General features: G+C 41.2%; 2 protein-coding genes across 3 annotated transcripts in view; both read right to left on the bottom strand.

Annotated features, from left to right (window-relative positions):
• The window catches only part of hrh1 (histamine receptor H1), a 26,314-nt gene extending 24,011 nt beyond the window's left edge, over window positions 1-2,303 (bottom strand). Inside the window, exon 1 of the mRNA XM_071203285.1 lies at window positions 2,229-2,303. The gene's annotated coding sequence lies outside the window, so the exon portion shown is untranslated. The remainder of the gene's footprint in view (window positions 1-2,228) is intronic.
• A 53,160-nt stretch (window positions 2,304-55,463) lies between these two features.
• On the bottom strand, window positions 55,464-69,579 carry slc6a1b (solute carrier family 6 member 1b). Of its 2 annotated transcripts, none has more exons than XM_034082231.2 (15): window positions 69,192-69,579; window positions 67,483-67,909; window positions 67,069-67,200; window positions 66,772-66,872; window positions 66,165-66,274; window positions 65,547-65,679; window positions 64,276-64,410; window positions 63,301-63,404; window positions 62,653-62,777; window positions 62,133-62,245; window positions 61,860-61,991; window positions 60,543-60,645; window positions 60,341-60,441; window positions 59,864-60,031; window positions 55,464-57,988 (listed from the first exon to the last, which is right to left on the bottom strand). In XM_034082231.2, exons 2-15 carry the CDS (start codon window positions 67,727-67,729, stop codon window positions 57,875-57,877), a joined length of 1,818 nt encoding a protein of 605 aa, XP_033938122.1. In that variant the 5' UTR covers window positions 67,730-67,909; window positions 69,192-69,579; the 3' UTR covers window positions 55,464-57,874. The 2 variants fall into 2 exon arrangements, with proteins under 2 accessions (XP_033938122.1, XP_033938123.1); XM_034082232.2 differs by having other exon boundaries at window positions 67,483-67,865.
• Between the last annotated feature and the right edge of the window lie 2,510 nt (window positions 69,580-72,089).

The raw sequence follows: 72,089 nt of genomic DNA, 5'->3' as shown, positions 1-72,089 counted from the left end.
GGTATATATATTAATGCTGCCCATTATGGGCACAAGCAATTTTCACCCATTTATTAATTATATGTTTTAAATTTGAGTGTTTCCTGTCCCCTAAACCTCCAGGGATGTACACAGTTTAATACTGGCAACTTCTTATTATGGGAAATACGAAAACGTCTTTTAAAACTACAACTCCCAGTAGAGACGTGCCATAGAGAACATGTTGCGAAACAGAATAGCCAGCATGTGTAGTTCTGGGGACGGGGTGGGGGAGGGGGGGACGCGGTGGACCCGTTCAAATCCAGTTTTGGACAGTCTGCCGTGGTTCCATCCCATTTCAAGTGCTGTTCGAGAATCGGCTAACCCTCGGAGCACACTCTCCAATCACAGAGCTTGAGGACTATCACAGGGTTTGTCAAACAGAGCACATGGTGTAGTCCAAACGATAGCTGGGGATTCTGGGTAGTGTAGTGTCTTCTGCCATGCTTTACTCAGAAAAAATATTTGTTTCTCCGAATCGAAGGGGAAAAATACAAAAGCATTGCACACAATTTAAACCAATCAATGTTGTGTAATTAACAAGGATAATCTGGTGTGTTTTAGTCGACGAGTAGGGCAGATATCACTGTAAAATCAATCGACAGTAAGAGGAATACTTACTTCGGGTGTACAATTCTCCGTTATCCAATGAGAATGGACGCTCACATTGCCTTTAAGGGCAGCCGACACAAACGAATGCAACCTGATCTCACCAGAATGTGTGACTCCACCACGACTCCTTAACACCGCATTGCGTGGTGGAGTCACGAACTTTGTTACAATTACGTGTCGGCACCACGCAAACAACCCCAATGTAAAGTGAATGAGGCTCTTTTGTCGTGGTGCAAACACGCATTTCTACAACGTCCTGCAGTGAGCTTTTATTCTATAAAACGTTTTTAAAATCTACTTTATAGCTTGTAGTAACTCAGGGGAGGCTTCTTTTATTTTATTTGTATTCATAATAATTTTTATTTTTCGTCAGAATGTATGTGCATTAGTTACGAATTTTTGGTCTCAAAAAACAGTGCATTGTGTGTAATACAACTGTGATTTGTATTAAATTAGTTAGTTTTTAAGGAAGGCCAGAGCTTCAGCTGTGTCAAATAGATTGTTCCCTTTAGTTAACGTTTTTTAAAAGAACATTATATTCCGATTTGATAATGTCCCCTTTATTGTATTACGGAGAGCAATGTGAGCGTCCATTCCCATTGGATAACGCAGGATTTTACACCCGGAAGTAAGTATACTCTTTACTGTCGATTGATTTTACAGTGATATCTGCACGACTCATCAACTCAAAAACACCAGATTATCCTTGTTGATTACACAACATTGATTGGTTTGAATTGTGTACAATGCTTTTGTAATTTCCCCCTTCGATTCGGAGAAACAAATATTTGTTCAGTTTAGGATGGCCGAAGACACTACACTACCCAGAATCCTCAGCTATTGTCTGCGTTGCCTCAAGCTCTGTGATTGGTTGACTGCATTCCATATGAAAAAAACGTTTCGTAAAAGATAAATCATACTTCATTCAGCAGTGCTTGCTTTACTCTTTGAAAGTCATCACATGAATGCATTGTAATAAATGGTTTGGCTGCATTAAATATTACACATCTGTCGTAGTTCTGTATTTGTATTTATCTACAGAGATCTGGCTCAGAATAGACCGGAAACTATTCTTTTACCGTTCTGTTTTAATTTCACAATAAAGTTAGTAGTAATAATTTGTTTTGATATTATTGTTTTTTATTAACTACTCATGTTAAGACCATCTTTTCTGTGTTGCTGTGGGGTTATCCATCGCTTTTGTGTTACAAATATCAAAACAATAACTAAATATATCCGTCGTAAACTAAACCAGAAACACTGTAAACTTGACAGATTTTTAACCCAAACCAGTATTGCCCTCTAGAGAAGAACAACATCTAGTTAGATTCAGTCTTGATATATATATGAACACTTAGGTGGGGTCGGTAAGTTTGAGAAACCGGCTCGAGATACACGTTTTGTTATATTTCATGGAGTGCTCTTAACATCCTGATAGCAATGAATATCTGAAGTGCTTTGACAAAATATCCATTACAAAATGTCATCTGTGGAAGCCGTAGTACTGTAAAAAGCACGACCAATCATCTGAGCCGGCCCGGCTAAAGTAACTGGATGGCCTACCTGCCTGTCAGCCTTCCATCTGTGCACAAACTTACCTCGTGCCCTCATTGGTCATGTGCGCGTTCGTGTGTGTTGGAGGAGGGGCTCTGTGAGGAAGTGGCAGATTTTTTCCGGCTGTGTATTTTCAAATTCTAGCGCATTCTAGCTGGTTTCTCCAAAATTACCTACCCCACCTTTAACAGCTATTAGATCTGGTTAAAAAAAAAAAAAAGATTCGTTAAATATAGAAATAGTTTCCAGAAGAGTCTCAGTGTGATGTGCAGTTTTAGTCACTAGGGGCAACAAAATAACCTTAATTTAAAAAAAAATAAAACAATTCCTTCGCTTCTATCACCCCTAAATAACAGGAACATTTCAGGATATATATTTAAACAGTTAACATGTATTAGATCTGTTTAAACATTAACCTGTTCAGCAACATTTTCACAAAACTGTGTCTCAGGGCTTCTTAACATTTGACAACCTATTAATGTGTCATACCCACTTAACGGGAAGAAACTCAGCTAACTGACGATATGAACCATTTATACCGAAACAAAACACAACTCAAACACCAAGCGTATGAATTAGCACTAAGCAAAAGAGTGCTAACGCACTTAACTCACGGTAGAAATATGTTATACTTCATCGAATCTGCACAAACATATCATAAACTGAGATTCCACAGATTCCAATGGTATAGGTATCATCACTGTGTATGAGAGCTTCCGGTTTTGGACATGCTGGCTGCGCATCACTCTCATTCACCAATGGTAATGTTTAGATGGATTTAGGAACTTCCTCTCGATTCTATTGGCTCTAACGGTTCAAAAGAGGTGTCAATCACCAACATCGACCAATGGGTTCCATATGGCAAATACACCCAAATGACCCCATAGGTGGGTTTTCTTTTTCTAAATCTCTCTAAAAAGGTCAAATTTCACTTGTTTTGCATCAATCTTGATACAGGGTACTTATTATATGTTATAGTCTGGATTCCTAAAGCTTTTTGTCTCCAATCCCATAATTCAAGGGTGGTTTTCACCCCCTTCTACCTCACACAATTACTGCAACTCCGCACACCCCCGAAGCACAACACCCGGTCAGCTACAAGCATCCTGTTAAAGATCCCCGAAGCCCATACATCCTTTGGCCGCCCCGCCTTTCAGTTTGCAGCGGCAGATAGCTGGAATGTCATTCAAAAAACGTTGAAAATGAAAACCTTCAATGTCACTATTATTGACACCCTGGTACACACATGTAGCTGCTTTGCCTGATGCTGATTTTAATGACTGATTGAACCACAGCAATATTGTTTTAGAGTTTTTATATGTTTAACTGCTATGCCTGTCATCTTTGCTCTATGTGTTTGTGTTGTCTCCTGTGTTCTGTAGTGCCCGGAGTCTGTCTTTTTATTTGTTTCCCTCCCAAACCCCATCCCCTCAGGAAGCCTTTGCCTCCTGTCAGGTCATCATTGTAAATAAGAATTTGTTCTTAATTGATTTTCCTGGATAAATAAAGGTTCTACTACTACTACTAATGACGGAAACTATAATTTACATTTGTTTTACTATGTTCAATCTGAATTTACTTTAAAATAAAAACATCTATATTGATTATGACTTTTCTACATCAAACTCACAGGTTTACCATTGCTTTGAGAACAAAGATATTAATGTACCCCTTTTAGAAGTGAAGATATAGTCATTTGTTCTGGGCATGTCATTTTCGAGCCTGAGACCTGAAAAACAGGCTTGGGGCTCAACTGTTAACAGCTTGTTGTTACCAAACCTGAATCCTGATCTTGTAAGCACGAATCCAACTGTCTACTGCACACAATATGTGTCATGTGTAACAAACAACTTATCCTTTAAATGTAATAATAGTTCACATATGAGATATGACAACCTATAATCGATAGATGTGCCATTCAGTTTGTGATTTTCTTTTAGCAACTATCTCACCCCGTTTGATCTCATAGAGTATTTCCTCCATTAATAATTACTGATCCTAAAGCTTTTAAAGTCTAGACAAAGACAACACATTATCTACACAGCGCTGCCCTCTTTGAATTAAGGTAAAGAGGTGAGGCAAAATAGTTTGATATTACTGCAGCTTTAATTGAATGCCCTATAATCGTTCTCGCTATTATGAAGCTGATCTTACAATCTTAACATTACAAGGTTCGTGTAGAGATTATAGGGCTGTCAAGTTAACGTTAATAACGCGTTAACGCAAAAACAAATTAACGCCACTAATTATTTTAACGCGATTAACGCATGTGTATTTTTTGTCCTCGGCCGCCCCGTAGTTTCAGAGCGCATCGAGTTTAAAATACCATCTACAAGCTGATGCTGACAGCCCCGCTCCTGCCGCCCGCTTGTGGCAGACCACACTTTCACGCTCACCGGCCGGCTCCGACTGGCCATCGGGAGGACCGGGAGGGTGTGTGTATGTGTGGCGCGAGCGAGGCACACGTTGTTGTTGTTGTTGTTGTTGTTGTTGTTGTTGTTGTTGTTAGCATCTAGTGCTAGCTAGCTGCGCTAACGGATATAAGGAGCTGTTTCAATGAAAACAGAGGAGCGACATTTCGCCGACAACTGCGCCGAGCACTTGACTTTATGCAGGAAGCCAGACAGTGGGACATTGCACGAAAAGTCAGCACACTCAGCACTGATAGTGTGCGCAACATGATTGCAGCGTCCAGGCAGCTCCCGTTCGAGCATATATGCCTTGAGCTGCACATAGCTCCAACGATCCATCACAGTGTCCACACACACACACACACACACACACACACACACACACACACACACACACACACACACACACACACACACACACACACACACACACACACACACACACACACACACACACACACACACACACACACACACACACACACACACACACACACACACACACGTTCTCACTCCCATCCCGTCACATATTGACGGACGGTCAGGGCCCCTCCCCGTCGCTATATTACGTACAGGGTACCCCTTGACCGTCAGGCTTCTACGGGCAGGGCGTCCCATAGACCTTCATTGCGGACAGCGGACCCCTTGACCGTCAGGCTTCTACGGGCAGGGCGTCCCATAGACCTTCATAGACCACGTGATCAACAACGATGGCCAACCTTCGTGTTATTCTCGGTGGAAAATGCCTATTTTAAGGTTCATTTGGCCATTAAAATGCGTTTTGATGTCATTTTATGCGAGTAATGAGTTTTTATTTCTGATTATTTGTGCAGTACATGTACATGATGTTTAGTTTGCTAGTTATGACGAAGATTACTTCATGAATGCTAATGTTTTTTTGGTGGAAATGTGTTTTTTCACAGCAAAGTCACCCTCTGTACTTGGACTTATTGGGAGAATCTAAAGGCAAGAACATCCCAAATATTAATTTAGGTCTTTATTGTAGACCTTTAGTGTTGCCGTCTGTGAGGAAAATACATGGGGCTCAGAGCCTCGTATATTTACTCACCAATAACACACAATTATCCTTGCTTTTATTTATTGGTTTAATTCCATAATCCCGGTCTTTTTTGGTGTTCGTCAGGAACTGAATTTCAAAATAAAAATAACCGGAAACAGACGTAGCATTTCGAGCGATTACCCAAGATTCTCAGCTACGCTGATTGGATGTTTTTAGCCGCAATGCATGCTGGGATTTGGTGTTTATATTATATGAAATCCGGAAAACATTTTAAAAGAATAAAATAATACTTAATTCCGAGTGCTCTTGCTTTTCTCTTTGAAAGTCATCACATAACGGCATTGTAATACACGGTTCGGCTGCATTACATATTCCAGATCTGCCGTAGTTCTTTATTTATAGCGCCCTGATGAGAAGACCTTTGGAAAAACTGAAGAAATGCCGCCGAAACTGAATACTTGATGTGGATCATAAATATATCAACAATTAAAAAACATCTTCAATTTCTCTTCACACAATACGTCTCCTTGCAGTATCAACACTAATTCGGCTGACTTTTACATTTGATATAATTCATAGATAGGTTATATTTACACCATAACGGTGCACAGCTGATATAAAAGGACTTGTAGTTTTTAAAGATATTACTGATTTGAATTGGATTGAATTTTGAATGTAAGAATGTAAATACTGAGTCTGAAATAGTATAGCAATATGCTGTAAAATTATGTGAAAGCATGCATAAAACTACACATCTTCAGATGTTGTACATACAAGTGTCTGTGTGTACCTTGTGTGCACCGCCTAGTGGTTAAAGCACGTTATTGAATTATTGTTTTTATGTGTTATATTTGATTAAAAAAATATTAAGAGTACATATACTTTCATAGGGGGAAAGTAGAAGGTCTGTGATAGAAATATAGAATATAAAAAATCAAGAAGATACTATAAGTGATCTCTTCAATAAAACAGTTTAGTGCATGATGTACAAAGATATTAATAGGAGGAGGTGCAAAAAAACAGAAAAACGAATTAACCTTTATTTAAACATTAAATAACAGATTAAGGTCTTGCTTTCCTGCAATGTTAACTATGTTGAAGTACTTATTTTAACTGATATTATACATATGGATTATACTCTTATGTATGTAGATAGAATAAGAAATGTGCAGAATAATAATAATATATTTAATTTATATAGCGCTTCTCATCTGCGAAGACAAATCTCAAAGTGCTTCACAACAAGGGATACTGATACGCTTTGAGATAATAAAAGACAAATAATTGTAATAATAATAAGAAATCAAAAAATAAAATATAAAATAGAGTACAAAAATAAAAGTCGGAGATAGCGATAAAAATGGTGTACCATGCTCAAAGTTTATTCGAAGGCCTGCCGAAAGAAGAGGGTCTTAAGGCCGGTTTTGAAGACCTCGGTGGAAGGGGCAGATCTCAGCTGATCTGGGAGGGAGTTCCAGAGGCGCGGGGCGAATGAGCAGAAGGCTCGGTCTCCCATTGTTCGGAGACGTGTGCGGGGGATGTAAAGAAGAGGAGCGTGGCTGGAGCGGAGAGAGCGGGTAGATGTCTGGGTATGAATGAGGTCACAGAGGTATTTTGGGCTTTGTCCATTCAGGGCTCTGTACGTGAGGAGCAGAACCTTGAACTGGATCCTGTAGTGGACTGGGAGCCAGTGTAGTTTTGCAAGTATGGGGGTTATGTGTGCTGACCTTTTTGTACCGGTGAGAACTCTGGCTGTGCTGTTCTGGACAAGTTGCAAGCGGTTGATGGATTTGGCTGGGAGGCCGGAGAGGAGTGCATTGCAATAGTCTAGTCTTGAGAAGACGAGTGCATGAACCAGTTTTTTGATGTCATCAGTTGAGAGTGAGGGCTTCAGTCGGGAAATGTTTTTCAGGTGAAAGAAGGAGGTCTTGGTGATATGTTTGATGTGGGCTTGGAAAGACAGAGTGGGGTCAAACCTTACACCGAGGTTGGTGACAACGGAGGAGAGAGGAATGAGCTGACCATCAAGGGAGGGGCTGATGTTGGCGGCCTTGGCAAGCTGGTCGGTGGTGCCTATCAGGATTGCCTCCGTCTTGCTGCTGTTGAGCTGAAGGTAGTTGGTGGTCATCCAGGAGCGGATGTCTTCCAGGCAGGTGTTTAGTGTTTGGATAGTGGTGGTATTGGGTTGTGTTTTGATGTAGACCTGAGTGTCGTCGGCATAGCAGTGGAAGTTGATGTTATGTTGTCTGATGATATGACCCAGAGGTAATAGAGCACTGAGCCCTGTGGGACCCCGCATGTCACTGCGGTGTCGTCAGACCTGGAACCCCCCAGAGACACGTGGTACTTCCGGTTGGTGAGGTAGCTTGAGAACCACTTCAGAGCCGTGTCCGTCACCCTGGTGTAGGTCTCGAGGCGGTGGAGGAGGATGGTATGGTCCACTGTGTCGAAAGCCGCACTCAGGTCAAGAAGGACCAGGATGCTGGGTGACCCAGAGTCGGCTGCCATCAGTAGGTCGTTGGCTACTTTTATTAGGGCTGTTTCTGTACTGTGTGCAGGGCGGAAACCTGATTGGAAGGTCTCATACATGTCATTGTCAGACAGATGAGACTGGAGCTGTGCGGCCACGACCTTCTCAAGTACTTTGGCAAGGAACGGGAGGTTGGAGATAGGTCTGTAGTTGGAGAGGAGTTCTCGGTCGATATTTGGTCGAATATGAATATGTTTAATGGTGGAGGTACACACATATTGATAGATGTCTTGTAATGCACTGTTGAGGAAACTGTGACCCAAGTTTTTCATTCATTGCTTAACTACACCGTAGTTGTGTATATGATATGTCAATAAACCTTTAAAATCTTGAAATCTTGAAAGGGATGTGCAAAATAGCCATAATATACAGTCTTTAATTAACTGTTAGTAGAGAATAACGAGTAATTAATATACTTTATTACTCGTTTCCATTAATGTAAAATGCAGATACATGTTTTAGTCTTCTCTAGCACCAACTATCAAATATCTCTCCTGATTGTTGGCACTTGACAATCACCTTCCCTGAATTGTACTCAGGTGTAACTAAAGTCTGATTTAAGGGTTGTTTATATTTCACATCATTAATCAGAATCTGCAAAGTAAAAATACCAGAAAAAGAAAAAATACCAGGTTGTAGTGGAGTAGAATTACAAAGTATCAATGAGCAGTCATGTGGGTATATTAATGCTATATATTGATGCTGCGCATTATGGACAGCGATTTTCACCCATTTATTAATTATATGTTTTACCAATGTGTTTAATACTGGCAACTTCTAATTGTGGGAAAAACGAAAATGTTCAGTAGAGACGTCCCATAGAACATTTTGCGAAACACAATAGTGTAGTGTGTAGTTCTGGGGGGGGCGTTCGATTCCAGTTTTGGATAGTCTGGCGTGGTTTCGTTCCATTTCACACAGCTGTTTGACGCTCTGCGTAACCTTACGGGGACTGTAGTCCTAAACGATAGCTGGGGATTATGGGTAGTGTAGTGTCTTCGGCTATCCTAAACTCAGAAATGTTGACAATCGCAATGATGCTCGAAATGTCCCTTATAGGCCTACGTCTGTTTCCGGTTATTTTATTTTGAAATTCAGTTCCTGACGGACGCCAAAAAAGCCCGAGATTAAGGAATTAAACCAATAAATAAAAGCAAGGATAATTGTGTGTTATTGGTGAGTAAATAACAGTGTGTTATTTTTGAAAAGAATAACGAATTAGAAGGAAAAAAAAATATTTAAAAATACAGATTTCCGTATTCTGAGGCTCTGAGCCCCATTTATTTTCTGAGCTCCATTTATTTTCCTCACAGACGGCAACAAAAGTCCGAAATTATACGATTTAAAATAAAAGCAATAATTGTGGCTTGATATTGAGTAAGAACATGTTTTTATGAACCACACAGCTTCCGGTCTCCCACGACCCGACCGGAGAAAAAGACGTGCTGCAGGCAGTAGAAATACATTGCTTTTAAAATCGTGCTGTGCAACACGAAAAAAAGGGGCAAATCGTGTTGGTGAACACGAATCAATAGATTCAAAATCGTGTTGGTGAACACGAAATGCCGCGAGACTGGGTTGCATAGTCTGTGTTGTGATGTGTGGGAGGGTCTACTAGGGGCAGTGCTGGTTGTAAAGTCTGACCGCTGCAGGAAGGAAGGACCTGCGGTTTCAAGAGGGTTTCATCCCTCCATATTCTTCTTAAAGCTTTTTTTTTTATTCAAAAGAAGACCTTAACCTAAAGTACTCTTTAATGTTTAAATTAAGCCTTATTAGTTTGTCTGTTTTGCACATCCTCCTATTATCTAATAATAAAATAAGACAATTCAATAACGTGCTTTAACCACCAGGTGTCCCTTTCTATCAGCTGTGCACCGTTATGGTGTAAATACAGCCTATCTACCAATTAGATCAAATATAAAAGTCAGCCGAATTAGTGTTGATACTGCAAGGAGACGTATTGTGTGAAAATAAATGTAAGATGTTGTTTAATTGCTTATATATTTATGATCCACGTCACATCTTCAGTTTTGGCGGCAGTTCTCCTGTTTGTCCAGAAGTCTTCTCATCAGGGCTCTATAAATAGAGAACTACGGCAGATATGTAATATTTAATGCAGCCGAACCATGTATTACAATGCCGTTATGTGATGACTTTCAAAGAGAAAAGCAAGCACACTCGGAATAAAGTATTATTGTATTTTTAAAAAACGTTTTCAGATTTCACATCACATAAACCAAATCCCAGCATGCATTGCGGATAACCATCCAATCATCGAGCTGAGGATCTTGCCTAGGTCTGTTTCCGGTTTCGTTTATCACCGATGTATTTTGTTATACACACACATTCCTTCACATTTATATTTTAATTTGCATTAAAGTATTTCGTGAGGCCTTCTAACATGTTTTTAAATATAACTACGGTTGTAGTTGAATAGTTTGTAAATTAACATGAACCGAAGCTGTTGCTTGGCAACTCAATCGCACAACGTCACGTCCGTTAATTCCACATTCACACACACGGATTAACATCGATTTAATACATTAATGTAGCCTTTGTTTCTGCTAAAAGAGGTGTCGACCAGCTGGGGCAACAAAAAATCAGCGTAATCGAGTGTGACTATTACAAAATAAATCATTACGTCGGGGTAGCATTTGCTTGGTATATCCGGTTATTTCTCCACTGGTTAACATGGGTTAACAATCCCGTGTAGCTGTCACGTTTGAAGGAACGAAATCGTGACATCTTCACGTCTCCCAGCATGGTAAATCGTCACATGTTCACGTCTTGCCGTGATACCGGGTTGCATTAAACATAATAAATCACAAAAACTATAACAAAAATACAAATGAACAAATGAAAAGTATTGTGAAGATTCAAATTGGCTCTGCTACCACAATAAAGTTTTATTTAGGTTACATGTGTCAGTATTTATAATAAAGTAGCACAATATTGAATAATATAACTATGAAGAAGGTGTGTGTTGTATAATTATTTTTGTTGATACTTTATGAGAACAATGAATGTGTTAGGAGTTTTTCCTGAACTACTATTGTTAACACAGGACTTTCACTTAGAATTTTTGAGCTGCTGTATTCCTACTGGGATCTGTATATTTCACTAGTGATTTTGCCATCCAACAATCCCATAAAATCCCCTTACCCAACTAGCGGGCAACGTTCTCACAACTTTGGCTAACGTTACCTACAGGTTCTAATAATGTTTTAAAGAAACGTTTTAATCTGATGTTCAAAGAACCTTTTTAGGATGTTTATTATTTCAAATAATGTTCCTATGTTATTGAGGCCTGAGATGACAGAAAGTTTTTTTATAAAACATTCCTTTGATATGTTGACAAAGGTGGAACGTTTTTCCTGCAACATTCTAAAGATGTGTTTTGGACGTTGTTGGAGTAACACATTAAAGATGTTCTTTATAAAACGTTCCCTCAATGTTACATGATAACAAAAGAAGAACATTTTCAAAGCAACATTCGGATGATGTTTTCAGGAGGTTATTCTTTTTTTATAAAACGTTCCTGTGATGGCAAATATTAACATGGTCATGGTCAACGTCAGATTTATTTCTAGAGCGCTTTAAAAAACAAACTTGTTGCATTTGTTTGAAAGGATGTTTTAAAAAATCTGATGTCACCATATTTTCCTTTTGAAAAAAACAAACAAGCACGTAATTCATGATAAGCTGTAAACTGATATTGCATGTTTGCGGTGGCATTTTGGAGTTCCCAGCTAGACATTTTTGGTTCTCAAAAAATTCTGAGAATGTTACCATTCATTGTTCATTGAATGTTTTCAGCGGGACGTTTTATTTTGGTTCCCAGAATGTTCTTCTGAAAGGTATAGTGTAAGGGAAACTTCTGTGTAGCAGCAATGCAGTGGGAGTCACCGACTCAGGAAAGAGATACGGGAAGAGCAGGAGCTTTGATGTCAAACACTGATGGTTTATTTGGAGTTTCGGCCAGAGGATTCACATCACAAGTCACAGCAGTCACAATCTGACTGCACGGGAGAGTTGCCACGTCAATTCTCAAGAACCCTACCCCAGACCCATTTATTTAGCTAGTTTAGAGAGAATCATCAACATGCTGCATAACAAGATAACATCATAACACCTCTATCAGCTGACGCCAACAGGCAGGAACAGGGAGACAGAACACTGAGAGCACAGCAGCCAACGTTACGAGGTGCGTGTGCTCAGTCAGGACAGTTTGAACTGATAAACTGGGTCAAAGTTATGGGCCTTGGAAAATATTCCCCAACAGGTAGGATAACTTTCTTTAAAAACATTCTTGAAATGTTTGGTGATAACCTTCTTAAGATGTTTTTGATAACCTTAAGATGTTTTTGATAACATTGTTAGAACGTTATGCCCTACTGTTCTTTAAACGTTTTCAGTGGGACGTTTTATTTTGGTTCCCAGAATGTTCTTCTGAAAGGTAGGATAACGTTCTCTAAAAACATTCTTAATATTTTTGGTGATAACTTTCTTCAGATGTATGAGCGCATTGAGGCAATGAATAGGACGTATAAAAACTAATTTGCATGCCAATATTCACTCACATGCACTTATAATCACACTAAGGTATGTAGGCCCACAGTATTCATAATATCATATGTGTAAAATATCAGAAAATAATCACACTTTGTTATGACTATAAAGGTTGTGTCTCGTATGTAGGTTCTGTTAGATAAGCTCTCTGGCCGTGTGTGGTTTGTGAGGGTTGTGTATAAACAGTGTCCGCTGTTTATGCATATTGGATAAAAATTGTTATTGCAGCCTTTAGATTTGAGACCGACAGACATATAGAAGAACGGGCCGACTGTCACTGCCCGTCCCTGAAACCCCTGTTAGTGTTTGTATGTGTTTGTTTCTACTCTCTCTCTCTCTCTCTCTCTCTCTCTCTCTCTCTCTCTCTCTCTCTCTCTCTCTCTCTCTCTCTCTCTCTCTCTCTCTCTCTCTCCCAACCACACCTGCAACCTGCTCATCAGCCACACTATGAAAGCCTGCAGCCTGCACTCATTCCCTGCAGGATTGTTGCCAACTGTTTCCCACTGCTGCCATAACCAACCTCCACTCCCAGCTCCCCTTTTCTAATAAACAAATGTTACTTTCACCAGCTGATTCCGAGTCTGATTCTGGGTCCCCTCCAGTACATGTGACACCGACAGTGACTTGTACTAGCTGCAGGTCGCATTTAGAAAAAAAGAAAATACTTCTGATAAATCGGAACAATAACAATCCCCCCACGGCCTGTGTCCAGCCCCCCCCCCCCCCCCCCCCCCACACTCATCCATATATTATCGGGTTTGGACAATTTTGTTGCATTTTTCTCCTCTCCTCTCACTGATCGAATGGCAAACGCGACCCACTGTCGGAGGGCCTCCGCGCCGGCCGATATGAAGCGTGACCAAGACGCACCGTCCAGGAGTCCCACGGGTCCCGCAGCGGGGTGGAGGTTCCCAGCTGGAACCTCCCCAGCTCCGCCGTGGTGCACCCGGCAAACACTGTTGTTTCTTGAACCTTTCACTGTTGTCTAGCGGGTGTAACTAAAATACAAGATGTCGTATTTATATATATAAATATATCTATATAGATATATATATAGATAATAAGTGTCAGTGCTATTTTATGTTGTATTAGCGTGCATTTCCTGTTCGGAAAGTGGTGCTGTACTGAGAGTAAACAATACAAGGTGTCCCTATTTTTATATATATCTATATACTGTATGTATATAATAAGTGTCAGTACGATTTTATTTTGTATTTGCGTGCATTTCCTGTTCGGAAAGTGGCGCTGCGGCTTTACTGATAGTAACTACAATACAAGGTGTCTATATATATATATATATATATATATATATATATAGATATATATACATATGTACATATGTATATAATAAGTGTCACGATCCGATTTTATTTTGTATTTGCGTGCATTCCTGTTTGGAAAGTGGCACTATAAAATCACCCCTATCAGTACGATAGGGGTGATTTTATTTTGGAATTCTTAGCGTGCACTTCCTGTACTGACAGTGGAGGTGTCCTGAGAGTGGGGGTCTGCACCGGAACTGTCCTGAGAGTGGAGGTCTGCAGGCAGACCCCTCTCAACATTTTAAGAATGTTTTTAGAGAACGTTATCCTACCTTTCAGAAGAACATTCTGGGAACCAAAATAAAACTTCCCGCTGAAAACATTCCTAGAACAATGAATGGTAACATTCTCAGAATGTTTTTAGAACCAAAAATGTCTAGCTGGGAAGTCAGTGTCTCATTCAAATCCTATTTAACAGCTAAAGATGTCCACCCATATTCGTATTTTTGAAGGTTTAGGAGAGGCTTCTTCAAACAACTTTGCTTCAGGGTGGATTTCTCCCTGAATGTCCAGCCAGTGTATGACACTCACAACTTCCCCTAATGATGTAACTGTTCAGGACACTGGTTGGTTATTCTTAAAGATATGACAATGAGATAAGCTTTCTGCAGGCAGACTTCCTTTAAAATAAACAAGACCAGAAGTGACAGCTGTCTTGCAAGTCAGAGGGTAGAGGGGTATTGAATAATGTCCTGACCTTAAAACTTTCCAAACAGTATAGTTTGTCATCTTGGCCTGAGGTTGGTAACCACATGATCCCCAACTGCAAGAGTATTTCTTGAGAGATGAAAGTATTGATCGTATGTTCAAACAGCATGAAATGACCGCAGTGTAAGTTCAAAGCAGGACACAGTTTGACACATTTACAGCACATTGAAATGTAATGGGGTGGAGGTCAGGTCCAACAAAAATATGAATTAATTGTGTGAGAGCCTTATGTCTATTTACACTTTCTTGACATTGTGTTCATATAGTTCCTTAAATTGAGAAAGCTCACATGTACACAATATCACACACTATGTGCTGTACTTCAGGATGCCCTCACAATGTCACAATTGTAAACTGAGAGAAAACAAAAACTTTGAAATATGTATTTTTAATTATCAAATTCCATCTACAATATCAGAGAGCATTTACAACGGAATTAGCGACTTTGAATTTGAAAGGACCAGTGTGTAGTTATAATGTGTATGTGTGTTTAATCACTGAACATTTAGAATTGTAAAGCGTATGAAGCTCTAGAGGGTTTTTATTTTGTATTTTTATGTTACCAGTTAGGTTCTCTAGAAAGGGAAGGGTGAACGGTGGGTATTGAGTTGGTTTGCAGTTGGTTGCAATCCGTAACCTCACCTCTAGATGCCACTAATTCCTCACAGTGGTCCCTTCGTAAATACAAAAAATCTACATAAAAAATCTATTTGGAAATGCTACAAAATGAACAAAGTCAAAGCCATTATGCCCTGTGACTCAGTTTGAAACTGTAATCAGTCAAATCAGCTGTGTTGGCTGGAGCGGAAACCAGCAGACACTTGAGCCTCAATGGCACATGATTGAAAACCATTGGTATTATGTGCAGTACTGGCTGACGTTTCTGGGAAGTGGTACTGTACGCACATTGATTAACTAGCCATGTTTCTGACACAAAACTCATCACTCCCAAACTCATCATCGTACAGTAAGTCCGATGATCATCCCCTAGAACTGACATTGAGAGACATTAAAAAGACATTTCTATGATGACTAATATGTTAGTGCATTTACTTACCTCACCGTAAAATAGGCTCCCTCCTTTTGCTTTTCACCTTATCATGAAAAATGGCATCATTTAGTTTCCTATAGAGCCATTTTGACAACATGACAATTGCATGATCGGTCTGCTACCCACTTACTCAATATTCCCACACAGACAACTAATTTTCCTTGAATAAATAATGGCAATCTATTCAAATAATGTTATAATAACGCTGTCATTGGTGACCTACATTTATGGGGGTATAACATTAATCATACAGCCTGGGTGGGAAGCAGCAACCTGCTATAAACCAAGGGAGGCCATTCAGCCGAAGTACCAGGGGAGCCCCTGTCTTTCTCTGGAACAACACACCACATTACTAAATGCTGGGCTTGAGGAAGGTAACCTCGCTGTGGAGTGCAGGGATTTGCGTGTGGACAGTGGGACTGTTAAAGCCGCCCGCTGGCCCCCCTTCAATACACAAAGGAAGTGTTTTGAAAATGACAGATTCATTACTGGTTTCTGCTCAACCCTGAATACAACAGAGTATTTGTACCCATGGGTGGTGGAAGTCAAAGTTTTAAAATAATCAAACATGAGCAGAGGAAGGCAATCCAGACAAAAACAACGATTGCAAGATGTCAATTCAATAAAAACAAGGCTGTAATTTCCAAGGGACACAAATGACCATTCAAGGTTTTAAAACTAATGAAAATGGAATGTAATTTAATCAGTTTTACCTTTTATTGTATGCTAAAGAAATTGATTTTAGATGTTTTATAAGAATACTGTAATGTTTCTTTGCCTTTAAAAAAACCAAAAACCTTTTAAATGACTTCAATTGTTTTTTCACATATTTTGTAACATACATTTGTGTAAAGCAGGTGTTTATAGGCAATAGATTGTTGACCGTTTCTGACTTGCTGACTGACTTTTCTTCTGGTTCCACTATGAATTACACATTTCTAGTGTTGTAGTCAAGATCCTCCAATCACATCCCAAGCTACAGCCTTGTTATTGAACGGTCTTGACATCAGATCTCGAGTCCTATATGTCCGAGACCAAGACAAGACCAAGAACAAATGCGGTCGATTCTTACACAAGACCAAGACCGGGATCGAGTACTACAACACTACACATTTCTGATTTGAATGTCTCTACAGCTACTTAATGGATTACCATTACATTTGGTTCACACATTCCAGTTATCCTCAGGATGATTTGTTTACTTTCGTGACTTATTTTCAAGAACCATTATCAATTCAAAGAATCATTGTTTGACCACTCATTTTGTTTATGACTAAATTATTTCAAAGTGATTTACACTCTCTTGACTCTGAAAAAGACGCAACTGCTTCTAATCTTGTGTTTTATCCCTGTCCTCCGGTAGACCTATACTTTGGACAAAGTCACTGAAGTCTCTCCATAATATGACAGTCCCCTCAGCCTCAGTTGTACTTGTGTCCAGTTCTTATTAACACATTTTCACATGCTAACACACTGAAAATGTTTAGCATTATACTTGTTAAATATCAACATGTTAGCATTTATCTTAAGGCACTTGTCTTTAGTACAAGTACAGCCTCACATGAAGTGTAGTCATCACACCACATCACTGCAAGGTGAGTTATGAGTCTGTGATGTACACATGTATTGTATCTTGTCTTTTCAAGATTAACTTTGCCTATGGCACAGTTTTCTAGCAACATTCTAACAACAGTAGTGTCGTTTTTTTTTATAGTAAAACAAAAAATAGTAAAAAATGGACTACAAGCACACTCTCAACATCAGTATGAAGTAGTTTCATCACAATCTTCCCTGATTGAAGCATATTTTCTGGTGCCTCTAGGAGAGAATATTATCAAGTTAATGTAAAACTAACATCATTACACCCGCGAACCAGAACAGCTGAACAGCAGGGAGCCATGTTCTCAGTAACCACTCTCCCACTGTTTCTCGTTACAGATTAATGAACTCTGTGTCAAGCAGCACTCCATTTCATTTTGCCCTCAGTAAATGTATTTTCATCATTATTAAATCATAAACAAACATAGGAGCTTGTCTTGCTTCACTGCTTGCACTAGGTTTTAATGTTTTATATGGGACTCTTAATTGGTTTTAGCTCTTCAGTGTAATGCCAACATCCCATTTTTTTGTATTATAGCGCTATAACTTAGTCTTACAGTTTTTTGTGCTTTATGTTTTACAATAAAAGTAATATGTGAATTTGTAGGCTGGAGCCTGGGAAATAAAACTGTATATAGAAAGTTCATTTATTTTCACCTCAATCACATTTCATACCGTATATCTTTGTTTCTTAGCTTTTCCCTTTCCCTTTGTCCCTGAGCTTGAATATAAACATGCCGACTTTCAAGACACTTTTTTTTTTTATTACAGTTTATCACCCTTTTACCCAAATAACTTGTATAGTAACAATGTCGGCTGCAATAATGGTAAAATGCATTGACAAAGTTGTGTGTGTTTTAAAGACAATGACATAACCTTCAGTAAGATCCATGGACTGTACTGTAGGTGATCATACAGTATGCATTTCTACAAATAGTGCTGTATTCACATCACACTTAGAAACTTAACAACTGTTTCATTCCACAAAATACTGTCACACATGTATAATGCCTTTCAAACAAGTAATTCAAGCCAACAGCTTCCAAAGCCAGACTTCCAGCTGAAAGGATCTCTGATGTTAATGTGTGTTAAACAGCCAGGTTAGAGTATCCCATTAAGAATGGATGGATGAATGGTGAGCCATGGACGGAGGGGACACTTGAGGTCATTTCTCTCTCTCTCTCTCTCTCTCTCTCTCTCTCTCTCTCTCTCTCTCTCTCTCTCTCTCTCTCTCTCTCTCTCTCTCTCTCTCTCTCTCTCTCTCTCTCTCTCTCCATGAGTCAGAGGCAGTCAGGCTAGTCCGGATCCCCTGGTCCACTAGAGACTAAATCAGTTCCAGCAGACTCCTTGTAGTGATAAAGTTTACAGACAGATAATACACAAAAGTCTAATGAAATATTAAATATTAATCAGAATATTTATATACATGACTTTTGCCTTAGGATCCGGATGAGTGAGTCAAGAGAAGTGTTGACCTTTCTTGAGGTTTAATGGACCCATGAGAACTTTATAATGCATCACTTGATAACCCCATAACCTGACATTCATCAAAACGTACTGTAACTTAAATAAATGTATATTTCTGTATTTGACATATTAATACTACCATACTACGTTTCTGATTAGCGTCATTCATGTAAAAAGGGAAAGCTGACACTTTTGCAGGACCAATGACATGATAAATCTTTTTCTAAACCTTAATCTATACCTCAATAAAAAAAAAAGGTTTCGAACAATGTCCTTAAAATAATTCAAGTTTCCCTCCTCGCACTACCTGTAGGCCTACTGTATGTGTGTCTGCTTGGCAGGGGAGACTTCCAGAGAAGCCACTGGTCCTAGCATAGCTTTTTTTTGTAGAAATTGTCAGTTGCTATAAGCACGAGAAGTCCTTGAGTATAGAGTCATAAATGTGTGCACAAAATATTAGGCAGATGGCAGCAGCAGTTTCAGAGATTAGCCAAGACATCAGAGACAATCACTCACACTTGCACCATCGTGACCAATATAGCCCCATCTTTCTCATGTGACTGCTGGTCTTGCACTTACCGATGCACGTAATTCTGCTAGAGCATACAGCCATGAAACTAAGAATACTACTAAGACACTACAGTGTAGTGTCTTAGTAAAGAGCAGTGAAGCTTTTCTGGTGGCTTTTAGTAGTAGTGTAGACTACACTACTACTAAAAGCCACCAGAAAAGCTTCACTGCTCCCCAATGACTTTTAATTGCGTTAATATCTGTTTACTGTAATACTTTTTTGTTCAAGATTATACATCTATTCTGTAGATGTTTTTATTTTTATTTCGCATTGGAATATTTTGTGTAACCGACAGTAGGGAACAGTATGAAAGACACAGTGGCAATAAAGTGGACTAAAAATAGACCTTAAAGGCTGTACTGGTCAACACATAACTTCTGTTTAAAATGTACTTGCTAAATTTGTCAGACATGTCTCATATTTTGATGGCCTACTGTACCACCATCTCTCCTTTCATAATTACTAGTGAAAAGAACAAGGTCTGCTGTTGAGTCAGAACTGATTAGCCACTTGTTGGCCAACGACACGTCTGACCTGCATAAGTCACTCCATAAGAAACTTTTAATTGAATTTAGATTCAGGCAGCGCTAATTTAAGGAGATGGTCTGCCAACGAGACGAGAATCTTCGGTGACTCACAACATTTAATCATACAGTGATAATATCTGCCCTGAACAGCTCTGGTCACGTTTCCAATTGGATAAATGTACTTTACAGTATGTGACAAATCCACTCCATTTCATGCTGTATGTGAGCGACCAACTGCAGTAGTCTTCTGCACACTGTCCTAAAGCAGAGGTCCCGTGAGCCTGGAAGAAGAGTAATGAGTTAACTGCAGCATGAGATCATTAAAATGAACAGTGCTGCTACCTCACTTGCTGTGCCTCAGGCATTGGGAGGTTATGTTTACTGATTTAATGATAATGTCTCTCCATTGTTTATTAGAAAAATGTAATTGTCAATTCTGATACGACTTTGTGATAATAGAAAAATGTAATAATTATTCAGTGTTTTTCTCCCCATGGGACCAAAACTATTGAGTAAAACAGACTGATGTTTACTGATGTGTGTTGTTTGAATATAACAGGCTTATAATTGATTTGTCCTCCAGCGAGACTTGATTATTTTTTAAAGAAAACCGCCTTCACTGTAGCACATTTAGTCAGCATTCACATCCCAAATAACATCCCAAAATACTTTATTCATAGGTAGTGTTGTCTGACGTGATGACAAAACATTTCCATCCAAGTCATGACCATCTTTTGAACAACTGCTATGACATTTCGTATAGTTTCCACATTTAGGTCATTTGAGGATCTGTGGGCTTTGCAGCCTTTAGAAACCCTTTGAGATGAAGGAAAAGGCTTATGTCAGCTAACAATTCCACCAAACTCAAATTGTGTTCTGTGGATTAGAAAATAAGTGAATCCTTCCTCACTGTTGACTGGTATAGACTTTAGTTACACAGTGTGTAACACACCACGAAGACTTCTTATCGAACATCATCTTAATTCTGCAGATGGGCATGAACGGTGAAAGGCAGAATTTTGTCTTTGTGTATTTTGTGATGAAGGCTATAGCTGCAAGTCCACTGGATTGGAGGACACTTTGTCTTTCTGAAACCATAAGCCTTTCAGCTTGGTATAGAGTAGGTTGCTGGCCTTGTTGTATTTTATGAATCCAGCGACATTGGTTCATTGCGTCTCAAATGTCTGAATTCTAAGTGTCTGTTTTCTCTGTTCAGGTCGGCACGTGGAAACCACATTTATATAAGGCAATTGTAAACCTCTCAGCAATGTTTTGATACAAATATAGGTTGCAGTAGGGTTTACTAGTGCTCAAGAGGAAAAGAGAGAGTAAGTAAAATATATAACAGATGAATAAGAGGTTACTGACAAGCCTAAAAGAAATACAAATTAGAAAAAAGCAACTGGGGGAGTGGGGGAGGGTTAACTGAGTAACACAGCTTAATACAATACTGATATCCTCCAAGCTCATTTCTATATATGGTATTGTCTATGTAAAGAGGGGTGAGGGTTGGCGGGTGTTTGTGTGTGTGTGTTTGTGTTTGTGTGTGTGTGTGTGTGTGTGTGTGTGTGTGTCGTCACAGTCACGGATGACCCTTAATGATAAATTAAAATGCCCGAATATCAATTTACTGCTCACTTTTAAGAAAAAATAGTATCTAGTGAATCCCAGTGGTTATCACACTTTCACAATTTCTTTGAGTAAAACATCTATAAAGTAGAGACCATCTTCAACTTTTATTAGAAGTAAAGTGTTGTTTGGCTCTGTTTCCCTATACACATGGTTAAGGGCCAGATTACTTTTCTTTGTTTATTTATAGCATATCAAATATTTCTACTGTCAAGTACTGTGAAGTGTTTACAGTGAGGGTAATCTAGGTCCAACCATACTGTAACCTTTTAACACCCCCATGCATTAGTGAGCTGTGAACACCAGACAGACACATAGAAAGACAAAGAACACTGAGGTACGAGGGCCTTTGGACAACTTCTCTGTATTCATGGAGTGCAGTCAGGTTTTCTCCTTCAGCAGATACAGCTACAGCAGAAGAAGAGGGTGAGGAAGAAGGCATGTGCAGACCAGCATAGCATAAAGGCATCATGGATCATCAGTTCCCAACGCTTCTGGGCCTTGTGCTTTTCTCCGAGAGCCACTCAGGGCATTCACTAACTTTATGAAAAGGGCCATGGATTAATTCCTCCAGCCCCCTGGTGACCACTGCACTATGAAATGCAGTAAATGCTAAAGCTTGAATGCTATGAGAGCTTTCTTTTCAACTACCCATCGCCCTCAGCCCCTTTTACGTTATGCCTCAGCTCACAGAGAGCCCTGAGAGCCTTACAAACTGTGACACAGTAACACAGAGACTATAAAATACGGGTTTCTGTACCGAAGATGATCGTTGTGCAAGACTTGACATTGTCCAAATGTCAGTTTTTCTGGGAGCGACCACTGTATGTTTTGTGTATAGCTGTGGGCTTATTTCATACAGTAGCAACCAAAGAACAATTGAAATACAGCATTTGCAAAAGTAATGAAAACTAAATACATTATAAAATATGAAAGGCAACGACTAGGAGCCAGATACAATTTTTCTTCTATCAACAACTAGGTCATACTGCAGGGAAATTCAATTCAAATGAGCAGTATATTTAATAACATCAGCAGTGATATGGGAAGACAGGGAAAATTGAGGCTATAAGCTAAGGTGCGTAGAATAATGGTGTTGACAGTGATCAAATGACAAAACAGAGTGTTTTATCTGATGTTACAAGACTTATAACGAACACATTAAATGTTGGTAACAACAAAGCCAGGGGATAGACTAACACAAACACAGAAGACCCCCCAAACACAACACATTGCAGAGGTAAATATCTGCAATCACAGTGGCTGCTCATACAGAAGGGATGGGTGAAGTGGAGATGGGTTTGAACCTCCTCCATTTGACCTTATTCAAAGCTGCAACTGACCTTGAATCTGCCATGATCCCCGGTAATTTACTGGGGCCAGACTTATACATTCCCTGCTGGGCTTTCCTAAATGAAAGGAGGACAAGAGAAAGAGGACCTCTGATTGCTGGAGAGCCACCAAACACACAAACAGAAGCCATGCCTGTGAAGTGTTTCAGTCTGATTTGGATACCCTTCAGAAATGGAAGACCACAGAAACAGGCAGTCCAGGCTACACTGTGAAATTGGTTGCTCCAGAAAATCAAGTCACGCTTGTATGGCATTCAATTTGATGTCACCTGTTTGGAGACAATGCAAGAAGACTATCGTTTTCTTGGTATCAAATGTCATTATAAATATCACAATTTGGGCCGCTAACGAGCAGAGGCCCAAATGTGGCAATAATAGCTTCAACAGCTTGAAATGTAAGATAGTAATAACATTTAAAATAAAAAAATAATAATATTAAAACAAATAAAAATAATGATATTGATAAAAGTGAAAACAATTATATAAAAAAATAGTACAAATACCTCAAAGTAATAATAACAATAATGTTAAAACCAATAATAATACAAATAATTTGAATTTATTACAATGTATGCGTGTTTATGTGTATTCCGTTTTTAATTTCTGCTTAATGAGTTATGTTACAAACCTCCTCACTATGTATGACCTTAGAATGTGGGCACTGGTCCAAATTTCAGCAAATAAAGCTGTAATTCAAGCAGCCAGCAAGGCAAGGAAGCTATTTGGGAACAATAATAAGCCTGACCCCCAAAATGACCCCATTTCCAAACGAATGTTCACAGTCAACACAAACACCTTGATTCATGAGTCAATAGGTAGTGAGGAGGGGGCAAGCGAATCCACCCAACAGATGGTGTCAACATACAGCAACATTAACAAGCACGGTACACACAACAACACTTTCGTGTTTGTGTTGCCTTAGATTCAAGAAGAAAACATCCAATTTCCATATTATTATTTAATTTACGTTTTCTGCTGTACACTACACTGGTGTTAAGGTGAATATTATTGCATGTTTTAGGCACTTGTGACTTAACTATGATTTAAGTCACGCATCACTAAGCCATCAGGGTGGGTGGAGGGGGTCAGGAGGACGGGACTGAGCTGACCGCCCAGGGGCACAGCAGAGGACCAGGAAGGGATCTCGGGCGGATGGCCCGGGGGCAAGGCAGAAGCCGAGAAGGGGGGCTCGGGTGGACGGCCCGGGGGCAAGACAGAGTCCAAGGTGGGGGTTATGGAGGGGCGAAGGCCACCGCGGGCGAACTCAGGGGGCCGAGCATGAGGGCGAGGGCCGCGGCCGGAAAAGTCAGGGGGCCGAGCATGAGGGCGAGGACCGCGGCCAGGAAAGTCAGGAGGCCGGGCTCCAGGGCGAAGACCGTGACACTCAGGGGGCCGGGCTCGAGGGCGAAGGCCGTGGCCCTCAGGGGGCCGGGCTCCAGGGCGAAGACCGCGGCTCTTAGGGGGCCGGGATCGAGGGTGAAGACTGCGGCTCTCAGAGGGCCGGGCTCGAGGGCGAAGGTGTGTTGGTAGGACCCCCGGCGAGACAGATGATGGCGGGGCCTCCAACGGAACAGGACAAGGGGTTGGCAGTATCCCCGGCAGGACAGGTGATGGCGGGGCCTCCAACTGGACTGGACATAGAGCTGGCAGGACCCCCAGTGGAACCTCCAAAGGCACGGGATATAGAGCTGGCAAGATCCCCGGTAGAAGAGTAGTCGGTGGGACCTCCAATGGGACAAGACCTGGAGTTGCCGTCAGGCCGGTACGCCGACAGGAGACGAGGTTCTGGAGTCGGGACCATGGCTGTTGGGCCCGGTACTTGAGCCGGAACCACGGCTGGAACTGGGTCCGGCACCATGGTTGTATGGGTAGGTTCTGGAGCCGGATCCATGGCTGTGGATACCAGAACTGAAGCCTGGATCATGGCTGCTGGAGCCGGTTTTGGAGACGGACCCATGGCTGTGTGGGCTGGTTCTGGAGATGGAACCATGGCTGAGGGGACCGGAACTGAAGCCTGGATCATGGCTGTAAGGTCCGGTTCTGGAGCCGGAAACATGGCTGTAATGTCCGGCTCTTGAGCCGGAACCATGGGTGTATGGGCCGGCTCTGGAGCCGGAACCATGGCTGTAAGGTCCGGTTCTGGAGCCGGAAACATGGGTGTGTGGACCGGCTCTGGAGCCGAATCCATGGCTGCCGGGACCGGTTCTGGAGCAAGGACCATGGCTACTGGGACCAGAACTGGGTCTGTAACCATGGCCGCTGGGGGTTGAACTGGTTCTGTAACCATGGCTGCTGGGGGTTGAACTGGTTCTGTAACCATGGCTGCTGGGGGCTGAACTGGTGCTGGAACCATGGCCCTTTGGGCTCGTGCTGCTAACCTGGCCTTGCGACTCCTTTTAGGAGCCGTTTGGAGGCTGCGTGGACCTCCAAAAGCCAGACGAGTACCAGCGAATGGCTCCTGGACTGTAGCAAACACTGGGTGAGAAGCAGGGGCTGACGCCAGACGGACCACACCAATGCGTGTGGTATCAAAAAGGGAATCTGGAGACCTGGGTCTATCAGGATCGGGAAAACAACCAAATCTTGATTCTCCATCGTAATCTTGCATGCATCTGCCAGAGCAGCCTCTCGCTGCTGAACCCTGACCTCTCCCATCCATCGATTAGCGCAGTTAGTCAAAGAGAAGGTATAATCCAATAGTTCCTTCTCAAAAGGATCTGCTGGGCGCATATCTCTGGTCGGTTCGTACTGTTACGGTGTGTGTAGGAAGCAGGACCCAAATGCAGATTAAAGTGACAAAAATAACTCCTTTATTTCAAGGCTAAACTATTAACAAAGACTGAACAGAACACTCAGCACAGACCAAGTCATTACACAAGACGAACCGACAAAGACAGACAGAAAAACCAGAACTTAAATACACACAAGACTAATCACACAAACAAGACACAGATGAGGAGGGAGGAGCAAATACAGGGACACCATGTGAACACAATCGGGTAAATTAGACACACCAGGGAAACTAACGACAGGGAACCACAGACAGATCTCAACAAGACAAAACCCAACACAGACAGATCGTGACAGTTTGTGTGTATGAATGTATTTTTTGCAGAGGGCGTGAGGGTTGGAGATCATGAAACTACATAATTTAATTATACATACATATTGCATTCAACTAACTTGTATATTTCTTTAAGTTTGCTCATTTTGTGAAGGACTTTTTTATTGGGAATGTCTTTTTCCTTGAAATACTTATTGTTAAAAACAATTATTATTTGTTTACAGGTTTCAGTAAATTGCAAGAGTTTCACTAGCCTGCTGGTCCTTTACACACAGCTATCACATATTTGATTTGATATGATCATTTGATATACTTTATTAATCCCCATGGGGAAATTGTTTGCTGCCATTTTGGAAGGGTAGGGAACGGTGCCTTGCTCAGGGATACCTCGGTAGCACTTGGTCTTGCCGGGACTTGAACTGGTGACCTTCCAGTTGCCAAGCCAAGTCCCTATCGACTTCGCCACCACCGCCCCACCATACATATGCATACATTGTAGTGCCAGGAAAAGGGAGTCGGAGGCGGTGTATTAAGAACAGAGTTCCAATCTTTATTAGCCATTAATAACAGAGAGGTTATCACATGAACTGCTCTGCTTGACGAGCTAGCAGGAATGGAAGCTAACGCTACAGGTGGTCCCACTAAAGGGTCCGTGTGGCAACACAATACGAGAGGTGAATTATGTCCAATAACGTGTCACCTCACAAGCCCCCCCAGAATTCACGTGTAAACAAAATCCGTATGCCGGGGAGGAACAATCCGCCTGCCCCCACGAGACCTGCGCACCGGAGTCGGTACAGCGACCTCCGCCCGTGCGGCCCCTGACAGAGGAGGGACCGGAACAACAGGTCCACACTCCCTGACAGGAATCAAAGCCGGGGATCGGCCCCGTCTCGGCGGCCGAGCCAGCACCACCGGCCGGTCCACGTCCAAGTGAGCAGCCTTCACCCGGTCAACCGAGACGTGCTCAGCCTTACCGCCCATGTCGACCACCAGGTGTTTTTCACCGTGTTCCAAAACCCGGAAAGGTCCATCGTAAGGGGGCTGCAGGGGGCCTCTGTGTGCGTCGTGACGAATGAAGACGTGCCCAGCCGAGCGTAGCTCCGCGGGATCTTGAGACCCTGGCGCTCCATGCTGAGTAGTCGGGACTGGAGCGAAAGCCTCCGCCGCGTCACGCAGAAAAACTCGCTGGGCCGTGGCAGACCAGGGAGCTGATGCATTTGGGAGGAAATCCCCCGGAACTCTCAGCGGCTGACCGTAGACCATCTCCGCTGTAGAACACTGCAGATCTTCCTTAGGTGCGGTCCTCAGGCCCAGCATCACCCAGGGCAGCTTGTCGACACAGTTACCGTCCATAAGGCCGGCCTTGAGGGCCGCCTTGAGGGCCGCCATCATGGAGCGATGAAAACGCTCGCAGAGGCCGTTAGCCTGAGGGTAGTAAGCGGTAGTCCTGTGCAGCTTAACCCCCAAACCGCCTGCCACAGCATTCCAGAGCTCGGACGTGAACTGAGAGCCCCTGTCTGAGGAAATGTCTGACGGGGTGCCAAAACGACACACCCACGTTGCAATGAAGGCCCGGGCAACGTCTGCGGCTGATGTCGAAACGAGCGGAACCGCCTCCGGCCAACGGGTCGTTCTGTCCACCATGGTGAGGTGGTAGGAAAACCCCTGAGAGGAAGGCAACGGACCAACCAGGTCAATGTTGACGTGATCCTCTCAGGCACCAGGAAACGCTCCAACGGGGCCTTCGTGTGGCGGTGCACCTTAGCGCGTTGACAAGCCATGCACTTCCTGGACCAAGTCCTCACGTCGCACGTGTGACAGGCCGTGCACAGCCTTGAACACAGGACGCCTCCAGCTGGCAGGGACAACAGGCCGCGCCAGGCCCGTAGAGACGTCACACAGGAGAGTAATACCCGCGTCGCCAAACACCACGTCCTCCAAGCGCAGCCCCACGCTCTCCACCTTCAGAGCCTGGACGCCGGGATCTGTGACCTGGTCCGCCGCTATGCGAGTATAGTCCAGACCCAACTGGATGGCACCGATGACGACCCTGGAGAGGCAATCAGCAACCAGGTTCGACTTGCCAGCCACGTGCTTAATGTCCGTAGTGACTGCCAAGCGCCCTCCATCCACTGCTCGTGCACTGCGCCGACCTTGTAGTCCGACGCGTCCGTGGTGATGGAGATGGGAGCCGTAGATGACGGGTGTGCCAGCAAAGCCGCCTGAGCCAACGCGGTCTTGACCTCAGCAAAAGCGCCGTCCGCCTCTGCTGTCCAGTCGATCTCCTGGACGGGGGTCTTGCCTTTCAACGCTTCATACAGCGGCCACATGATGTGTGCGGGCCGGGCGATGAAACGGTGGTAGAAAGTTACCATCCCCAGAAACTCACGGAGCGACCGGGCTGTGAGCGGGCGAGGAAAAGACGCAACAGCCTCCACCTTCGCTGGCAGAGGTGTCGCACCGCCCTTGGTGATGCGGTGCCCCAGGAAATCAATGTCAGACACACCGAACTGGCACTTTGCAGGATTGATGATTAATCCGTGTTCGTTGAGCCGTGTGAAAAGGGCTCGGAGGTGGGACAGGTGCCCCTGCACTGAATCGCTGGCGACGAGTATGTCGTCGAGGTAGACAAACACAGACGGCAGGTCCCGCAGCACCGAATCCATCAGGCGCTGGAACATCTGAGCGGCATTCTTGAGTCCAAAAGGCATCCGCAGGAACTCAAAAAGTCCAAAAGGCGTTATCACTGCTGTCTTGGGAATGTCCAGGGGGTGCATGGGCACCCGGTGGTATCCAAGCACCAGGTCCACCTTGGAAAACACCCCCGTACCGGCCAGATGCGTCGAAAAGCAGATAGCGGTCAGGCGTAGTGGCGTCGTTGAGTCGGCGGTAATCCCCGCACGGGCGGAACTCGCCGTTCGGTTTGGGAACGACGTGCAGGGGAGAAGCCCAAGGACTGTCGGAGCGGCGGACAATGCCCAGGCGCTCCATGGTTGCGAACTCCGCCCTCGCTACAGCCAGCTTAGAAGGGTTCAACCGCCGGGCCCTGGCGTAGACAGGAGGACCCCCGGTAGTGACGTGGTGTTCCACGCCATGCTTAGTGGTAAGCGCAGAGAAGGTGGGCAGCGACAGGTCTGGAAACTCGACCAACAGTCTGAGAAACGTGTCTGCCCCTGACAGCGAGCCTGACAGCCCGTCGTACGCTGCGCTGCCAAGTGTGCACACGAGGGACGAAAACGTTAAGGCATCAACCAAACGCCTATTCTTAACGTCCACTAAGAGTCCATGAGCACACAAAAAATCCGCTCCGAGGAGGGGAAAAGAAATGTCCGCTGTCACGAAATCCCAGCTGAAACGCTGTCTTCCGATGTACAGACACATAGGCCTCACGCCGTACGTGCGAATGGGACCGCCGTTAGCCGTCTTCAATCGCGGTCCGTGCCCCCCACGGGCGACATCTTCACTCGACGCTGGAACTACGTTCCGTTGAGCGCCCGTGTCACACAGAAACAGGCTCCCCGAAACGCTGTCGCTGACGAAGAGGAGCCTGCACGTGCGCTGGCGCTCAGAGCCACTACTGAGCGCCGGCCCCTCCGTTTCCCGGGGGTTTGTAGCTGCATGGAGCGATGCATCTCTTCGCCCTTGTCCCGAAACGTGCGTGGTAAAAGCACTCTCCGGCGTCTCCACGCCGGCTCGCCACAGCCGTGTCCGGCCTCCGCCATGCTTTCTTGACTGCAGGTGGGCCGCTGAGCGTCGCGGCTAACGTCTCTGCACCGGGCTGTTGTGTAGCCAGGAAAAAACGATCTGCTTCCTCAGCCAAAGCACGGGGCTCCGTGACAGGCGTGTTGGCCAGCGCCGTCTGTACCCGGGGAGGCAAGTGACGCAGGAAAATCTTCGTGAATAAAATCCGGGGATCTTCCCCCCCTAGCAGATTTAGCATTTTCTCCATTAGCTGGGATGGCTTGCTGTCTCCTAGGCCTTGAATGTCAAGTATCTGGCGGGCCCTTTTCTTAGCAGATAAGCTAAATGTCTTAAGGAGAAGGGCCTTAATCGCCTCATATTTGCCATGATGTTGGGGGGCTGCGATGAATCCCACCAACCTGGACGACGCAGAGCTGCCCAGCGCTGCTACCACATGGTAGTATTTCAGGTCCCCGTCACGGACCTGTCGGCAGGCGAAGTGCGCCTCCACGTGTGCGAACCATGCCTCCGCGGCGTGCTCCCAGAATTCCGGCAGCTTTACGAACACATCGCGTTCAGCCATGCTCGTTAATTTCCCGGAAACTTTCTCGGAAAAGTCAAGGTCACCAGTGTAGTGCCAGGAAAAGGGAGTCGGAGGCGGTGTATTAAGAACAGAGGTCCAATCTTTATTAGCCATTAATAACAGAGAGGTTATCACATGAACTGCTCTGCTTGACGAGCTAGCAGGAATGGAAGCAACCTGATCTCACCAGAATGCGTGACTCCACCACGACTCCTTAACACCGCATTGCGTGGTGGACTCACAAACTTTGTTACATTTACGTGTCTGCACCACGCAAACAACCCCAATGTAAAGTGAACGAGGCTCTTTTGTCGTGGTGCACACACGCATTTCTACAACGTCCTGCAGTGAGCTTTTATTCTATAAAACGTTTTTTAAATCTACTTTATAGCTTGTAGTAACTCACGGGAGGCTTCTTTTATTTTATTTGTATTCATAATAATTTTTATTTTTCGTCAGAATGTATTATGGTGCATTAGTTACGAATTTTTGTTCTCAAAAAACAGTGCATTGTGTGTAATACAACTGTGATTTTAGTTAGTTTTTAAGGAAGGCCAGAGCTTCAGCTGTGTCCAGTGGTGTAGTGGGGATTTTTTTACTGGGGGGACGCTATTTTAAATTAGGTCATCCCAAACAATGCCACACAAGTGCGCACGCGCGCAGTGCACTCACAAAACGGGCAGACAGGTCCACAGAAACTACCGGTATGCTTAGTCCTACTTTAGTTACTGTACTGCAAAAAGCAGACTGCGCTGTGCTCAACACACACACAGACTCAAAACCATGGACACACAGGCACATACGTTACATAAACAATGTATAGGCCTAAATTGCATAAGCTACAGTATTGCAACTAAGCAGACAGCGCTGCTTTTCTCTCTCTCTATCTCCACTTTCAAAATCTATTTAAAACTCATAACAAACAAACAAAATTCCCAAAGTTGTCCTGAAATTAACTTATTAAATAAACAAAACGAAAAATATATATAGCCCACTAATGCAAACATTGAATCTGGACTGGAAATTATTCTGATTAGGCCTAGCCTACATTTCAAATAAGCAGACAGCGTGTGCTTTTCACACACACACACACACACACACACGCACACACACACACACACACACACACACACACACACACACACACACACACACACACACACACACACACACACACACACACACACACACACACACACACACACACACACACACACACACACACCCCTTGCGTTTTGAAGACTGATAAATCCGAAATGGATGAACAAACTTTGCAGCCCAGTTTCCCAGCTTTGCAGTCTATCCACGGGTATGCCTCTTGTTTATTCCGCCACATCTCCTCCATCCATACCTCTGGGAAAGGTGAGCTTGAGCTAGCCAGGGGAATGTTGCTAGCGCAGCTAACGTGCACGTTAGCTAGCATTATCCACGTCTTTAGGCGGCTCTTCTGATGATGTACTGTAGTAGCCTACTAGTAGCAGCTTCACTTGTAGCTTCGGTGCTGCTAGCCTCTTTCTTCTTGTGAATTATATTCTTTTTAGAAAAGAAGTCAAGTAAAAAATGTTTGCCTGCCATCATAGAGCTTTTTCGTTAGCGTTCTTGAGGGAAAGAGCTGCCGCAAAATCGGCGGGCGGTAAGCTGGCCGTGGGTGTGTCACTGACACACCCCCAGCTCGCCGCGGGGTCACGAGCGTGATGACTAATCATAATTCTTTAAGGAAATCGTTTTTATTATAATTACTGTGAAATGTATTATGTTTTTGTCATTAATACAACAAATACACACTTGCAACTGATAAGACTGGCAATGATTTTATATTTATTAGACTATTACAAAAAAGATCATGCTCCAAATAAGTGGGGGTACGGCGTACGCCCGCGTCCAACGCCCACTACACCACTGGCTGTGTCAAATAGATTGTTCCCTTTAGTTAACGTTTTTTAAAAGAACATTATATTCCGATTTGATCCGGTCCCCTTTATTGCAACCTGATCTCATCAGAATGCGTGACTCCACCACGACTCCTTAACACCACAATGCGTGGTGGAGTCACGAACTTTGTTACATTTACGTGTAGGCACCACGCAAACAACCCCAAGTGAATGAGGCTCCTTTGTCGTGGTGCACACACGCATTTCTACAACATCCCGCAGTGAGCTTTTATTCTATACAACGTTTTTTAAATCTACTTTATAGCTTGTAGTAACTCACGGGAGGCATCTTTTATTTTATTTGTATTCATAATTATTTTTTATTTTTCGTCAGAATGTAAAAATTACATTAGTTACGAATTTGTGTTCTCAAAAAACAGTGCATTGTGTGTAATGCAACTGTGATTTTTATTAAATTAGTTAGTTTTTAAGGAAGGCCAGAGCTTCAGCTGTGTCAAATAGATTTTTTCCTTTAGTTAACGTTATTTAAAAGATAATGATCATGTCCCCTGTATTGTATTACGAGCGTCCATTCCCATTGGATAACGGAGAATTTTACACCCGGAAGTAAGTAGCCTATTAAAGCCAGAGTCACCTGAATTAATTTTGTCTCCATACCTTTTATTTTTATTTTTTACATTTTGTAACAATCTTAAAACATTTGTAGAGAACAAACACTGTGGTTAAAATGAGTGTCTTTATGACGTCTCTCACACAGTTGGTATTTTTCACAAAATTCATTTTTAAACACATCTTCTTGATACAGAGACAACCCCAACATTCTTTTTACATAGGTAGAATACACAATGTTTTTCTTTGAGGGGTCCTTAGTTTAAAATGATCTGGTGAGGAGGGTGTGACTTGTTATGTTGAGTGGGAGGCAGAGTCCTCTGTAAAGGTGAGATTCTTTTTCACCAGTATAATGTCCATCGATGTCTGACTCTGTTTAAAAAGTTCTTAAACAGCTTTGTAGCTTTTCCATCAATCATTTTCAGCCAAGCAGTCAATGGCACCCGCACTGCTGTCTGAAATACTCCACATGTAGAGTTAAAATTCTCCAAAACAAAATTATCAGAGGGGTCCGTCCCCAGCGTTTCCAAATGGCTTGCACGGTAATACCATCGCCCCGATGGTCCGCTTTTAGTTTCCCAGACGGTGCTTGTCAGGACTCTTCTCACTTCTGGCAGCGGGGAAATAACTTTTTCTTCCTCCACATTGAGGGGCGGCGGTGAAATCTCTTCTTTGATCTCGCATGCTGTCTGTGTTTCTTTGCTTTTCTTTGCAAATATCTTGTACACCGCTGGTTCCACTATGGTTTCTTGATGCACTACTTCTTCCGGTACCGTGGTTGCGTGGAGATCTCTGGAAGACACCAGAGTTAACACAGCCCAATCTGTTAAGGTCAGTGTCGCTTTAACACTGCGGGGTCCGTACATTTCTCCATTCTTCAGATTGTAGAAATGCAGTTCATTCGCCATATAGTTGAATACATAACCCCAAACATCGCCATTTTTCAGAGTCCATTCTTCATGAAGTTCTTCGGCTGGAGGCGTCTGAATCCGGCACAGATATTGCATTCGTTTCTTGATTGGCGCTCCGGACTGATGGCTGTACGTTGTCACAGGCGTCTCGCTGATTAAACCCATATATATGCTTCTCTTGGCCATTTTTCCTTTTTGAAAAGTGCCTTGGTGATTGGAAATGACTGGCCTGTTATTTAGTTTGAGCGTATTTATTTTCGTCTATTTCCATCCCCTTACTTTTAAATGATCTGGTGAGGAGGGCGGGACATGTTATGTTGAGTGGAGGCGGAGCCCTTGTACAAGCTGGAGGCTTCATGGAGTGAAATGGAGCAGAAACACACATTCTTTATGGGTATTATCCCTAGTACAACCTCACACAAACTTAATATTGGTTTTCCTTATAGTGGTGTAAAGTAATTATAAAAAGACAAAGATCATGTTTTTAAAATTGTTTTATTATTTCCCCTCTTCAGAGAGACTTTTCTTATAGTTAAATAAAGGTAATTATACATTAGTTCACAATCCTACAACTAAAGAGAATATCCTCAGGTATCACTATTACAAACTAAATAAGATCTTTTAAATTAATATGAATACCCTCTTTGCAAGCAGATACTTCCTTGTAGTTAACAGTTTCACAGAAAACTTAAAAAGAAACATCCTTAGCACTCACATATCATTTAAAACAAAAACTGAATCAGATCTAGAGAGGGCAATAACGTTTTTTAGGTGTCTTAGTGAGTGTCTTAATTAACATATAGATTAACATCCCCTGCTTATCTTAAATCCTCACATCAAGGGGCAACTCCAACGTGTGTGTGTGTGTGTGTGTGTGTGTGTGTGTGTGTGTGTGTGTGTGTGTGTGTGTGTGTGTGTGTGTGTGTGTGTGTGTGTGTGTGTGTGTGTGTGTGTGTGTGTGTGTGTGTGTGTGTGTGTGTGTGTGTGTGTGTTAATTGTTCTTAAGGGCAGGGAACACTAACACTATCGCACAGATAGTGTTCTAAATCTGCCTACCTTCCCTGCACTTTTGTGTATAAAAGCTGAAAAAAGTAGATAATGAAGTACTTTGTTTTAGTAGATTTCGTTAACCCCCTGAGGCAGTCCAAAAACTAAGAATCTGTCTCTTAACCCACCATCCCCCGAGAGCCATAACATACTCAACTCCCTATAGCAGCTCGGTTGTGAACTCCCATACAGCTGTATTTGTCTGCCTTTCATGTCTGTGTTTTATATGTTGTAACTTTGTACATGCTGCCCTTCTTGGCCAGGTCACTCTTGGAAAAGAGATTTTAATCTCAATGAGTTTTTTTACCTGGTTAAATAAAGAATATATATATATATATATTAGTGACACTCTGCAGATTTGTGTGTAATTCACTCACAAAGAAACTGTAAGATACACTTTAATGGATGCAAACCTATAGTTAATAAAAGTAATTATTAGGGCCGGGACTTTAACGCGTTAATTAAGATTAATTAATTACACAAAAATTTAATCGCACTTATTTTTGCACAGCGGAACGTTTCTTACTGGATGAGTTTCAGGCGGACCGATTATACTGGAGCACCAACTAACGTTCATGACTTCAGCATGGGACTTCAAACAACAACAAACCACGTGAACAATAGTCATGAACGAACAAGCTGATGAGACCGCTTTGGTCGGCCCCGTGGATGGGACATTTTGTTTTAAAAAACGGACGGATGGAAGCGTCGATAAGAGCACGGTTGTGTGCAAATTATGCAAAAAGGAATTTGCATATCACCGCAGCACATCAAGCCTAAAGTGTCACCTAAATGCAAAGCATGTAGCAGCTAGCGTGGACGTTAGCCCGACTCCGAGTGCAAGGAACCACACCCTGACCCAACACACACTCAACCAGATGACTGGTTTCAGGGCCAGGATAAGTAAGTCCACGTCTGAGAGAATAACCAACTCCCTGGCTCACTGGATTGCACTCGACTGTAGACCACTTGGAGTAACATCCATGTGAAAATTGCTTCTCACTGTTCTCAGGTCAAATATGTATATTTGATTAAAAATGCGATTAATTTCGATTAATTAATTACAAAGCCTCTAATTAATTAGATTAATTTTTTTAATCGAGTCCCGGCTCTAGTAATTATATTAGTTCACAATCCTACAACCAAAGGAACTGTAAGATACACTTTTTATGTATGCAAAACCTGTCATTTTGGAGAAACCATCTATAGCTATAATTTGAAAGTACACAAACGGGGGGGGGGGGGGGGGGAATATATCCCCCTTCCTTCAGACTTCCTTACAGAGCCCCTCCTCCAACACACATGACCAGAAAGAGGCTGTACTCTGAACCCATCCCCCGATGCTGCATTCGTTTCTTGACTGGCGCTTCAGACGGTTGACTTGGTAAGCTGAATTGTCTGTCTTTTTTAAATTTAGTTTTGAGCATATCTCTATACACTGGTCGTAGCCTAGTCATTTATACAGAGGCTTTCATCAGTGTGAAATTACACATCACATCAAAGGGCAGGCATCAAAGGCTAATTAGATTAGACAACAAAGGGCTCTGAGGGGCAGGGGTCAAAGAGACTATCTTATTCAATACATCAAAATACCTATACAACAGAGGGGGTGCCTGGGGCTAATCTAATTGCAGGGCAATTACTCTACTCTCGGGGTCAGGGGTCAAATACCTTAATCAATACAACAAAAGACCTATACAACAGAGGGGGTGCCTGGGGCTAATCTAATTGCAGGGCAATTACTCCACTCTTGGGGTCAGGGGTCAAATACCATAATCAATACAACAAAAGACCTATACAACAAAGGGGGTGCCTGGGGCTAATCTAATTGCAGGGCAATTACTCCACTCTCGGGGTCAGGGGTCAAATACCTAATCAATACAACAAAAGACCTATACAACAAAGGGGGTGCCTGGGGCTAATCTAATCTAATCTTAATTGATACAACAAAAGAATCACGCCGGGGGGGCTTTCACGCCAATCTGACATCAAAGAATGGGAGGCGGGACATGGGAGGCGGGACTTAGTTCATTGGCCAATGGGAGACGGACTTAGCTCATTTGCATAATTGGGGGCGTGTCCATCTGTCACTTTCTATGCATACTAATGTGATTGAAACAGCATCATTACTACTACTTACTTTATTGATCCCAATTTGGGAAATTGTTTTTGTTGCAGCAGCATAAAAGACAAGGCATTTTACAATAAAACAAAACTACAAATAAACAAGAATAGAAAAAAAAGAAAATATATACGTGTTGAAATAGAAAATATACATGTAGATATTATATATGCAAATATACATTTTCAAAAATATATGACAATGGAATATGGAATATCAAATATTGAACAGATTATATATGTGTAAAATGTACAGCAAGGTTGTATTACAAGAGAAACTATGGAGCAGAGAGTTCTCTTCCAGCCAGAGGTGATTTATTGTACAGAGTTATTGCAGTGGGCAGGAATGTGTTCCTGTATCGGTCCTTGTGACAGCGGAGCTGCAGCAGTCTGTTGGAGAAGGAGCTCCGTTGTCTGTCCAGCTGCAGGTGGAGAGGATGGGTGGGGTTATCCATCATGGACAACAGCCTGTTCAGTGTCCTCCTCTCCACCACAGCTTCAAAGGGGTCCAGCTTGATGCCGATGACAGACCCAGCTTTCCTGATCAGTTTATTGATCCTGCTGGTGTCACCGGCTCTGATGCTGCCCCCCAGCAGACCGCAGCAAAGAAGAGTGCACTGGCCACAACAGACTAGAAGATCTCCAGCATCTTGCTGCACGAAGGATCTCAGCTTCCTCAGAAAATAGAGTCTGCTCATCCCCTTCTTGTACACAGCGTCAGTGTTGATCCTCCAGTTCAGCCCATAAGTGCACTACCAGGTACTTGTAGTCTCCACAACAGCCACATCCTCTCCTAGAATGCGGCTGTTGTGCCAGACGGCAGCAGACAGAACAGTTTGTGGCTGGGGTGGTGGGGGTCTTTTATAATCCTGAGGGCTTTCTTTAAGGTTAACCTGGTATTTTTACTCCACTACATTTATTTTAGTTACTTTACAGATTCTGATTAATGATGTGAAATATAAACAACCCTTAAAGCAGACTTTAGTTACACCTGAGTAAAATTCAGGGAAGGTGATTGTCAAGTGCCAACAATCAGGCGAGATATTTGATTGGAGGACTGGCTTATCTAAAGCCAGTTGAGTAGCACTTGAAATGTTTTGGCTCTATGAAACCTGATGTACTTATATGATTCTGTTTTCTTAAAGCTTGTATTTTGTTGGTCGAACGCACTTATTGTAAGTCGCTTTGGATAAAAGCGTCAGCTAAATGCAATGTAATGTAATGTAATGATTGTTGGTGCTTGAGAAGACTAAATATTTATCTGCAGATCCCTATAAAGTATATACATTACTCGTTATTCTCTACAAATAGTTAATTAAAAACTGTATATAATTGCTATTTTGGACATCCCTTTTCAAGATTTCAATATTACTCTAAACGTGTAATAACGTGCTTTAACCAGTAGGAGGTATGGGTTAAAAAGCTGTCAAGTTTACAGTGTTAACAAAATAAAATATACTGCTGTTTCTGGTTTAGTTTACGACGGATATATTCTGTTATTGTTTTGATATTTGTAACACAAAAGCGATGGAAAAACCCCACAGCAACACAGAAAAGATGGTCTTAACATGACCCAGCGGTCTAGTAGTTAATAAAAAACAATAATATCAAAACAAATTATTAATACTAACTTTATTGTGAAATTAAAACAGAACGGTAAAAGAATAGTTTCCGGTCTATTTTGAGGCCAGATCTCTGTAGATAAATAAAGAACTACGACAGATGTGTAATATTTACAATGCATTCATGTGATGACTTTCAAAGAGTAAAGCAAGCACTGCTGAATAAAGTATGATTTATCTTTTACGAAACGTTTTTTTCATATGGAATGCAGTTGGAGGTCAACCAATCACAGAGCTTGAGGCAACGCGGAACAATAGCTGAGGATTCTGGGTAGTGTAGTGTCTTCGGCCATCCTAAACTGAACAAATATTTGTTTCTCCGAATCAAAGCGGAAAATTACAAAAGCATTGTACACAACTTAAACCAATCAATGTTGTGTAATCAACAAGGATAATCTGGTATTTTTGAGTTGATGAGTAGTGCAGATAGCACTGTAAAATCAATCGACAGTAAGGAGAATACTTACTTCCGGGGTAAAATCCTCCGTTATCCAATGGGAATGGATGCTCACATTGATAATAAAAATCACAGTTGTATTACACACAATGCACTGTTTTTTGAGAACAAAAATTCGTAACTAATGCACCATAATACATTCTGACGAAAATAAAAATGATTATGAATACAAATAAAATAAAAGAAGCCTCCCGTGAGTTACTACAAGCTATAAAGTAGATTTAAAAAAAACGTTTTATAGAATAAAAGCTCACTGCAGGACGTTGTAGAAATGCGTGTGTGCACCACGACAAAAGAGCCTCATTCACTTTACATTGGGGTTGTTTGCGTGGTGCAGACACGTAAATGTAACAAAGTTCGTGAGTCCACCACGCAATGCGGTGTTAAGGAGTCGTGGTGGAGTCACGCATTCTGGTGAGATCAGGTTGAATGGAAGCTAACGCTACAGGTGTTACCACTAAAGGGTCCGTGTGGCAACACAATACGAGAGGTGAATTATGTCCAATAACGTGTCACCAAAACATATACATACACATATTATGATGCATATGCATCATAAGCTAAATGGCCCTCCTCTCGATTCCAAACAATATGGTTGCTACCAAGTTTTTTCTCCATAAAGCAAGATCAATCAATCAATCAATCAATGTTTATTTATATAGCCCAATATCACAAATGTTACATTTGTCTCAGTGGTCTTCACAGTGTGTACAGAATATCAGTATGACAATACGACACCCTCTGTCCTTAGACCCTCACATCGTACAAGGAAAAACTTCCAAAGAAAACCCAGTTTAAAGGGAAAAATGGGAGAAACCTCAGGGAGAGCAGCAGAGGAGGGATCCCTCTCCCAGGACGGACAGACGTGCAATAGATGCCGTGTGTAAATTGAAAAGATAATACATTTACAACATAGGTAGTCCAAATGTTTGGAAATGCATGTGTAATAATAGGAAGATCAATCCACGAGGATATCCATCCAGAACCTATGATCCAGGACCACAACCACGACTCAAGATCCAGCGCTCGCGATCCAGGACACAGGACCGCAGGATCATCCATGACTCCGGATCCCAGCGTATATAGACACCAAAAAGAAAGATAAATCATGTTTGTTATAGTGAGTCTTTTCAGTCTTGATTTAAAACCTTGACTGTGACACATGAAATTGTCATTCAATGTTTCTGAATAACGTCAATTCGGTTGCACTAAATAGCCTGTGCCATTTATCTTCGCGTGAGAAATAAGCTATAGGTCATCACGCAGCTGCACCTTCTCACTGTGCTTTGACTAATAGGAACATAGGACGAAATGGTTGAGAATCCTCCTGTTTGGTTGTCATGGAACGTCTCGTAATGTCTCCACAGCCCACGGCTTACTTCCCCCTCTCTCTGTCTGTCTCGATCACTCCGACTTTCTCTCTCCCTGCCTTCCTTTTCCCTTTTGCTCTTTTCTCTCCCTTGCCTTGGCTGAGATAAATAGGAGGTATTTAACTCTGATGTGAGAACATAATGTCTCCTGCTCAGTAAAAACTACATGTGTCAGTGGCACAGTGCTTTCTGCCCTGGGTAATTGTGCGCCATTGTCTTGCCTGGAGATATTCCTGCTGCAGACAAGGAAGCGTGGTCGGTGGGAGAGGGGAATTTGGTGCCATGTGGAAATGAAAAGAATGTGTTGTTGCCGTATGTGACACATGCGGTGGCCTGTATGATTAATTGTGCCATTAGCAGATGCAAACAGTGCTGCGCCTTTTGGATCACGCTGATCCTTAACGTCTTAGTTTTTGTTTTTTTGATTTGTGGGTTAAACAAAAAAAACTTGAAATGGCTTAGGCTTCAAGGAGTGATCAGTATATTTTTTCCATGCTTTATTTCGGTGTATATCTACTTCTCGTCACTGTGAACTGTTATTAATATTATATAACCTCCCGCCTAATAAGTGTTTGGCAATCATTGTTTTGCAAGGATCTGTATGAGCCAAGATGTTTCAGCATCCCTGTACATGGTAAACAAAATCCCATAAGCTGAAGCAAGCATCTTACAATACTAAAACAGTCTGCAAATCACTTGATACTCAAATAAAAAATTATTTGAAAAAAGGTATTATTAGAAAACACCTTTTCAGAATGAAAGAATGTTATCTCCCATCGGAGCCAAAATTACAAAAGACATGAATTGCCAGGCATCAAACCATGACTCTAAAATGTGTATAAAATGTATTTAATGAATCAAAAGTGTATGTCACAGCAATGATCAAATTTGTGGAGTGTAATCCTACATTTCTTACCACCTGATAGCAAACTTGCTCTGTAAAACGTCTTCAGCTGCCACATCTGTTTGCCAATTTGCACTGAAAATGTGCAATTTTCCTGTTTCAGTTGTTAAAGGGGACCTATCATGCCAAATGCACTTTTTGATGTCTTTTATACATAAATATGTGTCCCTGGTGTGTCAGGGAACTCACACAGCGTCAGAAAAGAAAACCCTCTCTCTTTTCCTCTGTACCCAAATCTTTGAAAAACGGGGGTACAACAAGCGGAGACAGATTTGCTGCCGATATGACGTAATTCCGGATGGTGGACCCACAGAAAGTTGCTTTCAGAAACAATGCCTGACGTGTTTTGGACGTAATCTCGTCTTTGTTTACATTAGCAAGCCTCGCTAACACTCAGAGCTAACCTGTACTGGAGGGCACATGTGTTTAAAAAGCAGGAAATAAAAAAAGGAACTCACCTTGTGATAAACCCGCAAGAGAAAAAGCATTTGAGCTCCATCCTGTTTCAGGAATAATCCTTGATGTGGTTTAGAACAGGATAGCGTTTTATCACAGCAGAATTTTACTTTATCTCCGGTAGAATTCTGATCAGACATTACCTCCGCCTCCTCTTCTTTCTTTTTTTTTTAAAGCTAAGGTCCCAAAATCCGCGTTTCTCTAACAGGGCTGGAATAGAGGGATATGAGGGATGTCTAAAATGCATGATCTGTTTATATTTTTGAGCAAAACACATCATAGACATGTTTTTATATATTTTTATATATCTGAGACCCATAATATATGCCTTAAAATAGCATGATAGGTGCACTTTAAAGGTCTTAAAAGCCATTTCAATTTGTACAAGGCATACAGCCTATAGCAAGTCACTCTCCCTATAAACTTTGAAAAGTTACTCTTGAAATATGACTTGAACATTTGTATTCCATAAATATCACTCTCAGTGGGTTGTCTGTACGGCTGCAGTAAAGTGCTCTCTTTGTAATCAAGACTCGATGGTTGATGGCTCGCCTCACTGATGAGGCTTGCGAAAACGTCTAGTGGGGAATAAAGTGCTCACCTGCTTCGAGTTGTTCACTCTTACGTCACATGTCCATTTGAATCCCTACAACCCACAATCACACTTGCCTTGTCTAAAAAAACAAGTATAAGGGGTTACCATATACAAGTCAGACAAGTCCCACCATTATATGAGGGTGGGACAAGTCCCAAGTCCCACCCACTTTTTCAAATGATTAGTTTAGACCCCCCCACTTTTACCATGTGGAAAGTCCGTGAATCGGTCTATCCACTCGCCGCACTTTGTAGAGCGCTGTGTCAGTGCTTCACTATCAAATCCATTCCACTTGCTTATTGTGAGAATGCCCAAATCAATGAAACTCCGTACCATGTTTTCACTGGTACTTTGTACCAAGGCAGATTCTCACATAGCGCGCATGTTCAAGGAGTGTTGCCATAGTTGGACAGCTCAGATCTGTTGTATGAAGCGATGCCGGTAGCGGAGGTAAGGCACACGCACCAAATGTTCAGGACATTGTTAATACAGCGACACTATACCCAACACATACAGCTGACAATCTCTTGGTTTGATATGTTTTCTCCCCCAGACAACATGGATTTTTTTGAAAGAAGAGGAAAGTAAGTCATCAGCTGGTAGCAGTTAATCAGTTAACAGTGATGGCGGCGGCGGCAAAAGCGTCTCACTTCTGAAGAGGAGTTTCGTCTTTATGTCATGATAGAGAGATACAAATACTGAATAATTTAGATGAGAAAAGGCATCGAAATGCCAGGTTACTAGTATTTATCATGTAAACAGGGAACATGAATAACCCGATCTCTCTGTGCTCATGTAAACACCATGATGTCCATGTAGACACAGTCAGTGTGTTTTACTGGAGCCTCAGTTCGATAAGAGATTATTTTCTGTGTTCTTTAACTTCGGTACTCTCTCTCAAAATGGTAATGTACATTATGTTTTAATTATACTTCTTATCATTCAGAAGCTTTTTGTGTGTGTTTATGTTTTACTGAGTGCTTATAGGCAATTTCCATCCCAGTATTCAGTTAACTGTTTATTTTCTGTGCACATTACATAGACTAGCTAATATTCTACCTACTGCTTTGAGTCTTTAAAATGTCCAATGTCACAGACTGGGACTTACTTTAGAGTCAGTTGTATTTACATTCAGTATGACTTGTTATGGTTCAATGTGAAAGAGTATACTGCTCAATAAATAATGATCACTTCACCACCTCTCTTGACATCTAGGCGCTTGAGAGTGAGTCAGAGGCAGAACACAGGGACAGTGGAGAGAGGTCCGTTGCTGAGGTGAGTGATGAAAGGGAAATGACAGTTTAGAGTAAATTGTGATGTGGACTCTCATCCCAGAATGTTAAGGAAATCAGTGGAGATATTGAACAGGAAACATTTCAGTCAAGGGGCATCATATGACCAATATAGACAGAAGAGCAACATTTATTTGAACATTTAAGTCAATGATACCATTCCTAGGTGAACTTAACATCTGTATGGAGTCAGATCAGTCTCAATATTAATAAATGCTCACAGACGGATTCACAAATGTATTTTGCGATTTATATATAAATGACTCTCCACAACAATATCTCTCAATGCACTCACACATATTTATTGTTGTATATAAATGTACAAAAAATGGGCATTTAAACTGCTTTTTATTCATTCAAAGACGGCTCTGAATTAATAATCAAATATGTTTCCTTTCTTTACTACTGGATGAAATTACAAAATGCACCCATCATTTTCCTCATGCTAGTATGGCCACATAAAAGTATCAAACCACCTGTTAAAATGCACCAGAATACAGGAAATCCATTTTTTTTTCGTGGTGGGGGACCCCCACACCCCCCATTAAAAGTGTCCCCCCCCACATTCAGGATGCTTCCTACGCCCATGTGTGGGTGTTATACCAAGCAGGGTAGGATTTTCACCGGCGGCCATGCCGTCATGGCCCCTCGGTCTGGCCGTGAAGCCCCGAAAATAATTATACGTCCTAAGGCCACCATGGCCTGTTACTGTTACTGTTACTGTTATGGCCCTGATACTGTTAAAATCTCGAAATTGCTTTAAAAGCGTCAGAACAGTGGTTTCTGAACTGCATTATGCTGCGTTCACAACGGACGCGATGCGACTATTCTCATCGCTCTAACCGCTGGAGTTTCACCGTGGCTTTCAGCTGTGTTTACTCCTGTCATTCAAACAGGGGCGGGGCTTATATCCATGTAAATACTGTGGTGGAAACCAACTACGACTAAATTAACCTATTTTACCGTGATTTAATTGTAATATACGGAGCCCCCTAGGGGACATGGAGAAGAAAAAAAATAATAATTTGAACAAAAAAAAATAATAATGTTTTGCGAGATCTCGCAAAACCCCTTTGCGAGATCTCGCAATACTTTTCATTTAGTACTTCCTGGTCAGTTCGGCTGCTACGGCAACACAGAAACCACAACAATGGAGTGGTTCATCGATTTCACTTTGAGCTTGGCCTTATATAAAGATATAACATCAGTGCTTGGCAATAGGTACGGGTTTCACACATAGACTGTATATATAAAGGGTTTCACATAAGTGAAGACACCTCAAGAGAACACTCAGAGCGAGGGGACATGCACGTCCCTCTGAGCTGAGTTATTGACAGATTCGAATTTCGCGGATCAATAACTCATGAACATAACGTTGTAAAAATACAATTATAAAACGGACAAGTCAAATCAAGCAATCTGATTGGTTCTTAGCCGTGATATACTGAGCGTATACCACGGGTAGAATTGTAAGTTACTTTTCACAACAAGTCAGTATCCCTCCGCGTCTGAGAAAAACAGTATACCGTTAGGCTGAAAAGCAAACTGCCTGCAGTTTGCTTTTCATACTGGAACAAGAAAGCAGCGGAGAAGTAACGGGGCAGAAACCCTCCTTTTTACGCAGCGGTCCAGACATACACATCAAACGGCAAAACATATTCAGTGTGCAGTTCCTTTGGCATAAGGGCAGGGATATCTAGATACTTTCCAAGGTCTGACATCATGAATTGAGCTACTTTTAAAGCAAGCAACGATGTTTTCAAATCTGTAATCAAAGAGGTCCGCAAAAATACTATCGGCCAATCAGATTGCTTAATTTGACTTGTCAGTTTTATAAATATATTTACATTTCTTCTGTTACGAAACAAACTTACAAAGCATAAAATGGAAACATTTAAGATTAACTTCGACCTCCGGGGGGTCTTACTATGGAGGAGTGGATTGAGCAGTGCCTATCTCCAGAAAAAAAAGCACCTAAACGACGACATGCAGAGCTACGTGAAGAGCAGGTAGACCAACTGGAAAATTACCACCATTCAAAAGCTTTCTGATGCGGGTCTTGAAACAAAGCAGAGAAAGTATGACCGTTAGTGGCCACAGGTGCGAAAGCTCTCTCCAGAGCAAATCTCGGGGACCGGAGAAAGTGGAGCAATATTCTCACCACGCCAAGCAACAGCCTAGAACAACCTCAACAAGTAACCACGTAAGCCATGCTACTGATGCTGGACAGGTTTTCAGTGGGGGCAACATACAAATGAATGTAAATAAATAGCCAAATAATGAATCAACGCTCTCTGTCTAATATGTTCGCTAGCTGTTAGTGTTGTTGCATAGCAACCACCTCGCACTATGTTTCGCGCAGAAGGCAACGGAGGGACTATTTTATTTGGAACATCATTATTTACTAATAAAAACTATTTAAATTAGAGTGTGTATTTTTTTTTCATATTGCCACACTTGGTAACCGTTTTATAAAAGCAATAGCTCACTTCAGGCCGTGAGCTATTGCTTAAACAACATGACTTTACAATCATAGCAAGGTAGACAACGAGCTACAGAGTCGTTTTTATCAGAACAGTTCGATACGCGCCGTCATCCGAGCTAAACATCAAGAATTGGTCACAATCTGCAGCTGGAGGAAGGAGAGGAGTGCTTAGGGACAGTCTACAAACTGCAACGGGGTTTTGTGAGATCTCGCTAAGGGGTTTTGCGATATCTCGCAAAACATTTAATTTAATTTTTTTTTCAAATAATTTTTTTTTCTTCTCCATGTCCCCTAGGGGGCTCCGTAGTAATACACGTTTCAGAATGAAGTAACTGAATACTGATAACGGTTAGTAAAAACCATGCTTTGACAAGTGTGCAGACAAGACGGCAGGCGAACAACTTTTAAAATGCGTGTTCTCTGAATGGAGCGATCTCCATTCGATCAGATCAACCTCAACTAACCTGTATCTGCTCCGTCCAAACTCACAACAACGTCCTAAAGTCAGAATTAAAGCAGCGACTGTATTCGCCATGACACAGACAGTCTGTGGTTTGTACATGTTTAACTTTTGTCCAGTTTCTGAACAGATATGAGGAGCTGTGAGGAGTTGATTAAAGAGACTCACACACACACACACACACACACACACACACACACACACACACACACACACACACACACACACACACACACACACACACACACACACACACACACACACACACACACACACACACACACACAGTTTTGCATTCCAAAGTATTGCTTGTTCATACAGTTGAATGTTGGAACTTCACTGTGCATGTGAATGATGTATGTGCAGAGTTTGACCCTTGAAGGCTGTTTCTTCTGCTCTGAAATGGAATATATTTGTTACACATTAATAGAATTTTAGATTTTTTGATTTGATTTTGGATTTGTGAATGGGAGAAGTAGTAGATGGAAAAAATACCAAACACTAATTATTAAAGTAGTATATTATATGTTATATACGGTAATACTAAGGAGGTATAGGCCTATATGATGATATAATGTTTGACATTATTGATATTAAAAAAGTGATTTGTTTTCCATGTTATTCGTGTGTTTTTCTTATCAGAAAGTGAAGTTATTCATTCGTAAGCTCCAAATCCAAATGTTTCCCTCAATGGCCTTTGTGCTTTTGCGCCCTGAAAAAATGTGTGACACCAAAGGCCAAATGGCCTTGCCCCTAAAATGATGAAAATCCAAGCCTGATACCAAGTCATGCTATGTGAACCAAAACCACAACCACTCATGTGCAGTAGTAACGGGTATTGGCGGAAACACTCTGTAAGCAGTTAGCAGCTGCAACATGACGGAGGGCTCCACCTTCTGAACTAGGTGGACGTTCGCCATGGAACAGGGCCCTGATAGATGGGGACATTTAGGCGATTCACAGCTTCAAAGTTACTGCTGCCTGAGAAAATACTTCCATGGTAAACAAAGTCTCCCAGGCTTTATTGCATTTATACTAACAATAGTTAGTATACTTATGTGGTTTTAAATCTGAGCCCAAAATTGTGGTCCTGAAATTGATTATTTTATGTAGAAATGTATGTTAATTAGTAGAATGTTTAAGCATTTGACTGATTAGACCCTTAATGTTAATTGAAATCAAACAACACATTTATACAACATTTTTTCTTTAGGTGTTGTTATACAGCCTGATGTATTTCCACTAATGCACAACATGCTGTGTTCCTGGAAGCAAATATTTAGACATGTAGATGTGAACCAAAGTGCATTCGGGCTGTGAAGCATCTCTTTGTGTCCAGAGCTCGCTACCTTCCCAAGCCTCCCAGTCATTCAAATGGTAAACTAGCAGAACGGACTCTTAATTCATTGGGAAGCATTAACAGTCCAGTCCAGCTCTTAGCACTTCAGCCTGACTCACTGTTTCCCACTACTTTCTCCAAACAGAGAAAAGGAAGGCACTTACCATGAGAAAAGAGACAGAGAGGACAGTTAGAGAGCTGGATGTGGCACGCTTAATCTGTAATCTGTCTCTGCCATTTTTCCTCGAAGCATGTCTCATTCAGTTTTCCTTTTGTTGTCATTCTTGTATTCTTCTCAGTTGCTCTCTAAATGGTATCCACAAAACTCATGTTATTTCAAGTAGCACAAGCAGGAAAGTTAAGAAATAACATTTTAACCAAGTCTAAAAAATACTCAAGGACAATGTTGACATACTGTAGTGGTAAAACAGTTTTAAATCAGATACACACACTAATAAGTGTCTGCTAAGGCACATGCTATCTCTTTGAAATCCTTGAAATCAAATTTTCAAAGAGAAATAAGATTAGTAAATGTAATGCTGCCCAAGTTACTCATTGCTTGGCACAATAAACTAGGCATTCTTTGACTGGAAACATTAACTAAATCCAGAAAGAAATTGTGTTTCCTTCTAAACTTGACAACAAGCCTAATAAGTAGTTTAAAGCAGAATTTGCAGAATCCTCCAACCTCTAGTTTGGTGGTCAAGCTTATCTCAAAGCAAGAAACAACAGGATAACAACTTCTCATCAGAACTATAACTAGTGCTAGCTCCAACAATTTCATGATAGGTAAGGGGGCCTGAAGTAACATCTGTCTGCAAACATAACGTAACTGCAGGAGATGTGCGTCTGCATGGCATTCAACACCATGTTGAGTGGAGGAAACCATGTTAATATCCAACTGACTCTCTGACATCTACCTAATTACATCTGATTTCTCTCAGCATGCCCCTCGGCAAAGTTAAAAATGAAGCATGAAGCAAAGACAAGTGCATGTTCTGCTCCAGTGGCTCAGGTTATGGGGAATTGGAGAAAGAAAGCAGCAGGATGGGAAAGTCTCTATGCAATTACTTCGTCATCTGCACTGGATTTGCATAGTAACTGTAGCCTTTTCAAACCCATATAAATATGTCTTGCCTGCAACTTCCTGCCAAATTCTGCACACTCGCCCACATTTCAATGATAATGGATATGATGAGGAACAAATATGCAGTTTTGATTAGGTTATTCGGGCTCCCAATGGTTTGTGTTGTTGAAAGTCTCTTCAGAATTTTTTGAATCTTGGTTTAGGTTTCTTTATAAAAAGGAAGGTCTTTTTCATAAGTCTGTAGAAATCATTTTGTGAGCAGAAATCTGATGGATTACAGTGGATGTATCGTTGGTTGTGTGCACATCTATAATATACGGTAACTATTTTGTCATTCTATATTTTATATAGACTCTTACACGCCTCAGTAGTTTGATAATACTGAGTGATGGGCTTGCATCTCAACCGTCATGGAAGTAATTATACTGTAAATAACGTTTGTCTGTCTATGTATGTGTGTTTGTGTGTGTCAGAGGGCTTGACAGCCGAGGGCAGGCAGGCATGACATCAGATTTCTTCCTCTCTGCATAAGCAGCATTAAGGAGAGAGAGAGAGAGAGAGAGAGAGAGAGAGAGAGAGAGAGAGAGAGAGATTGGGGGAGTTGACATATGATGCATCCTTGGTCGGATGTTGAGCTGGTGAGCAATGAATCGCTGCATTGCAGAGGACATTTATTCAAGGATACATTTTATTAGGATCTTTGTTTTATCCCTTATACATCTACTGGACTTACAATTGAGATGCCTCCCAGCGTGCATTGTGGCTCTAGGAATAGCAATGTCGGTCGATGAATGATGTTCTTTTGTCTATGCTGAATGGATGAATGTGATGAATTATCCTGAAATTGGGCCAATCATAGTGAACACAATCCCATGTTAAACTGTACTGTGGTGTTTGTGCAAGTCCAACAGTTTTCCATTGAAATATCTCAACATGTAATTCATGTATTGGCACAACATTTTATAAAAAACAATCATGGTTCCTCGATGATGAATTCAAATGACTTTGGTTATCCCTTTACTTTTTTACGTAGTGCCGTCACCAGGGCAAATTTCCAATGCGTCCAATTCTTTTTGTTTACCAAATCACGCATAATGTACAACAGTCTCATGACCTTGATATTTATTTTTGTGTTGAATGCTATTTATGAAACACCACCGTGTTAATGGTCACACCAGAAGCTGGCGTAAGAAGTTGGTCGTCACAGAGGATAGGATGTTGTTTACATTTGTGGATAACAATGCACATAAAAACGGGGATATACGAAGCCCTTGTTTGACCCACCAGTAAATATTGCATTATGTTCTAAACCTTGTATCTTGCTGTAAGGTGGTGCTTTATCCTTTCACGAAAACAAGCACATGTCTTCTGATGGTAGATTTCAGTGTTCCCAAGGAGACCACTGTTACTGAATTTCAAACACATTAATGGTATTATAATGTTGTTTTCCCTTTTTTTGGTTCTTCCTTCCACCATGAAGGGACAGACTTTTGATGCAATGTTATCCATTGTGGGTTGTGCAGTTAGTACTATTCAGAAAATGGTGTCAAGTACATGATGTGTCTTGAGAGACAAAAGCCCATTAACAACCTGGCTGAGTTAGAGAGCACTGGGCTGATGAGGTGATGGCTCTTGACAGCAAAGGGAACACTAATTAAACCTTCTTCAATAGTAAGTCGTATTTTTTAGAATGAAGAAAAACCTCCTGTTTCTTCTCATTTTAAAGTTTTCGCACAAGGTGTCCTACAACATTGGCTCAAAAACACTGTTTTTCATGACAAGAGGGACACCAAACTCAAATGTAATTTACTATGCAATAAGCTTGACCAACTCTCCACCCTTTCACACACTACTATATATGTTTCACACATGGATATTACACTGGATATTATTCATAGTTTGGTTCCATTTTGTTTTCTCTGCCTTAGGAGAAGATGCCTCGAGGAAAGGGGGTTGCCTCTGAGCTCTGAGATGCGCTCCTGGTACATTTGGTGATACATGTGGCGTAACAAAATACCCCTGAGACTGGAAGGGATATATGGGTTCAATGGAGAGAAGAGAAGAGAAATATATACGAGGAAGAGGCAGTTGAGACGAAGCAAGAGGAGAACGAGAGCAAAGACAATGAGCATTGAGTTCTGTTTGGGGCTCTTTACCCAAAGGAGCTGTTTCCAGCTGGAAGTCACGCTCCCTGTTTTGTCACAGAGGCCTTCCCTGTCTCCATTCATCACCACAACACAGAGAGGATCTGAAGAACACCATTTGGTTCAAGCCTCAAACTGCTGCTTACCTGCACATGTATCAATCTGATGCAAAAATGTTCATTTAGAAATGGTTGTCGCAGTTTGAACACTATTACATATGTATACTGTTATGATGGTGATGCTTTTCTCTTTCCCAATTTTTACTTTGCTGCAATATTTCTTCCTTTTGTTTTTATCTCCCTGTATCTCCATAAGCTGTTAGGTAGAACAATACTCAGATCCATGCAAAAGACTTAATCAAGGCACTTTCTCTTAACCTTTCACTATGCTATTACCCTGTGTTAATGAAACAGGGTGGTATACTCTTGGCCTTTTCCCTGGGTCAGTGTGCAGCCTGTGCTGTTTCAGAGACCTGCTGTGACTTCCTTTGCTTTGCAGTAAGACCAGCAGCATAGTTTGCCTCCATCTGCTTAATTATTAGCTTGATTGGTGATGTGTAGCGGCTCCTGAACATTCAGGGATGTTTGTATCATGGCGAGTGGTTCTGCAGGCCTGGACTTTAGCTCCTGAAGTGACAAGTAAAATTGCTGTCATGAGAAAGGTACTGAAGGGTAGGATAGTGCCCGGAGAGAAATACGTTTATACAATGATAGCATATTTAGCTGTGCTTGTGTCATGGCTCTAGGGATACAAATGCAAATCTGTTTGTCTTTTGCTTGGTCTACCACTTTGGTCCAAAGTTATTTTACGCCCCCTACATCATTTGGTGTCGTGGCTGGTGTATTATGTGATCAGTCTGGGAGTAAGTACTTTAATGTATTCTAATGTATACTTACTTTAAAGTTAGGCATAGATTGACATGTTGCCAACAATTTGTTGTCGTTTATTCTTCCAATGCGAGCATCAGAATTGAATTTCAGAATTATGTTTCTTGTAAACTGTGAGTTAAATCAATTGGAAGACATTGCCCCTCTGCACTCTGAATGACCTTCAGGTCACAGAAGTACTTAAGTCATGTGGTTAGTGAGACACACTGTAATATGGCACCAAAAGATAATCAAAACATTTATTCATTTCAATTAAGTCTTTACTGTGTAAGAGTGTGAATGGAGGTTAAATTAATGTCTTCAAACCCATATGCTCAGTCACATTGTGTGTGTGTGTGTGTGTGTGTGTGTGTGTGTGTGTGTGTGTGTGTGTGTGTGTGTGCGTGCGTGCGTGCGTGCGTGCGTGCGTGCGTGCGTGCGTGCGTGCGTGCGTGCGTGCGTGCGTGCGTGCGTGCGTGCGTTCAGGCAGGGTTTGGCAGGGTATGCCATGCAGGCAATTAAAACTGCTCATTAATGCTTTGTTAGACAACACTCAAGCTAATCCCATCATATGGCAGGCAGTGATAAGGGCATTTGCTTCTCACAGTGCCTCTCTGTCTGTCAGTCTGCAGGGAGCAGATATGCTATCTGTAGCCTGTTGTAAAGGTGAACAGAGGGAAGGCGATGGAGGCTCACTAATATTCTGATTCAGCTATAGTCAGCTAGTGGTAAAGGTATCCTAGGTGAAGGAAAAGCCTGGAAGTGCACACCAGGCTATGAAAAAGTGAAGGTTCTATGTTCAATCTTAATCTTAAAGAACCCAAAATAAACAAAATATGGTGCATTGTTTGTTTATGCCCTCCAGACCGACACAAATAACTGTCAATAAATGTATATTTCTTTGACATGGCAGTAGTATTTGGTTGGTCAAAGTCGCAGTTTAAACTGAGTTTTACCCCTAAAACTCCAATTAATATACCCATCCACTACCAAAAGCTGTCTCCTATTGCTAAATCAATTACATGACCTCACCGCATCCTTCACATGAAACAACTGGGGAAAATACTGCCTTGCAGCTATAAAACGAGTAAACAGAGGATATTTTTCAATCCTTTTTTTGCCCCACCGTGCTGCGCATGTCAGCGGCCAATGATTGTGATGCGGTTGGAGAGCGTGCATGCAACTGGGGGCCTTGGCCAAGCTGGCAGGGAAGGAAAACAGATTACCATTTCCACAGTGTGTGTGTTGTTGGGGCCCTCGAGCTGACTTCTGAGCTGCTACTACCTCTGCTAGACTGGAGCTGTCAGAGCAGCTCCGCTCACGTCTGTGTCATCACCACAACTAACACTCCTACTACCGCAGCATGTTCAGATGAGCAGACTTATGTATCAATGCATACTCACAAGGACACGCTGAATCACATGCATGCATGCTCACAGACTCACACATGCTCAAAAACACAGTCATCCTCACCGCAGTACAACTAAACAGGTATGAAACAACCTTCTCTCTCTTTCTAAATGGTTCTCTTGCGCTCTCACACACGCAAGCTCAAACATGCAGACACTTGCACCTGTGGTTTTCAGTGCTTATGAATAATTAACCCTCAAAACAAAGAGATGCTTGCATACCAACACCTGAGACAAAGAAGAGACACGGATCTGAGAAAACACATTACTACATGTTGTGGCACCAAACAGGCAGTCATTTAAAACGTCTCAGATTTAGGAAATTACCTGTAAGAAGGTCATTCATTAACATGGTCATAAACTGTATTTGTATACTTAATATTTGCTGAAAGTGATTGTATTCCACATGACTTTCATCTCAGTTCACTATTACTTCATCATCATACGTATGTTGTCCTAATTTCATACAGTGCCTGGCCAACAAGTACAACTGAGCTATACCAGCACCAGTTTTTGTATTCAGTAAAATAGCTGCAATGGCTGCACACATATAGAAGATTCCACACAATATCTGACATTTGGCTCTGTGGCTTATGCGGTTTTTAGAAGGATATTATTATTGTCACTCCCCAATCTCTGCTGTGCTGAGCGTGTAGTGTATATGGTAGCAAGGGATGATAGAGACAAGACGCGAATTATAAACTCTACATGTTCTGCAGTCACATAATAATCTGTTCCACGTGATTAGGATCACTGAAATTGAGTCGCTGCTATACTCTCACATGAAATAGTACATGCTGCATTATATAGCCAACACATACTGTATTAAAGGATGTATTTAACTTGTCATTGGTCTGCTGCTACTGCTCACCTGAAGACTCAACAGATTGCTGCAGTCAGCTGATAATACAGTTCTGTTTCTTGCACATCTTAATTGGTGTGTTTTAACATGTTGTTCTTACACACTGTGCATAGCTATACCTACAATAACGAATACCCTGTATATATATCACATGCAAAGAAGGGGTGGGTCCAAGAGCGACTGACTTTCAACCCCATGTGAAACCGCGTATTTGCTATGACGTTTAATATCCATCCGTTGAATAAGTCACATACATGACTGTCTGCCGGTCCATCTCGCTGTCTCTCCGTCTCTATGTTAATCTGTCTAATAATTAAGATAATTCCCCATGTTGGAGATATTTGTATTTTCAAATCTTTAATCTGTTTTAAATTGAGTTTGGTGTACATTTTTGACATGATTACAACTTGGTGTACATACTTTATTTTGCATTCATATTGCAGAGATTCAGAATTCAACTCGGATAAAAACGTTTTTATTGAAAGAGACATAATGTGAAAAGGTAACTTTTCAATGGAATCTTGGGAATTTATGATCTGAATTTATGTTAAGAAAATCAAGGCTCAGCATATTTAAAGATTACTGTGTTTCCTTCCAACAACTAAACAAGCATGTCATCCAGACATGCTATTTTGAGACGCATTATTTAATTCATGCTTTTCCCTTTATCTTATAAGCAATGCCAGGTTTTTCTTAATTTTTTTTCTTTCAATATATATTCTTTGAAACAAATACGTCTTCATTCTGATCTGGCTATTTGGATTATAACCAATGTTATGTAGGCTATCTGCGGCATAACAGCAGGAGATGGGGAGTGCATTGTGACCGGGGGGGATTGGCTGTCAGCCAGGACAGCTATAGTGTCTGAGCTGGCACCGCTTTCAGTGCAGGTGTCACAAGGACAAACACAATGTTGTCGGAAACTATAAGCTTAGTTTACACAGAGCATCTCATGCAGTAATGCAGCTGATTGCATATTCATCTCCACTTGTGTAATAAATCGAGCATTTGCATAACACTTTGCTGTTCAAGTGTCGTGCAAAACTCAACATTGCAGAAAGCACATTGGAAGAGCATTTCCATAGCTTTTAAGTCTGCGCTTGAGGTTTTTCAAACAGTATCATGCATTTAACAGGATAATAGTATTTTTACTTTTCAGAATTAACCTATTGTGTATTTTCACCCATTGGATTTCTTAAGCATTACAAAAAGGAGAGACACTCATTACCTTCTTCCCATTAGAAAGATTACATGACACAGACATTATAATCTATAGGTCTTTATTTATTTTTGCAGATAACATATATTGCAATCATGCTTTTTCATATAACACCATCTAAAGACATTTATTATATTTTTTACATAGAATATTTTACATTAGGCCCATGAAACAGCTAGAAATATACAAAACAATATTCTCTGACTAAACATTTCTATTACTTTATTATTATTATCATTATTAATATTATCATCTTTATTATTACTCTTATGTTATTGTAATTATCATTTTTACAGTTGAGAGAGATATGTGCTTTAGTTTCTGAGATAATAATATTATTGCAGAAAACAGCAAATAATATCACATTTTTTTGTTCAACATTTAGACAAACGAAAGAAAAATTCAGGTTGTACGGACATTCACGGATACATGTATTTCACAGTCCAGTTTACAACATCATTCAAGAGAGAAAACTGCAGTATGGTAACTTTATACAAAACTCACGGAACCCTTTGTCATTGCACATTTTAAATTTCACATATCTTTGAGAAAACAAAACATAGATAAAAGGAAATTACTGGGACTGATTCCTGTCGCATGTAGCTGCCACAGAAGCACAATTTATTGATCCTCCTTCATAGTAATACAGTAATATCTGCGGTCTTACACTAAAGTCAGCTTCTACATGTTTCTATATTGCCTATCAAGCTTGATATGTAATAATAGGTTTTTTTCACCCTATGCAAAGGAGTAGTTTCAGTGGTGTTGGCCTACAGTACAAAGCAGTTTGCTATGTGCTGTTGTAGTAACAGTGCTTTTGCCAGCTTTGTCCTCTGAATGAGCAAATAGTTCTCTCCTATTCTGAGATTTTAAATATGCACTCGCCACAGGATAGAAACACACTATGGCCTCTACTAAAACGACTGAGTGAAGGCCATCACAGTTCATTTACACTGAAAGAAATTATGCTAGTTGAGTAGCACACAGAAAGAGGCAACAATTTGGATCAGCATGCAATAGTGCCCAAGTACATTTATATATATTATACTGGTTTATGTGTTCATGTTTTGTTGCCGCTTTTGTTTCAGTGTATAATAGTAGTATCTGAGAGAATTTGGTCACGTCCACCTTTGTTCCTGAGGAGGGGGTTACTAAATAGATATACAGGTAAACCGTTGGAGTCACAATAGTGGTATCCATCATAGAAATCCATCATCTAATCTCAAATCCAGCAGCCAAAGCAGCTTATTTATTCTCATAGTTTAAAATATAGATCTGAGTTAGCATTGGCTTATTGCAACAACACTTTCCTACTTAAAGAGTTTGTCAGGAGAAGAAAAATCATTTTTTTTCCAAATGAACCCAGCCAAATATATTGTAAGCACAATGCAAATGTAAGATTTTACATCTTGTTCATAAGAAGTGGCAGTTTACACACCACAATTGTGCTTTTAATCAGATGCTGTATTTGCTACTCTACTGAAATGTATTTACTGTATATAGTCAGTGGGTCAGATGTCTGCACCAATCTTACAAACGTAGTTTGATTTTGGTCCTTTTCACTCTCACATATAGAAAACGACCTACAAATGATTCTACAAAAAGATTCAGACAACATACAAAGTTATTGTTCTTTAGAAAACAAAGAAACAATTATAACAGTCTCTTGCTATGTATCCTATGTAAATTATTTTTGCTGCTGTCAAACGTTTCAATCGAGCCTAAAAAAAAAGAAAGTTGGACGCTTCAAAACTCCATACTGTACTTGTGCTTTTCAAAGGTAGCCCCATTCATGGGTGGTAAACATTTCAGGCAAACTGCAGGATCCTGCAAGGGGGTGATAGTCTGGCTAAATTATATTTTACACATACAAGCAGATTTGGCCTTACCTCTTGCACATTCCCATATTGTCTTTGTCATATGTTGTTCAATACTCAATTTTCACTTTACAAACTTTCAAATTGCATTTTTTTCACCTACTACACTGCATTCATTTTTAATGTATTTGTAATGTACAAGCAAAATGCATTCAACCAATATTTTCTTTTTACAGTAATTGTAGTTTAGTAGATTAATTAATATCTTCAAAGTAGCACAATACTATTCAATCAACGCGGGCCTCCAAATTTAAATTATATATTCAATATACAGTAATTTCCTAAGTCACATTTCCTTTTTCTAGAAAGACTAACTTTTTTTGCATAATGAAATTCATAATATCACAACAATTTTGCTGAGTAGTTTGTTTTTCCTCATATGTTTTATAACTCTGTATTATACAAATAAACAAACAGAAAAACCCCTAAAAATAACTTTAATCAGGTTGGTCTCACGTGTCCCCAGGAGGTAGGTGAATAAAAGCAGACAAGGAAGTCTGGTGGTCGTTCCCAACCTTGATTATGTTTTTTCTGCGTATCGCCAGTCTGGCCGCCGAGATAAAGCCAGGCAGAGGTTTCTAGATGTAGGCTTCCTCGTTGGCAGGGGTCTGATTCTGGTTTTCTGTCTGCTGGTCCGGGCCATTTTCCTGAGCCTTCACCAGCTTCAAAGGCGTGAACATCATCCGCAGGCGCTGAAAAAAGCACAGATATCACACAGCTGAAAGATGTACTGATCGTGTCAAGATAACAATGAGACACTGTCATACCCCATTAGTAGGAACCAAACAGCTGCGAAGTTTGTGATTAAACCGAGAAGCTGTAGCAAAACACACCAGCTACGCAGCTGTGAGCTTGATGGATGCACCGCCTCTGGATCTGAGTGTAAACTTTCTACAAGATACTCTCAGTAAAGATTTATCATACTGTTTCCTTTATGTGATAAGTGGTTTTATAATAATAACAATAATATAAATTATAATAATACATCAGACTTATGTAACTCTTTTCATACTGTATGATTTAAAACAAGTAAGGAGTAAAATCTTCAATACATACAGAATAAGATAGAAATAAAACAATATAATGGAGTAGAGTAGACAATAATGGCTTTTTGAGGTAGGATTGATAATAAGTTTCACACAGAGTGAGCGAGGACCAAAAAGGTCCTGTAAATCAGTTAAATTAACTAATACAGCCTGAGGTGTTGCTTAAAAAGGACACTAAAAGCCAATTTTCTTGACACTATTCATTCATAAATGGGCGAAACTTACCAAGCCCACACAACGTAAATAAGCTATCCTTTAATTGGTAAATGTTTAAATTGTTCTGAACTTTGGGTAATGTTGGACCCGAGATTCTGCAGCACAGAAATCATTTATATGCTGTATTTGTGAGCTTCCGCCTGAGTGCAGAGCACTAATCATCTGGCTGATTGCTACAATTAGACAATCAGCCATCAGCTGGTACTGCAGGATCTGACACCTGCACATCGCCTCTGACAGACTCTAGTGCACTGCTGCAATTATGGCCCATTTATTCTGTCAGCACTGGCTATGAAGCTATATCTGTCACTAGGGACCATATAGAGGTTCAGTGATTGTTCAGCGCATTGTGCATCAATGCAAATCAAAAGGCTCTTAATGCAAATGGGATGCCGGAAAAGGTATTATGTGCCATTGATTAGGATCATCAGATCAATAAAAATTCAGCGTACCATTCTGCTGCATACAAATACTAAGTAATTTACTGAGAACTCAGTGCCTGGTGTAGCAAAAAGGCATCTGCAATCATTCTTAACAGACCTAATTAGAAACTCTATTTTCCTAATCCTTTTATCACTGTTCTACTCTTCATGGCAATTTATCTCGTCTTTACCCAGCATGCCGTGTTGCTCATTACAGTGCGGGTTATAATGCACACAGCAAAATCACATTGTGCTAAGCTGAGCATTTTAACATTCAGTCTTTTTGCTGTTAAATGATATTCAAGGTATTACTGTCAATGCCAGCCATTATGTAAATGTTGTAAATGAGGATGATATAAATGGATCAGTATATTGTGGTAAACTCTACACAGTGATTTTAAATGTTCATTCAAGCTTCCCTCATGGTTGAAACTGACTTCAGAGCATAATGACATTAGGTTATCCTCACAAAGTATCAGCACACTTTTACAAAATGCAGTATTGCATTGCACGCAGTATGCAATAATGTATTGGAGCCATAAAATCATGCATACCAAGTAATCCACTTTAAACTCTTAACACTGAGGCTTCCTCGCTGCCGACTGGAGGTTCAAAACAGCTAATGTGTGAGAGGCGTGTGCAGTGATGGATACACCTACTGGATATCCATCTAGAATATTTGCCTGCACTAAACCAAACTCTCAATATGTACATGTAAATATACAGTATATATATATATATATATATATATATTAAAACTTCCTGTGTATGTTTGTATTTAGATGCAGAAATGTGTACTATTTGTTAGAACTCTACTTGCTTTGTAGTATTTAAATCCTCTGGACAAATACAGCAAACTTGACTAACTCGACATTAATCTTACCTCTTTGTATGTGCCTTTGATTGTCAGGAACATGTAGACCATGTAGCCAGGGATGAGGAGCATGGAGGAGAGGGCCATGCACCACCCAACCCCCTGGCCCCAGGCCGGGAACACGTAGTCACCCAGGGTGAGGGGAACCATCTGCACTGCACTGAACAGGAAGACTCCCTAAGACAAGAGGTAAAAAGAAAGATCTCAGGACCCATCATCATCATCATCATCATCATCATCATCATCATCATCATCATCATCATCATCATCATCATCATCATCATCATCATCACCATCATCATCATCATCATCATCATCATCTTTTGACATTTCACAAATCGAGGCCAAATTCATGGTTATAAACATGAAGACAGCAATGTACAGCTTTAGTCGAGACCTCATAAGCTTTAATATTGTCCTTGATGGGGTGTGTATCCACTGTTGGTGCTTTAAACTGTGTGCATGTTAACCACTGATAACACTTACAGCCACAATGAGCGGAGTGAAAACGACCCAGCAGAGCTTCCACCACATACAGGGCTTGTAGCCAATCATTTCCTCAATATTGTCATAGAAGTTGTTCACACCTGGAACCACAGATAAAATAAAGTTTTAGTTATTGTGTTGTGTGAATTGAAGGTCTCAGTTCGATAGAAAATGAGATTACTGAGACATAGTTGTGGCTTACCATAAAACCAGGAAATGGAGATGCACTCAAAGAAGACCAGGAAGAGCAGGCACATTCCACTAGCTGAGTAGTAATCAAATAGCTTGAACACGTACAGTCCACCCTTTAAAAGGAGAAAACAAGAGAAGATGAAGATAAATGAAGGTGGAGGGGTAAACGTTGAAGAAGCAATTATAGTACTAGATGTGCAGAAAAGTACTAAATCGCCCAAGTGGAATAACACCAAGGGCGAGAGCCTCGACGGCTGTGGCTGGTGACATTTCATTGGTGAGAACAAACTTGGATACTTCCTTGTGGAAAGTGTTTTTTTGTTATTGTGCAGAACAGGCAGGATCTTTGTACCTCGATTAGGCGTCTCCTTTAATAATTCCATGTCAGTCCTCCATCTCTTTTGGCTATCAGATGGTTATCGAGACCAGCTCAAGGGACCTGTTCATATTCTCTGTGAACCTTGATACATTTTAAAGTGCCCGGAGCAGCGATAAGGGAAACTGCCTCCTTTGAGGCCTCCTCCTACATGTGGCATGATGGATATCCATTTTGGCAGTAATAAAGGGTCTTTGAGTCTCATTGACAGATGTGACCTTGGCCTGCAGGGGTTATGTCATTTTTGGCTCACAAGTCGCTGACTTTTGGTTTCATAACTTGCATTTTTTGTTTGATTGTATTTGCTTAGTAAATATCATTGAATGCTAATGTGCATCCCGGCAAATGCTGGGAAACTGAGAGTGAATGAAGTGCAGAACATGGATTATTCTCAGAGGAGCATCAATGTGTTCAGCAATATATCAATTTGAAATTGTGGGCTTATGGTGGCTCTTGCCGAAAGGTCCAGTGGTCAAAGCATTAGGAATCGTCCTCTATGGACCATGTACACATTTTATGGAAATACAGCCATACAAATTCCATGTGATGGAGCAAAGTGTTAGTCCATGTGGCCGCTGAAACATTACATAATTAATATAGGAGCACCATTGATACATCTCTTTTAAAGGTGTTTGACATCTTCCTCTGGAAGAAAGTGTTGGACAGATGGACAAATGGACATGCAAACAAACTGACCATGTCACTGTCCTCTTGTCCAGCAGACAACAGGTTAATAAGTGATATGAAGTAATTACTGTGAACCTTTGTTTTATGTTTTATGTTGCACAAAAACAGGAAACACTTGGAACTTCATTCTCAAAGTGTCCGGGTCTCCTAAAAATTACCCATACTACACTTGGCGAGTTAAGAGTATTGCAGGTTACTCGGTCAGCACTAGTTTTTTGTTGGATTCTCTGAGAAATGCAGACTAAATAAAGGTAAAGTCTTTACCTGTGTGATGTTGGAAAGTCCGATGATGTAAGAAATAAGGCAGACGACTGCGATGAAGATTTCTCTGCGTTTTCGGAGAGCGTGGGGGAACTCGTCAACCAGTGCAGTGATGAAGCCCTCCACGGTGCAGAACTGGACACATTGGGTAAGCATTAAAACTGTGTTACTTAATTTGTCACTGCATTGCTTGGTTGAAGCTGGACTATCAGCACTTTGCTATACAAATATGCAGAAAAAACACAAATGAGACCAATTATGTTGGAGTATCTATACCTGGCTGTCGATTCCCAACATCAGCAACATGGAGAAAAAGAGTATGGCCCAGAGAGGAGAAATGGGCAGCTGGGTCACAGCCTCAGGGTAAGCCAAAAATGCCAGGCCAGGTCCTGAGAATAGAGAAACGTTATAGAGATGGTGTTCAAAAATGTAAAAAAAGATAATATAATGTTGGGTTCCTTTTTCAATAACTTCGTTATCCACCATTTTCAATATGGATACTTACAATTAATTTACTGTATTACTAAAACCAAAATGTCCTTGAAAGTGTGAAACAGAGTGTAAATGATGAACTTGAGTATTCACAAAGGACAGAGATTTTGCAAAATCACTGAGCAATTTTCCTTTCTCATAAACCCAGACATCTGAAGTGTCATATAGTGAGAAGATAAAACCCTCCCTTTTTGACTGAAAAAAAATTATTTCAAGCAATTTCAAGGGCTAATTCTGCACAATAGCAAGTATCTCTTGCCTGTACCCATTGTCGCTATCGAATTTAAACATTGATTGCAATTACCTGAGGCTGCCACATCAGCGATGGGTCTGTTTGTTACATTGGACATGAATCCCACGATGGAGAAGATGACTAAGCCAGCGAACATGCTGGTGAAGGAGTTGACGCAGCAGACAATGATAGAATCTCTGTAGGGGAGAGACAAAGCACAAGGCAGCCATTGTCACGCCTATATCAATTCCTTATCAACCCGTCACACATTGTTGAGAGGCATGGGGGGAAGGGACCGTGGAGATCCATTTTGCATCCTGCAGTTACAGAGCAGCTGAGTACATTTAGATTGATCCGTTCTATAAAATGGCAGTGAGCTCCAGCACATTTTAAATAGTTGGAAGCATAAACATTACGTTTTTTGGCTGCAAGCGGTTATCTGACTTGACAGAGGATAAGGCAGACCTAATGTCTGTGTCTATGAGTGTAAAACAGAGCGTATTGCCAAAAATAATGAAACCATAAATACAGCTAGAGGCTAAAATCGTTCCAAATTAGAAGGTGCAGCTGACACAGTGTTGCCAGGAAACCATATATAATCCCAGAAAGACACATCTGCACAGTCTCCTTAAAAAGAATATATGTGTCTGTGACTGACGTGATACAGGTATTTAAATGATGTGGTATGTGAACCTGCAATGAAATATAATAATCACGTACCTATACACGTTGTTTTTGAAGGGATTGTAACTGCCAAGGGCGATCAGAGAGCCTAATCCCAGCCCGTAGGAAAAGAAGATCTGAGTGGCAGCATCCAGCCACACCTGACACAAAAAGATAAGCAAAATTAGGTCAAAATAAGCAGTTGTAGACACATAACTGGTGCCAAGTTGATGTTAAATATAGATTTTGTTTTTAAAAATGGACAGATTTCCCTTGGTTTTATGGATAATATTAACTTGTTTCTCATTTCCAACCAATTGAACTGGCTGGGTTGTTCAAGCTATGGGCACAAAGGCTTTTAATCTCTTGTAAACCTTTGGTGGAACTGCAGGAACTGGGAGCGATACTTGTTCTGAGAAATGTCAACACCTAAGTGCTGTTTTCTTACACTTGGTCCATCTGATTTATCCACTCTGATCTCGTTGCAGCCCATCTTGACTCACTCAACTCTGCAAGCCTTTGCCTTGTCTAATCATGTCCCTCCACATCTCTCTTCTAGCTTCATCTCCTTTTCATCTAGAGCTTTAATGAGGTGGCCTAGTCATTTATACACAATCATTACAAGATAAACCAGGACATCATCAAAAATCAATATCTATCATACTGGGGTTTTGTTCCGGACATAAATGCATCAATCTAAATACCACTGGCAGTCTTTAGCCCTCTCTTATACTCTACATTAAGCCTGCATCAGCATGATAAATACAAATATACATTGCTTTCACAGGACATTCACATTGTATGTTTCTCTAGACTGGAAATGTAGTTATCAATGCAATTAACAGTGATTGTTATAGATATGATATTTTAGTATTAATATGCAATCAATGAGAATAAGATTGTACTCTGTATTCACCAAGGACGTATTACAAGGAGAAATCATTACTATAATGTTATACTATATCTCAAACAGCACATCTTTGCCAAACATCTTTGCCAAACATAAAACATTTTTTTTACAGAAGAGCATACCTCAGACTCCTTCAGTTTTTCAAAGTTTGGTGTGATATAGAAGAGGATCCCATCAATTGCGCCAGGTAGAGTGATGCCGCGGCAAAACAGGATGAACAGCATGAAGTAAGGGTATGTGGCTGAGAAGTACACCACCTGTAGGACACACAGTTATTGTTAGAAAACATAATAATGTCTATCAAAGCCAACACTTACTTGTTAGACCACACAGCTATTATTTCACTTGGGATAGTTGTCCTGTAGGCCAGTGCTTCTCAAAGTGTGGTCCGCGGACCACTGGTGGTCCGTGAGCGCCCCCTAGTGGTCCGTGAGTATATTGGTACAATTTCACATGAAATAAATAAATAAATGTGAGTTTTCCGCACTCTCGCGGGAATATCTCCGCAATGGAGCGAGCTTAAGTTTAACTTTTGATTGCATGATATAGCCCAGATAAACACCTTCATCACACATGTTGCCACTTGTTTGTACCATTTTCAGGCGATTTGTAAAAAACGATGTGTTTTTGGATATTTGTGGAGTTAGGTGGTCCGCGAGTGTTTTTTTATTGGTTAAGTGGTCCTTGCTTGGTATGAAAAAGTTTGAGAAACACTGCTGTAGGCAACAAAACTGTTGAAGACGGAAAAACGACAAAGTTGTTCAACTCATCATGAAGAGTGTTACTGTACTGTGGCACCATCCCCACTGCACAGTGCAGCACAGTGACCTAGTCAGCCATTCCCCGGAGGCGAGATGACCCCACAATGCTTGGGTTCAGCACAGTCTCTCTGCACTGTTTCCCTCCTTATCTGAACTCATTTTCCACTGTGCTCTCAAAGTCAACTCAGTTCAGATCATTTATGTGAAAATCCACCGCATAAGAAATGAAGTCGCAAGATTATGTCATTGAAACTGCTATGTATACACATAGCTACCATATGTTTAAAAAAAAACATTGATGTAAAGAAGTGAAAAAATCAAATCATAAATGTTGTGTTTTATAATGTTCTTGTTCTGAGGGAAGATAATGGCTTTGTAGCAGTCTAGTGGAGGTACTTGTAGTACTTAAAGTGCTGTGGGTTAAAGGGAAATTTCATGTGAAATTGTATATTTGTCAATTTAACTTACATTTTTATTTATCCTGAAGTAGTTTGAAGAAGTTGTGATCCCTACATTTTAACAATCGACCAACATATCATTGTGACAATTTTTGCATAAATGTGATGCAGGTTCGATTTGAGATGGGAATGAATATTTGGTTGTCTCTGTCCTTGTCTTTCCCCTTTACATACTTTGCCTGTCCAGCCGACCCCCTTCCAGATGCAGAAATAGACGAGGACCCATGCAATGGCAAGCGTGATAGCCAGCGGGATCCTGATCTCCCCAGGTTTCTCCAGGCCATCAGTCATCTGGTGCATGTTACGTCTGCAGGGAAGGGTTAAAGTGGTCTTACTACAACGCACAAATGCATGCTTGATCTCATACATGCAGCACGCGTGGATGCACACACAAATATGGACACACGTGTCTGGATCCTCGCAAAAAGCCCTCTTCCTGTCTTTCTTACCCCACCCCTAAAGCTTGTTTAAGGCCTCTCCGTCAAGGGAAGTCTTGCTTGCATGCATGCACATCTACACGCAGTTGTTGCTCTTTTAAACATTTTTTTTCCTAGGGTTGGTTTGAGGCCCTTTTTATAAGCACAAAATGTTCTTTCTATAACAAAAACATCTGGAAAGATGAATAATAAAAGGATTTAGGGAACCATTGGATTCTCAGATCCAAAAGGCCCTATAAATCTCTGACCCTGATCTTCATGCACATAAGGGGCCATGACCTTTCTTTGTCGCCTGAATCTTTTCACAATAGAGCCGTATCCTTGTGATCTAAACAGATTCTAATGTTCAGCTTACTCCCAGAACTCCACCACAGAGCTGGTAAGGTTTTTGGTGTCTGCGATGCTGTAGTTGGTGTAGCAGCGCTCTGTGTTCCAGGCATTTCCACAAGACTGCCATGGCAGCTCCTGAAATTTAAAGGAAAAAAAGGGAGAAAAATCTCACAGACAGCTCTTTTTACTTTCACTACTCTCCCACTGCCGGGTCCCATTCTCTCTGGCTGTCGGGCAGCCAAGACCATGATACTCATTGAGATTTCATGCTTTTCTTAGAAGAGTGAATGCTTCATCGCCAAATGCATTTATCAATACCTTGTGTAAGGGCTAATTATGTGGGAAAGGAAGTAATAAATGTCATACTCTCTTAGGGGCTGTTCACCCTTGTATAAGAGGTGCTGGCATAAAGAACTTGCCACATACCTAAAATGGTTACTATGTAAAAAATACAACCTGCGCATAAAGGGAAGAAAAAAAACAAGAAAACATGTATGGACACTTTTGTGAAATATTTCTCAGTAGGAATCAAGGTAACTACATTTAACCTACATTTCCAAGGTAATTTTCAAGTCATATCCTCAGGTTTTTTTAACAAGGGACCAGCATGAATATAAATTGCAAATACTCACGGTAGTGAAGGAGTTGTACAGATAGTAAATTGCCCAGGAAATTATTACAATGTAATAGATATTCAACCAGAAGGACAAGACTGCAGCAGCCATACCCACACCTAAAACAATGGAGAGTACAGGCATGATGTTAAACTGGCTGAAATATTTGTGTTGGCATAAAACTAGGATAATAATTAATATGTAACGTTTTTATTTTGAATTTGACTTGAATTTGACAATTAAACGACCTGGTCTTCATAAATTAGCCAGTGAACATAAAAATAATAGATATGTATTATTTAAAGGATATTTTACCTTTGAACACGGGGGCCAGCTTCCACACTCCAAGCCCTCCAATAGAAGTGTATTGACCAAGAGCCGTCTCCAGAAAGAACAGGGGCATGCCGGCAAATATGAGGGTCAAAAAGTAGGGAATCAAGAAGGCCCCTGAATGAGAAGTGGGAGGTAAAGGTGTGTCAATGAAGGTGATCAACTATTAACATTCAACATGCTCCAGATTATATGTTTTCTAAAAGGTGTAAAACTGCGCTGCAGATAATCATGAGGTTTCTCTTGTGCGCAATTACGCAGGGTTTAGATGGACAGAAATACACTTGCTTTATTTTAATCAAAAACCTCCGGTAGCAAAATCGCAGGTTTTGTTGTTGAGACATTTTAACTCCTTTTGAATTATGGATAAATGGAAAATTGCCAAGAATTCCTGATTACCTCCTCCGTTTTTTCCACATAAATAAGGAAATCTCCAGACATTTCCGAGTCCGATTGCGTATCCCACACATGAGAGAAGAAAGTCAAATCTCCCTCCCCACGTTTCTCTCTCAGGTAACTCCTTTTGCGTCTTCTGCACTTTCACCACCAAGGTTTTGGGTTTGTCGTTTGGCGTTGTGTTGGGCGCTTCATTCGCCATCTCTGTTAAGACGTGTCCGTCCGTGGCTTTAGTCCCGTTGGTGGCCATGGTCACTGCGAGTGTTGGATAGTCCTCACCAGTGGAGAGGAGCGGGTTTCCGAACCTGTCCAGGCAACAGCAGCTTCTCCTTCCTGTAGCCTACACCCAGCTCCAGATACGAGCCGAGCGGAGACGAAAAATCGGGCTAAAGAGAGTGATGAGCAGCAGTTTAGCAGCGGTCCAGCGACCCTGAAAAATTAATTAAGTATGCATAAATATAAATACAAAATAATTACTGAAAAAATAAGATGTGTTTTTCGTGATGTACACGTCATTCTGCCAAGTTGTTTGGTACATCAACATCTTATAAACATTATATCAAGTCTAATGAAGGTGGAATTACTTTTCCCATTCGCTGAGCAATGACTGGATTTTGGAAGGGAAAATATATTTGAAAATAAACGCGTGACACATTTGATTATCAAGGGGAGAATTGTGCTGCAAAACAAGTTTTACATTAGTAAAATATCATTCAAAACAATTGTAATGTATGCATCCATTGTAATTGCATGACATTTCTTCAGGGGTAAATAAAATAAAATGTGCCCTACGAACCGTGAACCCCACGGGATCAAATAAAGACTTCTCATGCAATAAAGTCACTTTTAATTGCCTGGAGTGAATGCATGTTAGCAGAAATGTAGAGCCTGCTCTTGTTCTTTGGTCATTATGCTTTAAATTCAATGGCCCACTTCTAAAGCTCCGGTACAAGAGCAGAGCAATTAAACACATTTAGGAGTCAGGCTCGACGATAATGTCTAATGAATCACCTGGAGAGGCTAACAACTCACTGGAGCTTTTCAATAGACATTTCATTCATATATCTGCAGGACAGGGTTAAAATATGTTATACTTATTTATTTACTTATTTATCGGCAATGCAAAAGACATTGCTACCGTTTTAACACAACATTATTTAAACACGTTTGTGAAGCATATAAATATGCTATTAGTCCGAATTTATTTTAACTTTGTAAAAAGATAATTAAACGAATGAAACATAAACGGGCACTCCATTTCCTGCGTGCGTAATTGTAAACAGCCTTATCAGGCAACAAGGAATCCACATTTGTTGATGATTTATTCACAAAATAAGCTATTTATATGAAATATCACACGTCAGTGTAACACTTCACTTCAAAGAGACTCACCCCCTTGAGACAAATGGGGATTAAGTGAACAAACAAATATGTGCGCATTCTTTTCCTAACCAGATTACACATTTTAATTTGACATATTTTGAACATTGTCTAGCAGGATATAAGTATCAAAAACGGTAATGACCCTCATGAGACGAGTCTGTTGCGTCGCCATTAAGTGAAATGCGGTCGCACATCGTTGGACATTGCCAGATTTGGCGCATCTGCATATGTCAAATTCAACAATGGTCTTTGTTTGTAATAAGTATGTAAAAAAACGCAAATGCATAGGTGATTTTAATAAGATGCATTATGTGTGACAGAATACTTACAATAAAATGGCTTAATTTTCCAGATTCCAGGGAAAATCCAAATTTCAGAAAAAGTTACTTCCTTGCACTTTTACCGAATAAAACCCAGGTGAAAACTTTGCATCCGACGACAGAGAGCAAACATATGATCCTGAGAGGTGAAGATGGTGAACAAATGCGTCTTTGAGAGCGAGGTGCTGTCCTGAAAGGAGTGGTGCTGAAAGAGAGGAGGGGAGAGAAGACGGGGAAAGGAGCTGCCGCCGTCTGAGTTGAAGCGAGCAGGGACGTAACATGGAGCGCAGGATCCTCACTCTCATCTACATAGCGTCAATGTCACCTCAAAGTCGACCCTCCCCAACTCCAACATTTCCACCACTGAGATGGCAGCGGGTTTGAGAAAGGAGCATCCTCTTGTCTCAAGGTTTTATATCCTTACTCCTGAAGCTTTTTTTCTTTTTTACATCAGCAAGTTCTCTCCTTCTTTCACTCTCTCTCCCCCTCTCTCTCTCTCTCTCTCTCATTCACCCTTTCTGCCTCACTCAGGGGCCAGTTGATACATAATAACCAAACATAATAACATGATAAATAGATTAGAAATGAAAGAAGTTGTCACAAGTAACACTTAAGGGACACTTGTTCACTGTTTTCATTTTTCTAAACTTCCATTCATCCAACTTTTCGGAGATTGACATGAAACAGACTGTGTAAAAAGGCCTCAATCTGAGCAAACGTGAGAAGTGTAATGTAGCCTCAAATGCAGCCACTCCAAAGTAACACATAAGAAGATGCCAATGGCTGCTCTTGCTCCTGGCAAAACATGATAAGAGGGCCCCAGCCAATAAAGGGAGTCAGGGTGTGTGAGATAAATTGAAAACTCTGCTTATAATCTTCTTAGCCAGCTGTTTTCCAAAATGAAATACCCTTGTGGAACATCCCAAATGAGCAGTCTTAAAGCAGACTTTAACTCCCACATCCAGATAAATTATAAGTGTCTCACTGGGAGATTAGACTCTCAGAGGCTTTAACAGTTAAAGTTTGACTTGTGAAAAGTAGTCAGAATCAAACCGGTGTTAATATTAAAAGAAAATCTATATCTGACAAACTCTTGATTGATATAAACTGTGAAGGTGTTTGAAATGTGTTACAAAGCGCAAAGCTGTCAGGTGACACATCTTCCTGCCTTTTTTTTGTTTGGGGCCATATAAACTTCTATTGAATGTAAAGTTGAATCATGTCATGGATTATGTATTATTATTATGGATGCATGTAAATCTGGAGTGTGTCAATAATCTACTTTTACAAATTCCATGTTTATCCATACATTTACTTAATTTCTCCTCCTTTTCTTGCTCCTATATCCCCATTCATCTCACGGCTCGCTACCTTTGCCTTTACCACCCTGTGCTCATCTGCCGTAATCTTTCCTTTGTGTCTTTTGTTCTTTTTTGTCTCCGGCCGCCATACTGTAGGCGCTGCGGTGCTGATACAGTGCAACAGAGAAGCCACACCGCTGAGAGGGAAGGAAATAACGCCCAGATGGTGAACCAATGAGGGGTGAGCTAACCTTCTGATACCAAACAAAATGTATCATTTTTAATCCCAACTGGGTGATTGGCCTGCAGGCTGTGGCTCCTCAGATGTGCAAAAAGCCTCCCGTTGGCCTGGAGCTCTCACACGAGAGGAATTCAAAATGCCACAGTGATGAGAACTGGTGGAGCTGCGCTTGTGGCCCTCGCCCCACCTGATTGTGAGCCTGTGTGCAGTGAAGCTTGTAATTACAGAAGGAGGTGGTAGTGATAGAGAGTAGAGCACAGGCAAACACACAGGCAGACAGCTGGCCCCCTGTCAGTTTCACCGCTCAGACATAGGGGACAAAAGTGATGCTTTTAAACAGTAGAGCAGATTATTGCTCATGTGAGAAAGACAAAATGGCGATACAGATGATGATGACGATGATGATGATGATGATGATGACGACAGTGATGAAGATGATGATGATGATGGATGTATTTTACAATGCAGGCGTATTTACAGAGCCTTTTAGAAATATGTTTCTTATTACTTTCAGTATTTCTATGAGGCTTGGCAGATGCTGAGGCACTTTATGTGCAACTACGAATAACATCACTCATCACAGCAACCCACTTGTATCTCTTAGAAACTTAAACTCAAGCGGGAATTGAATCAATGTAAAAAACATGTTTATATTCATGCACTGGATACGTGTGAACTGACATACAAAGCTATGAGGAGAGACTTGTCAAAACAACATGCTCACAATAACAATGCTAACATGCTGCATGCAGATATAATCATGAGTATGTTCACCATCTTAGTTTAACATGCTAGCATGCTATCATTTGCTAATCAGCAATAAACTCAACTGACCATAGAAATGTAATTCGTTTGGCTGATATTTGGTCATAAACTAAAAGTATTGGCCGGCCCTCCCTACATGCAGGTCACGCAGACTGCGTGGGGCCTCATCTTGCGGAGGGGGCCTCAATTTATGCGCAAATGCGGCGCAATTATGCGCGCCACAGTTTCCCCGCTGCGAGGCTCCGGCGCTAACAGTTCATGAGCATGCTCCACTTGCACCACCCCCCGTCAACGCTCGCGACACATGAGTGAAGATTTGTGTACAGTCCCGGGGAGCCTCATCACACAATTTCACATGGGGCCACAAGTTGGCCAGGGGCAGCCCTGAGTATTGGGCATATTATATCATTGACCAGATGATGGAACTCTTTAAAAAGTTTAAAATGTCGTGTTAACATGTCCAAATAGGGAGGGCATGGTTATCTTTTAAATTGATAAGGCATTTTGCCCAAACCAACCTCATGGTGGTGCCATAGAGAAAGTCAGGGGATTCATCGTCCGAGGACCATGAATATCTGCCCCAAATTTGATATCAATCAT

Source organism: Pseudochaenichthys georgianus, chromosome 5 (assembly GCF_902827115.2).
Source record: "Pseudochaenichthys georgianus chromosome 5, fPseGeo1.2, whole genome shotgun sequence".
Lineage (NCBI taxonomy): Eukaryota > Metazoa > Chordata > Actinopteri > Perciformes > Channichthyidae > Pseudochaenichthys > Pseudochaenichthys georgianus.
This window is presented reverse-complemented; position numbering and strand designations above follow the sequence as displayed.

Excerpts from the sequence above, each read along its gene's own strand:
- slc6a1b (XM_034082231.2), bottom strand. The coding sequence starts at position 67,729 with ATGGCCACCAACGGGACTAAAGCCACGGACGGACACGTCTTAACAGAG. Across the intron at positions 62,246-62,652 it reads CGCTGATGTGGCAGCCTCAG|GACCTGGCCTGGCATTTTTG; the intron begins GTAATTGCAATC and ends CTCTATTCTCAG. Across the intron at positions 60,442-60,542 it reads CTCCATTTCCTGGTTTTATG|GTGTGAACAACTTCTATGAC; the intron begins GTAAGCCACAAC and ends CTGTGGTTCCAG.